Here is a 72089-nt window from a genome sequence, read left to right on the forward strand (position 1 = left end):
CAGTGGAGATGAGGGCCTGGTAACCCAGGACCAGTGGAGGTGAGGGCCATGTATTCCAGGACCAGTGGAGGTGAGTGCCAAATATCCGAGGACCAGTGGAGATGTGGACCAAGTAACCCAGAACCAGTGGAGGTGTGGGCCAACTATCCCAGGACCAGTGGAGGTGTGTGCCAGGAAACCCAAGACCAGTGGAGGTGAGGGCCATGTATTCCAGGACCAGTGGATGTGAGTGCCAAGTAGCCCAGGACCAGTGGAGATGTGGACCAAGTAACCCAGAACCAGTGGAGGTGTGGGCCAACTATCCCAGGACCAGTGGAGGTGAGGGCCATAGATTCCAGGACCAGTGGAGGCGAATGCCAAGTATCCTAGGACCAGTGGAGATGTGGATCAAGGAACCTAGGACCAGTGGAGATTGTAGTGTATGTACCCCTCTACCTTTAAGAGAACTATTGTATGTAACCGTTCACCTTTAAGAGAACTACTTTAGGTGTGGCACTACTTGTTTGGCTTCTGTATACTGTAATACCGACGGTGACCACACCGGTATATAAGTGTTGTGGCATGATTCCTTGGGCAGATTCGCCCTGACCTTCGAATAGTAAAGACCTGTTTGTTTGTTTTTCCTGAAGTCTGTGTCGTTATTAACTGTACAACCCACAGACTTTACAGTGGCGACGAGTCCGATCGTACCCTGCGGCAAGACTACCAAAGCAACTAAAGAGCGTCGAAGAGAGGCAACCGCCCTCGTCGTTCTGCTGGAAGAAAACACGAGGCTGCAGCAATAGAAAGGAGGAAGACTTTAGCAACAAAAGCTTCCATCAGCAACAGGCACTGACTACCCTTCTACCACGGTGCGGAGTGAGCCGATCAGCAGGAAATAAGGCGGCCACGGAGACTGTGAGTAGGGGAAAGTGTAAAGAATATCCGGGAGGATAAGGGCTGTGCACTCGACCACGGTCGAGGGGGAGCGGAGCTGGTCAGAAAGTCGGGTCCAACGGCGTCGTGAGATAGCCGGACCGCGATCGGCGGGAAAAGCCGGGCAGCGACCGAAGCCACGAAGCGCTGAGACCGGGAGCAGGCGCGGGAAGAGAGAAACTCAGCCGCAGCCGGGGAGGGAAGCACCGGACTGCGTGAGGGCTGGGAGGCGAACGGGAGCCGGGCGTGTGGGAGAGGCAGAGCCGGCCAAAGGAGGCTGCGCGAGAGCCAGTCCAGCGGCTGAACTGTTCTCCACCAACGGGGTACCCAGCGCCGGTAGAGCCGAACGTGGGGGAGAGAGAGACAGAGCCGAGCAAGGGGAGAGAGACTGCGCGAGAGCCAGTCCAGCGGCTGAACTGTTCTCCGTGAACGGGGTACCCAGCGCCGGTAGAGCCGTGCGAGCAGGAGAGAAAGACAGAGCCGAGTAAGGGGAGCTGTGCGGAAGCCAGCCCAGCGGCTGAACCTGTCCGCTGTGGGGAAAGCGTACCCCTCCCACCAGGGAAGAAACGCGGGAAGCCGCCATTAGGCGGAGAAGACGACAGACGCGGGAAACCGCCATTGAAGGGGCGGGGAGAGAAGGAAAGAGCGGGAAACCGCCATTTTCGTGGGAAAAACCGCCATCTTAGAAATAAATAAATAATAAATAAGAATTTAAAGAAATACTTGTGCTGCTCCCAAGGAAAGGAAGATGCCTAAGCGAGGGAATATTAACGATTTTAATTCTGAGATAGAAGACTGGGCCACGTACGTGGAACGCATCGAGATCTATTGTGAAGCCAACAAAATAGAGGAAGACGACAAAGCGATAACATTGCGAAACTCGATGGGCGCAAAGACATACGGGCTCTTGAAGCACCTACTAGCACCAGCTAAACCGACGGATCAGACTTTTGAAGGGATTGTGGCTGTTCTGAAGGACCACTTGAACCCCACACCGTTGATGTTGGCTGAACGATTCAAATTCTATGCAAGAACGCAACGGAAAGACGAAAGCAACGCGGAATATTTGGTCGAACTGCGTAGGCTAGCGAAATGCTGCCAGTTCGGAGGGAATCTGACAGAGGCACTGCGAGACAAGTTCATATGCGGATTGTCCAAGGAAGGGACACAAAAGCGACTACTCGAAGAGAACGACCTCATACTTGACAGGGCTGTCCTTATAGCCGCATCGCACGAAGCCGCAGTGAAAGGAACGGCGGAAATGCAGCTAAAGGCGGCGGCACTCGGGGTGGACCAAATTACCTCAAGTACAACAAAATGCTATCGTTGTGGGAAGACAACACACAACCAGAATCAATGCTGGTTTAAGAACCAAGAATGTAGGAAATGTGGCAAACTGGGTCACATCGCTAAGGTATGCCGGTCAGGGAAGAAGACCAACAACCAAAGGAAGCCACCACAAGAAAAGTACAAGGTACACAAGGTGGCTGAGAAGAGTTCAGACGAACAGAATTCAGACTCAGACCCAAACAGCCAGGAGCTGGGTTGTCTGAGAATTCACAATGTGAGTAAGGAAGCTGACCTACAAACTATCTGGGTCATACTAAAAATAGCTGGAGTCCAAGTAAGAATGGAGTTGGACACTGGATCAGCTCTATCAGTCATAAATCGAAGGGACTACCACCGGCTATTCTCTCACATACCCTTAAGAAATACCAAGTTCGTATTGCAGACATACACGGGGCATAAGGTATACCCCATGGGGAAGATAAGAGTCAAGGTGAGAGATAGGGGTAAAGAACACCCAAGAATGAACTTGTACGTATTATCTGAGGGAGGACCACCACTTCTAGGACGAGAGTGGATCAAGAAAATAGACATGGAATGGCACTATCTAAAAGCCATAATGAGTGAGGACTCGGTGCAAGCTATCAGCTCAGATTCTGAAACGGATGACGATAAGACCAACTCAAATATGGAAGACAAGGCTAAAATGAACTTGCCGACTATGGTGGAGAAAACGAAGACATGCATAAAGGCTTATGCTACCGAGAAGAATAAAGCTTCAGAGCAGAACTCCAGTTTGACAGAGAATTCTGAGCCTGTTCAAGTTAAGGACTTATCCACGACGGAAGAACACCGAACTCGGACTCAAACTTATTTCAAAGTACGACAACAATTAGAACAGTTGAGTTACCGTCTCGTACAAGAGATGAAAACAATGGAAAAGCTCTGGGACGCCGAATGGGAGAACCTGGAAAGACAGCAGAGGCAGCTAGCTCAAGCAAAGAGTGACCATAGAGCCATCGTGACCAATTACCGATCACATCTCCCTTATGATGTTCAGGAGTTAGAATATTTGCATGATCTAGAGATACAGCATAAAGGCAAACCACGCTACACTGAGGATTTTGTTCTGCAATTGGAGACGGAGCTAGTGCAGGCAAGGTTAAGAGAAGCTGAATCGCAGTGTGCACTTAAAGATATGCAGAAAAAAATCTTGGACATGGAAAAGAGAAACGCTTCTTTACCTGATGTGAATAATGTGGCCATGTTGCAAGAGGAGCTTATAGGGGCGAAACTGAAAGAAGCTAAGCAAAGGATGTTGGAACTTGAAACACAGAACCAAATCAGCAGTAACCAGCTATGTCGAGCAGAGAAGGAGTGCTATGGTCTACATGAGAAGGTGCAATATCTCTCAGCCCAGAATAAGGGACTACTCACTCAGTTAAATGAAAGTAATCGGAAAATGGCTGAGATAGACTGCAAGAATAAAGAAGATTTGATGGCAGTGAGACTTCGAGAGGCAGATAGCATAGCAGTCTTGGCTGAACTCCAACAGGAAATTGCGAAAGAAGCAAATGAAGAGGAATCTTCAGGAAGCCAGGATGTTATTCCAGTTCTTCTCTACGACTCCTTACAAGCAGAGTGTGAGAAGTTGAAAGAACAGTATGAACAGGCCCAGGCTACAATTCTGGAGGGGGTTAACTCGGCAACCTCCGAAAAGCTAGTTTCAGTAGAAGCATATGAACAACTAAAGGTTGAACATGAGCAAGAAGTCCAAAGGCTGCAGGAAATTCTTGATGAGCTCAAGGCAAAGACAGACTCATCGGTAGAAGTTCCATCCATAGATGAGAAATTAGAGGTGAAAGACATGGCAGAACATGAAAGACAAGATGTCCAAGAACTCATAAAAATATTGAAGGAAACCCAAGACAAATATGAGGCGGCAATGTCCGAGGTTCAACAACTTGAAGAACAGATTCAACTGGGAATCCTTTCAGTGGAAGAAAAGGAAACTGTAAGAAACACAGAGACTGTAAGAATGGTCCCTGAACATGAGCTAGAGAGCACCAGGGCGCAACTTTTCCGAGCGCTGAAAGCCAAAGTACAAGAGGAACAGAAGGTGGAAGCATTGGAGGAAAAGGTGGATGAAATGGAGAAGACTCTGATCCACAGTGTTCCCGTGGAAGAGTTAACGGTCAGCCAACTCCTTCATATGCTGAGGGAAAAGACTCTGCAATGGGAACAATCTGAACACAATCTTCAACGGAAAGGAGTTCGGAGCTCTCAAAAGTTTGGGAAATAGCTGATGTTGCAAAACAGACTTTACTGGGATGCCAAAAGTACGCTGAATCGCGTCTATGTGAACAACAGAATGTTGAAACAGCTGCTCCAGTAGAAGGATTGAATAGCCCGATCAATCAATCCCCGAGGGAAGGGGAAGTATTGAAATCACAAATGAGGTCATTAGTGAAGGATTTGCAGGAAACCCAGGAAGAGCGGGATGAAGATGAATGCATGAAGAGGTCTTTTCAAGAAAGATGTCTAGGGAAGGAACCACAGTCAGCTAACGTCCAGATGGGTAAGGAGGAAGTAGAAGGCCCTCTCGCTGGCCTAACTCAGGACGAACCCGAATATTACCATGACCTGTTGAGTGACACTGAATATTACGAGGATGTGGTCTGCCCAGTTTGTGATGAAAACTCCCAAAGTACCGAAATCAGGATGAAGCACTTAAAGTCGAAGGAACATAGAGAGTTGGTGGCGCTACAGCTGGCAGCTGATAAGGGAGCCCCGAGAGTCTCCAAAAACCAGAAAAGAAAAAGAAGAAGCAGAAGATGATAACTATCGCAAATATTATCACTTCTACCAGATCATGCGTGGACCCTACGAAAGGAGTTAAATCAGTTGGAAAGTAGGGAAATATCAAGGCAACCCAGTTGTTGTAAAAGTCAGCACTGCTGGTTCAGCAGGACGAAAGTTCAAGCTGTTACGTCAAGAAAAGGATATGGAGGAGTCACGCTAGCAATGTGAACCATCTACACCAAAGAGATGTTGTTCGGACCGAGTCAAGATCAGAGACTGAATCTGTGAACTGTTCCCGCAGAGACTGAACCTGTGAACTGTTTCCCACCGAGACTATGTCTGTAAATTGTTTTATATGAAGTTGAAGATATGTGATGTTTAATGGGGACTCTGTATGTAATAAGCTAAAAAGGGAGGATTGTAGTGTATGTACCCGTCTACCTTTAAGAGAACTATTGTATGTAACCGTTCACCTTTAAGAGAACTACTTTAGGTGTGGCACTACTTGTTTGGCTTCTGTATACTGTAATACCGACGGTGACCACACCGGTATATAAGTGTTGTGGCATGATTCCTTGGGCAGATTCGCCCTGACCTTCGAATAGTAAAGACCTGTTTGTTTGTTATTCCTGAAGTCTGTGTCGTTATTAACTGTACAACCCACAGACTTTACAGAGATGAGGGCCTGGTAACCCAGGGCCAGTGGAAGTGAGGGCCATGTATTCCAGGACCAGTGGAGGTGAGTGCCAAATATCCCAAGACCAGTGGAGATGTGGACCAAGTAAGCCAGGACCAGTGGAGGTGAGGGACAAGTATCCCAGGACCAGTGGAGATGTGGACCAAGTAACCCAGGACCAGTGGAGATGAGGGCCTGCTAAACCAGGACCAGTGGTGGTGAGTGCCAATTATCCCAGGAACAGTGGAGGTGAGGGCTAAGTATCCCAGGACCAGTGGAGGTGAGGGATCTGGTAAACCAGGGTCAGTGGAGGTGGGGGCCAGGTAACCCACGAACAGTGGAGGTGTGGGTCTGGTAACCCAGGACCAGTGGAGGTGTGGGTGAGGTAACCCAGGACCAGTGGAGGCGAGTGCCAAGTATCCCAGGACCAGTGGAGGTGTGGGCCAAGTATCCCAGGACCAGTGGAGGTGAGGGCCAAATATTCCAGGACCAGTGGAGGTGTGGGCCAAATATACCAGGACCAGTGGAGGTGAGGGACCTGGTAACCCAGGACCAGTGGATGTGAGGGCGAGGTAACCCAGGACGAGTGGAGTTGAGGGCTCTGGTAACCCGGGACCAGTGGAAGTGTGGGCCAGGTAACCCAGGACAAGTGGATTTGAGGTCCAAATATTCCAGGACCAATGGAATTGAGGGTCAGGTAAACCAGGACCAGTGGAGGTGTGGGCCAAGTATCCCAGGACCAGTGGAGGTGAGTGCCAGGAAACCCAAGACCAGTGGAGGTGAGGGCCATGTTTTCCAGGACCAGTGGAGGCGAGTGCCAATATGCCCAGGACCAGTGGAGATGAGGACCAAGTAACCCAGGACCAGTGGAGGTGTGGGCCAACTATCCCAGGACCAGTGGAGGTGAGGGCCAGGAAACCCAAGACCAGTGCAGGTGAGGGCCATGTATTCCAGGACCAGTGGAGGTGTGGACCAAGTAACCCAGGACCAGTGGAGATGGGGGCCTGGTAACCCAGGACCAGTGGAGGTGAGGGCCATGTATTCCAGGACCAGTGGAGGTGAGTGCCATGTATCCCAGGACCAGTGGAGATGTGGACCAAGTAACCCAGGACCAGTGGATATGAGGGCCTGGTAACTCAGGACCAGTGAAGGTGAGGGCCAGGAAACCCAGGACCAGTGGAGATGAGGGCCAATATCGCAGGACCAGTGGATGTGAGTACCTGGTAAACCTGGACCAGTGGAGGTGAGGCCCAGGAAACACAGGAGCAGTGGAGGTGAGGGCCAAAAAACCCAGGACCAGTGGAGGTGAGGGCCAGGTAACCCAGGACCAGTGAAGATGTGGACCAAGTAACCCAGGACCAGTGGAGTTGAGGGCCAAAAAACCCAGGACCAGTGGAGGTGAGGGCCAGGTAACCCAGGACCAGTGGAGGTGAGGGCCAGGTGTCCCAGGACCAGTGGAGGTGAGGGATCTGGTAAACCAGGACCAGTGGAGGTGTGGGTCTGGTAACCCAGGACCAGTGGAGGTGTGGGTGAGGTAACCCAGGACCAGTGGAGTCGAGTGCCAAGTATCCCAGGACCAGTGGAGGTGTGGGCCAAGTATCCCAGGACCAGTGGAGGTGAGGGCCAAATATTCCAGGACCAGTGGAGGTGTGGGCAAAATATTGCAGGACCAGTGGAGGTGAGGGGCCTGGTAATCCAGGACCAATGGAGTTGAGGGCCAAGTATCCCAGGACCAGTGAAGGCGAGTGCCAAGTATCCCAGGACCAGTGGAGGTGTGGGCCAAGTATCCCAGGACCAGTGGAGGTGAGGGCCAAATATTCCAGGACCAGTGGAGGTGTGGGCCAAATATACCAGGACCAGTGGAGGTGAGGGGCCTGGTAACCCAGGACCAGTGGATGTGAGGGCGAGGTAACCCAGGACGAGTGGAGTTGAGGGCTCTGGTAACCCGGGACCAGTGGAAGTGTGGGCCAGGTAACCCAGGACAAGTGGATTTGAGGTCCAAATATTCCAGGACCAATGGAATTGAGGGCCAGGTAAACTAGGACCAGTGGAGGTGTGGGCCAAGTATCCCAGGACCAGTGGAGGTGAGTGCCAGGAAACCCAAGACCAGTGGAGGTGAGGGCCATGTTTTCCAGGACCAGTGGAGGCGAGTGCCAATATGCCCAGGACCAGTGGAGATGAGGACCAAGTAACCCAGGACCAGTGGAGGTGTGGGCCAACTATCCCAGGACCAGTGGAGGTGAGGGCCAGGAAACCCAAGACCAGTGCAGGTGAGGGCCATGTATTCCAGGACCAGTGGAGGTGAGGGCCAAGTATCCCTGGACCAGTGGAGGTGTGGACCAAGTAACCCAGGACCAGTGGAGATGGGGGCCTGGTAACCCAGGACCAGTGGAGGTGAGGGCCATGTATTCCAGGACCAGTGGGGGTGAGTGCCATGTATCCCAGGACCAGTGGAGATGTGGACCAAGTAACCCAGGACCAGTGGATATGAGGGCCTGGTAACTCAGGACCAGTGAAGGTGAGGGCCAGGAAACCCAGGACCAGTGGAGATGAGGGCCAATATCGCAGGACCAGTGGATGTGAGTACCTGGTAAACCAGGACCAGTGGAGGTGAGGCCCAGGAAACACAGGAGCAGTGGAGGTGAGGGCCAAAAAACCCAGGACCAGTGGAGGTGAGGGCCAAGTAACCCAGGACCAGTGAAGATGTGGACCAAGTAACCCAGGACCAGTGGAGTTGAGGGCCAAAAAACCCAGGACCAGTGGAGGTGAGGGCCAGGTAACCCAGGACCAGTGGAGGTGAGGGCCAGGTGTCCCAGGACCAGTGGAGGTGAGGGTGAGGTAACCCAGGAACAGTGGAGTCGAGTGCCAAGTATCCCAGGACCAGTGGAGGTGTGGGCCAAGTATCCCAGGACCAGTGGAGGTGAGGGCCAAATATTCCAGGACCAGTGGAGGTGTGGGCCAAATATTCCAGGACCAGTGGAGGTGAGGGGCCTGGTAACCCAGGACCAATGGAGTTGAGGGCCAGGTAACCCAGGACCAGTGGAGGTGAGTGCCAGGAAACCCAAGACCAGTGGAGGTGAGGGCCATGTATTCCAGGACCAGTGGAGGTGAGTGCCAATAAGCACAGGACCAGTGGAGATGTGGACCAAGTAACCCAGGACCAGTGGTGGTGTGGGCCAACTATCCCAGGACCAGTGGAGGTGAGGGCCAGGAAACCCAAGACCAGTGGAGGTGAGGGCCATATAATCCAGGACCAGTGGAGGCGAGTGCCAAGTATTCTAGGACCAGTGGAGATGTGGACCAAGGAACCCAGGACCAGTGGAGATGAGGGCCTGGTAACCCAGGACCAGTGGAGGTGAGGGCCATGTATTCCAGGACCAGTGAATGTGAGTGCCAAATATCCCAGCACCAGTGGAGATGTGGACCGAGTAACCCAGGACCAGTGGAGGTGAGGGCCAAGTATCCCAGGACCAGTGGAGGTGTGGACCAAGTAACCCAGGACAAGTGGAGATGGGGCCCTGGTAACCCAGGACCAGTGGAGGCGAGTGCCAAGTATCCCAGGACCAGTGGAGGTCTGGGCCAAATATTCCAGGACCAGTGGAGGTGAGGGGCCTGGTAACCCAGGACCAGTGGAGGTGAGGGTCAGGTATCCCAGGAACAGTGGATGTGAGGGCGAGGTAACCCAGGACGAGTGGAGTTGAGGGGCCTGGTAACCCGGGTCCAGTGGAAGTGTGGGCCAAGTAACCCAGGAGCAGTGGAGGTGAGGGCCAGATAACCCAGGACCAGTGGATTTGAGGGCCAAATATTCCAGGACCAATAGAGTTTAGGGCCAGGTAACCCAGGACCAGTGGAGGTGTGGGCCAACTATCCCAGGACCAGTGGAGGTGAGTGCCAGGAAACCCAAGACCAGTGGAGGTGAGGGCAATGTATTCCAGGACCAGTGGAGGTGAGTGCCAATAAGCCCAGGACCAGTGGAGATGTGGACCAAGTAACCCAGGACCAGTGGTGGTGTGGGCCAACTATACCAGGACCAGTGGAGGTGAGGTCCAGGAAACCCAAGACCAGTGGAGGTGAGGGCCATGTATTCCAGGACCAGTGGAGGCGAGTGCCAAGTTTCCTAGGACCAGTGGAGATGTGGACCAAGGAACCCAGGACCAGTGGAGATGAGGGCCTGGTAACCCAGGACCAGTGGAGGTGAGGGCCATGTATTCCAGGAACAGTGGAGATGTGGACCAAGTAACCCAGGACCAGTGGATATGAGGGCCTGGTAACTCAGGACCAGTGAAGGTGAGGGCCATGTATTCCATGAACAGTGGAGATGTGGACCGAGTAGCCCAGGACCAGTGGAGGTGAGGGCCTGGTAACCCAGGACCAGTGGAGGTGAGGGCCAGGAAACCCAGGACCAGTGGAGATGAGGGCCAATATCGCAGGACCAGTGGAGGTGAGTGCCTGGTAACCCAGAACCAGTGGAGATGAGGTCCTGATACCCAGGACCAGTGGAGGTGAGGGCCAGGAAACCTTGGACCAGTGGAGGGGAGTGCCTGGAAACCCAGGACCAGTGGAGATGAGGCCCTGATACGCAGGACCAGTGGAGGTGAGGGCCAGGAAACCCAGGACCAGTGGAGGTGAGGGGCCTGGTAACCCAGGACCAGTGGAGGTGAGGGCCAGGTAACCCAGGACCAGTGGAGGTGAGAGCGAGGTAACCCAGGACGAGTGGAGGTAAGGGGCCTGGTAACCCGGGACCAGTGGAAGTATGGGCCAGGTAACCCAGGACCAGTGGAGGTGAGGGCCAGATAACCCAGGACCAGTGGAGGTGAGGGCCAGATAACAAAGGACCAGTGGATTTGAGGGCCAAATATTCCAGGACCAATGGAGTTGAGGGCCAGGTAACCCAGGACCAGTGGAGGTGTGGGCCAACTATCCCAGGAGCAGTGGAGGTGAGGGCCAGGAAACCCAAGACCAGTGGAGGTGAGGGCCATATAATCCAGGACCAGTGGAGGCGAGTGCCAAGTATTCTAGGACCAGTGGAGATGTGGACCAAGGAACCCAGGACCAGTGGAGATGAGGGCCTGGTAACCCAGGACCAGTGGAGGTGAGGGCCATGTATTCCAGGACCAGTGAATGTGAGTGCCAAATATCCCAGCACCAGTGGAGATGTGGACCGAGTAACCCAGGACCAGTGGAGGTGAGGGCCAGGTATCCCAGGACCAGTGGAGGTGTGGACCAAGTAACCCAGGACAAGTGGAGATGGGGCCCTGGTAACCCAGGACCAGTGGAGGCGAGTGCCAAGTATCCCAGGACTAGTGGAGGTCTGGGCCAAATATTCCAGGACCAGTGGAGGTGAGGGGCCTGGTAACCCAGGACCAGTGGAGGTGAGGGCCAGGTATCCCAGGAACAGTGGATGTGAGGGCGAGGTAACCCAGGACGAGTGGAGTTGAGGGGCCTGGTAACCCGGGTCCAGTGGAAGTGTGGGCCAAGTAACCCAGGAGCAGTGGAGGTGAGGGCCAGATAACCCAGGACCAGTGGATTTGAGGGCCAAATATTCCAGGACCAATGGAGTTTAGGGCCAGGTAACCCAGGACCAGTGGAGGTGTGGGCCAACTATCCCAGGACCAGTGGAGGTGAGTGCCAGGAAACCCAAGACCAGTGGAGGTGAGGGCAATGTATTCCAGGACCAGTGGAGGTGAGTGCCAATAAGCCCAGGACCAGTGGAGATGTGGACCAAGTAACCCAGGACCAGTGGTGGTGTGGGCCAACTATACCAGGACCAGTGGAGGTGAGGTCCAGGAAACCCAAGACCAGTGGAGGTGAGGGCCATGTATTCCAGGACCAGTGGAGGCGAGTGCCAAGTTTCCTAGGACCAGTGGAGATGTGGACCAAGGAACCCAGGACCAGTGGAGATGAGGGCCTGGTAACCCAGGACCAGTGGAGGTGAGGGCCATGTATTCCAGGAACAGTGGAGATGTGGACCAAGTAACCCAGGACCAGTGGATATGAGGGCCTGGTAACTCAGGACCAGTGAAGGTGAGGGCCATGTATTCCATGAACAGTGGAGGTGTGGACCGAGTAGCCCAGGACCAGTGGAGGTGAGGGCCTGGTAACCCAGGACCAGTGGAGGTGAGGGCCAGGAAACCCAGGACCAGTGGAGAGGAGGGCCAATATCGCAGGACCAGTGGAGGTGAGTGCCTGGTAACCCAGGACCAGTGGAGATGAGGTCCTGATACCCAGGACCAGTGGAGGTGAGGGCCAGGAAACCTTGGACCAGTGGAGGCGAGTGCCTGGAAACCCAGGACCAGTGGAGATGAGGCCCTGATACGCAGGACCAGTGGAGGTGAGGGCCAGGAAACCCAGGACCAGTGGAGGTGAGGGGCCTGGTAACCCAGGACCAGTGGAGGTGAGGGCCAGGTAACCCAGGACCAGTGGAGGTGAGAGCGAGGTAACCCAGGACGAGTGGAGGTAAGGGGCCTGGTAACCCGGGACCAGTGGAAGTATGGGCCAGGTAACCCAGGACCAGTGGAGGTGAGGGCCAGATAACCCAGGACCAGTGGAGGTGAGGGCCAGATAACAAAGGACCAGTGGATTTGAGGGCCAAATATTCCAGGACCAATGGAGTTGAGGGCCAGGTAACCCAGGACCAGTGGAGGTGTGGGCCAACTATCCCAGGACCAGTGGAGGTGAGTGCCAGGAAACCCAAGACCAGTGGAGGTGAGGGCCATGTATTCCAGGACCACTGGATGTGAGTGCCAAGTAGCCCAGGGCCAGTCTAGATGTGGACCAAGTAACCCAGAACCAGTGGAGGTGTGGGCCCACTATCCCAGGACCAGTGGAGGTGAGGGCCAGGAAACACAGGACCAGTGGAGGTGAGGGCCATGTATTCCAGGACCAGTGGAGGCGAGTGCCAAGAATCCTAGGACCAGTGGAGATGTGGATCAAGGAACCCAGGACCAGTGGAGATGAGGGCCTGGTAACCCAGGACCAGTGGAGGTGAGGGCCATGTATTCCAGGACCAGTGGAGGTGAGTGCGAAATATCCCAGGACCACTGGAGATGTGGACCAAGTAACCCAGGACCAGTGGAGGTGAGGGCCAAGTATCCCAGGACCAGTGGAGATGAGGGCCTGGTAACCCAGGACCAGTGGAGGTGAGGGCCATGTATTCCAGGACCAGTGGTGGTGAGTGCCAAGTATCCCAGGACCAGTGAAGATGTGGACCAAGTAACCCAGGACCAGTGGAGTTGAGGGCCAAAAAACCCAGGACCAGTGGAGGTGAGGGCCAGGTAACACAGGACCAGTGGAGGTCAGGGCCAAATATCCCAGGACCAGTGGAGGTGAGGGATCTGGTAAACCAGGGCCAGTGGAGGTGGGGGCCAGGTAACCCACGACCAGTGGAGGTGTGGGTCTGGTAACCCAGGACCAGTGGAGGTGTGGGTGAGGTAACCCAGGACCAGTGGAGGCGAGGGCCTGGTAACCCAGGACCAGTGGAGGTGAGGGTCATGTATTCCAGGACCAGTGAATGTGAGTGCCAAATATCCCAGCACAGTGGAGATGTGGACCAAGTAACCCAGGACCAGTGGAGGTGAGGGCCAAGTATCCCAGGACCAGTGGAGATGTGGACCAAGTAACCCAGGACCAGTGGAGATGAGGGCCTGGTAACCCAGGACCAGTGGAGGTGAGGGCCATGTATTCCAGGACCAGTGGAGGTGAGTGCCATGTATCCCAGGACCAGTGGCGATGTGGACCAAGTAACCCAGGACCAGTGGAGATGAGGGCCTGGTAACTCAGTACCAGTGAAGGTGAGGGCCATGTATTCCAGGAACAGTGGAGATGTGGACCAAGTAGCCCAGGACCAGTGGAGGTGAGGGCCTGGTAACCCAGGACCAGTGGAGGTGAGGGCCAAGTATCCCAGGACCAGTGGAGGTGAGGGCCTGGTAACCCAGGACCAGTGGAAGTGTGGGCCAAGTATTCCAGGACCAGTGGAGGTGAGGGCCTGGTAACGCACGACCAGTGGAGGCAAGTGCCAAATATCCCAGGACCAGTGGAGGTGTGGGCCAAGTATCCCAGGACCAGTGGAGGTGAGGACCAAATATTCCAGGACCAGTGGAGGTGAGGGCCAAATATTCCATGACCAGTGGAGGTGAGGGTCCTGGTAACCCAGGAGCAGTGGAGGTGAGGGCCAGATAACCCAGGACCAATGGATTTGAGGGTCAAATATTCCAGGACCAGTGGAGGTGAGGGCCAGGTAACCCAGGACCAGTGGAGGTGAGGGCCAGGAAACCCAGGACCAGTGGAGGTGTGGGCCAACTATCCCAGGACCAGTGGAGCTGAGGGCCAGGAAACCCATGACCAGTGGAGGTGAGGGCCTGGTATTCCAGGACCAGTGGAGGTGAGTGCCAAGTATCCCAGGACCAGTGGAGATGTGGACCAAATAACCCAGGACCAGTGGAGGTGAGGGCCATGTATTCCAGGACCAGTGGAGGTGAGGGCCATGTGTCCCAGGACCAGTGGAGATTTGGACCAAGTAACCCAGGACCAGTGGAGGTGAGGGCCATGTATCCCAGGACCAGTGGAGGTGTGGGCCAAATATACCAGGACCAGTGGAGGTGAGGGGCCTGGTAACCCAGGACCAGTGGATGTGAGGGCGAGGTAACCTAGGACGAGTGGAGTTGAGGGCTCTGGTAACCCGGGACCAGTGGAAGTGTGGGCCAGGTAACCCAGGACAAGTGGATTTGAGGTCCAAATATTCCAGGACCAATGGAATTGAGGGCCAGGTAAACCAGGACCAGTGGAGGTGTGGGCCAAGTATCCCAGGACCAGTGGAGGTGAGTGCCAGGAAACCCAAGACCAGTGGAGGTGAGGGCCATGTTTTCCAGGACCAGTGGAGGCGAGTGCCAATATGCCCAGGACCAGTGGAGATGAGGACCAAGTAACCCAGGACCAGTGGAGGTGTGGGCCAACTATCCCAGGACCAGTGGAGGTGAGGGCCAGGAAACCCAAGACCAGTGCAGGTGAGGGCCATGTATTACAGGACCAGTGGAGGTGAGGGCCAAGTATCCCAGGACCAGTGGAGGTGTGGACCAAGTAACCCAGGACCAGTGGAGATGGGGGCCTGGTAACCCAGGACCAGTGGAGGTGAGGGCCATGTATTCCAGGACCAGTGGAGGTGAGTGCCATGTATCCCAGGACCAGTGGAGATGTGGACCAAGTAACCCAGGACCAGTGGATATGAGGACCTGGTAACTCAGGACCAGTGAAGGTGAGGGCCAGGAAACCCAGGACCAGTGGAGATGAGGGCCAATATCGCAGGACCAGTGGATGTGAGTACCTGGTAAACCAGGACCAGTGGAGGTGAGGCCCAGGAAACACAGGAGCAGTGGAGGTGAGGGCCAAAAAACCCAGGACCAGTGGAAGTGAGGGCCAGGTAACCCAGGACCAGTGGAGGTGAGGGCCAGGTGTCCCAGGACCAGTGGAGGTGAGGGTGAGGTAACCCAGGAACAGTGGAGTCGAGTGCCAAGTATCCCAGGACCAGTGAAGGTGTGGGCCAAGTATCCCAGGACCAGTGGAGGTGAGGGCCAAATATTCCAGGACCAGTGGAGGTGAGGGGCCTGGTAACCCAGGACCAATGGAGTTGAGGGCCAGGTAACCCAGGACCAGTGGAGGTGAGTGCCAGGAAACCCAAGACCAGTGGAGGTGAGGGCCATGTATTCCAGGACCAGTGGAGGTGAGTGCCAATAAGCACAGGACCAGTGGAGATGTGGACCAAGTAACCCAGGACCAGTGGTGGTGTGGGCCAACTATCCTAGGACCAGTGGAGGTGAGGGCCAGGAAACCCAAGACCAGTGGAGGTGAGGGCCATATAATCCAGGACCAGTGGAGGCGAGTGCCAAGTATTCTAGGACCAGTGAATGTGAGTGCCAAATATCCCAGCACCAGTGGAGATGTGGACCGAGTAACCCAGGACCAGTGGAGGTGAGGGCCAAGTATCCCAGGACCAGTGGAGGTGTGGACCAAGTAACCCAGGACAAGTGGAGATGGGGCCCTGGTAACCCAGGACCAGTGGAGGCGAGTGCCAAGTATCCCAGGACCAGTGGAGGTCTGGGCCAAATATTCCAGGACCAGTGGAGGTGAGGGGCCTGGTAACCCAGGACCAGTGGAGGTGAGGGCCAGGTATCCCAGGAACAGTGGATGTGAGGGCGAGGTAACCCAGGACGAGTGGAGTTGAGGGGCCTGGTAACCCGGGTCCAGTGGAAGTGTGGGCCAAGTAACCCAGGAGCAGTGGAGGTGAGGACCAGATAACCCAGGACCAGTGGATTTGAGGGCCAAATATTCCAGGACCAATGGAGTTTAGGGCCAGGTAACCCAGGACCAGTGGAGGTGTGGGCCAACTATCCCAGGACCAGTGGAGGTGAGTGCCAGGAAACCCAAGACCAGTGGAGGTGAGGGCAATGTATTCCAGGACCAGTGGAGGTGAGTGCCAATAAGCCCAGGACCAGTGGAGATGTGGACCAAGTAACCCAGGACCAGTGGTGGTGTGGGCCAACTATACCAGGACCAGTGGAGGTGAGGTCCAGGAAACCCAAGACCAGTGGAGGTGAGGGCCATGTATTCCAGGACCAGTGGAGGCGAGTGCCAAGTTTCCTAGGACCAGTGGAGATGTGGACCAAGGAACCCAGGACCAGTGGAGATGAGTGCCTGGTAACCCAGGACCAGTGGAGGTGAGGGCCATGTATTCCAGGAACAGTGGAGATGTGGACCAAGTAACCCAGGACCAGTGGATATGAGGGCCTGGTAACTCAGGACCAGTGAAGGTGAGGGCCATGTATTCCATGAACAGTGGAGATGTGGACCGAGTAGCCCAGGACCAGTGGAGGTGAGGGCCTGGTAACCCAGGACCAGTGGAGGTGAGGGCCAGGAAACCCAGGACCAGTGGAGATGAGGGCCAATATCGCAGGACCAGTGGAGGTGAGTGCCTGGTAACCCAGGACCAGTGGAGATGAGGTCCTGATACCCAGGACCAGTGGAGGTGAGGGCCAGGAAACCTTGGACCAGTGGAGGCGAGTGCCTGGAAACCCAGGACCAGTGGAGATGAGGCCCTGATACGCAGGACCAGTGGAGGTGAGGGCCAGGAAACCCAGGACCAGTGGAGGTGAGGGGCCTGGTAACCCAGGACCAGTGGAGGTGAGGGCCAGGTAACCCAGGACCAGTGGAGGTGAGAGCGAGGTAACCCAGGACGAGTGGAGGTAAGGGGCCTGGTAACCCGGGACCAGTGGAAGTATGGGCCAGGTAACCCAGGACCAGTGGAGGTGAGGGCCAGATAACCCAGGACCAGTGGAGGTGAGGGCCAGATAACAAAGGACCAGTGGATTTGAGGGCCAAATATTCCAGGACCAATGGAGTTGAGGGCCAGGTAACCCAGGACCAGTGGAGGTGTGGGCCAACTATCCCAGGACCAGTGGAGGTGAGTGCCAGGAAACCCAAGACCAGTGGAGGTGAGGGCCATGTATTCCAGGACCACTGGATGTGAGTGCCAAGTAGCCCAGGGCCAGTCTAGATGTGGACCAAGTAACCCAGAACCAGTGGAGGTGTGGGCCCACTATCCCAGGACCAGTGGAGGTGAGGGCCAGGAAACCCAGGACCAGTGGAGGTGAGTGCCATGTATTCCAGGACCAGTGGAGGCGAGTGCCAAGAATCCTAGGACCAGTGGAGATGTGGATCAAGGAACCCAGGACCAGTGGAGATGAGGGCCTGGTAACCCAGGACCAGTGGAGGTGAGGGCCATGTATTCCAGGACCAGTGGAGGTGAGTGCGAAATATCCCAGGACCACTGGAGATGTGGACCAAGTAACCCAGGACCAGTGGAGGTGAGGGCCAAGTATCCCAGGACCAGTGGAGATGAGGGCCTGGTAACCCAGGACCAGTGGAGGTGAGGGCCATGTATTCCAGGACCAGTGGTGGTGAGTGCCAAGTATCCCAGGACCAGTGAAGATGTGGACCAAGTAACCCAGGACCAGTGGAGTTGAGGGCCAAAAAACCCAGGACCAGTGGAGGTGAGGGCCAGGTAACACAGGACCAGTGGAGGTCAGGGCCAAATATCCCAGGACCAGTGGAGGTGAGGGATCTGGTAAACCAGGGCCAGTGGAGGTGGGGGCCAGGTAACCCACGACCAGTGGAGGTGTGGGTCTGGTAACCCAGGACCAGTGGAGGTGTGGGTGAGGTAACCCAGGACCAGTGGAGGCGAGGGCCTGGTAACCCAGGACCAGTGGAGGTGAGGGTCATGTATTCCAGGACCAGTGAATGTGAGTGCCAAATATCCCAGCACAGTGGAGATGTGGACCAAGTAACCCAGGACCAGTGGAGGTGAGGGCCAAGTATCCCAGGACCAGTGGAGATGTGAACCAAGTAACCCAGGACCAGTGGAGATGAGGGCCTGGTAACCCAGGACCAGTGGAGGTGAGGGCCATGTATTCCAGGACCAGTGGAGGTGAGTGCCATGTATCCCAGGACCAGTGGCGATGTGGACCAAGTAACCCAGGACCAGTGGAGATGAGGGCCTGGTAACTCAGTACCAGTGAAGGTGAGGGCCATGTATTCCAGGAACAGTGGAGATGTGGACCAAGTAGCCCAGGACCAGTGGAGGTGAGGGCCTGGTAACCGAGGACCAGTGGAGGTGAGGGCCAGGAAACCCAGGACCAGTGGAGGTGAGTGCCTGGTAACCCAGTACCAGTGGAGATGAGGTCCTGTTACCCAGGACCAGTGGAGGTGAGGGCCAGGAAACCCAGGACCAGTGGAGGTGAGGGGCCTGGTAATCCAGGACCAGTGTAGGTGAGGGCCAGGTAACCCAGGACCAGTGGAGGTGACCGCGAGGTAACCCAGGACGAGTGGAGGTGAGGGGCCTGGTAAACAGGGACCAGTGGATGTATGGGCCAGGTAACCCAGGACCAGTGGAGGTGAGGGCCAGATAACCAAGGACCAGTGGATTTGAGGGCCAAATATTCCACGACCAATGGAGTTGAGGGCTAGGTAACCCAGGACCAGTGGAGGTGTGGGCCAACTATCCCAGGACCAGTGGAGGTGAGTGCCAGGAAACCGAGGACCAGTGGAGGTGAGGGCCATGTATTCCAGGACCAGTGAAGGCGAGTGCCAAGTATCCTAGGACCAGTGGAGATGTGGACCAAGGAACCCAGGACCAGTGGAGATGAGTGCCTGGTAACCCAGGACCAGTGGAGGTGAGGGCCATGTATTCCAGGACCAGTGGAGGTGAGTGCCAAATATCCCAGTACCAGTGGAGATGTCGACCAAGTAACCCAGGACCAGTGGAGGTGAGTGCCAAATATCCCAGTACCAGTGGAGATGTGGAGCAAGTAACCCAGGACCAGTGGAGATGAGGGCCTGGTAACCCAGGACCAGTGGAGGTGAGGGCCATGTATTCGAGGACCAGTGGAGGTGAGTGCCAAGTATCCGAGGACCAGTGGAGATGTGGACCAAGTGACCGAGGACAAGTGGAGATGAGGGCCTGGTAACTCAGTACCAGTGAAGGTGAGGGCCATGTATTCCAGGAACAGTGGAGATGTGGACCAATTAGCCCAGGACCAGTGGAGGTGATGGCCTGGTAACCCAGGACCAGAGGAGGTGAGGGCCAGGAAACCCAGGACCAGTGGAGATGAGTGCCTGGTAACGCAGGACCAGTGGAGGTGAGGTCCTGATACCCAGGACCAGTGGAGGTGAGGGCTAGGAAACCCAGGACCAGTGCAGGTGAGGGCCTGGTAACCCAGGACCAGTGGAAGTGTGGGCCAAGTATTCCATGACCAGTGGAGGTGAGGGCCAGGTACTCCAGGACCAGTGGAGGTGAGGGCCTGGTAACCCAGGACCAGTGGAGGTGAGGGCCAAGTATCCCAGGACCAGTGGAGTTGAGGGGCCTGGTAACTCACGACCAGTGGAGGTGAGGGCCAACTATCCCAGGACCAGAGGAGGTGAGGGCCAGTTATCCCAGGACCAGTGGAGGTGAGGGCCATATATCCCAGGACCAGTGGAGGTCAGGGCCAGATATGCCAGCACCAGTGGAGGTGAGGGCGAGGTAAGCCAGGACCAGTGGAGGTGAGGGCCAACTATCCCAGGACCAGTGGAAGTGGGGGCCAAGTATTCCAGGACCAGTGCAGGTGAGGGCCAGGAAACCCAGGACCAGTGGAGGTGAGGGCCAACTATCCCAGGACCAGTTGAAGTGTGGGCCAGGTATCCCAGGACCAGTGGAGGTGAGGGCCAACTATCCCAGGACCAGGGGAAGTGTGGGCCAGAAAACCCAGGACCAGTGGAGGGGAGGGCCTGCTAACCCAGGACCAGTGGAGATGAGGGCCAAGTATCCCAGGACCAGTGGAGATGAGGGCCTGATACCCAGGACCAGTGAAGGTGAGGGCCAGGAAACCCAGGACCAGTGGAGATGAGTGCCTGGTAACCCAGGACCAGTGGAGATGAGGTCCTGATACCCAGGACCAGTGGAGGTGAGGGCCAGGAAACCCAGGACCAGTGGAGGTGAGGGCCTGGTAACCCAGGACCCGTGGAAGTGTGGGCCAAGTATTCCATGATCAGAGGAGGTGAGGGCCTGGTAACCCAGGACCAGTGGAGGTGAGGGCCTGGTAACCCAGGACCAGTGGAGGTGAGGGCCAAGTATCCCAACACCAGTGGACGTGAGGGCCTGGTAACCCAGGACCAGTGGAGGTGAGGGCCAAGTATCCCAGGACCAGTGGAGGTGAGGGCCTGGTAACCCAGGACCAGTGGAAGTGTGGGCCAAGTATTCCAGGACCAGTGGAGGTGAGGGCCTGGTAACGCACGACCAGTGGAGGCAAGTGCCAAATATCCCAGGACCAGTGGAGGTGTGGGCCAAGTATCCCAGGACCAGTGGAGGTGAGGACCAAATATTCCAGGACCAGTGGAGGTGAGGGCCAAATATTCCATGACCAGTGGAGGTGAGGGGCCTGGTAACCCAGGAGCAGTGGAGGTGAGGGCCAGATAACCCAGGACCAGTGGATTTGAGGGTCAAATATTCCAGGACCAGTGGAGGTGAGGGCCAGGTAACCCAGGACCAGTGGAGGTGTGGGCCAACTATCCCAGGACCAGTGGAGCTGAGGGCCAGGAAACCCATGACCAGTGGAGGTGAGGGCCTGGTATTCCAGGACCAGTGGAGGTGAGTGCCAAGTATCCCAGGACCAGTGGAGATGTGGACCAAATAACCCAGGACCAGTGGAGGTGAGGGCCATGTATTCCAGGACCAGTGGAGGTGAGGGCCATGTGTCCCAGGACCAGTGGAGATTTGGACCAAGTAGCCCAGGACCAGTGGAGGTGAGGGCCATGTATCCCAGGACCAGTGGAAATGTGGACCAAGTAACCCAGGACCAGTGGAGATGTGGACCAATTAACACAGGACCAGTGGAGGTGAGGGCCTGGTAACCCAGGACCAGTGGAGGTGAGGGGCCTGGTAACCCAGGAGGAGTGTAGGTGAGGGCCAACTATCCCAGGACCAGAGGAGGTGAGGGCCAGTTAACCCAGGACCATTGGAGGTGAGGGCCATATATCCCAGGACCAGTGGAGGTCAGGGCCAGATAACCCAGGACCAGTGGATGTGAGGGCCAACGATACCAGGACCAGAGGAGGTGAGGGCCAGTTAACCCAGGACCAGTGCAGGTGAGGGCCATATATCCCAGGACCAGTGGAAGTGGGGGCCAAGTATTCCAGGACCAGTGCAGGTGAGGGCCAGGAAACCCAGGACCAGTGGAGGTGAGGGCCAACTGTCCCAGGACCAGTTGAAGTGAGGGCCAGGAAACCCAGGACCAGTGGAGGTGAGGGCCAGCTATCCCAGGACCAGTGGAAGTGTGGGCCAGGTAACCCAGGACCAGTGGATGTGAGAGCCAGGAAACCCAGGACCAGTGGAGGGGAGGGCCTGGTAACCCAGGACCAATGGAGATGAGGGCCAAGTATCCCAGGACTAGTGGAGGTGAGGACCAAGTATTCCAGGACCAGTGGAAATTGTTGTGTATGTACCTTTAAGAGAATAACTGGTCTCAGACTGCAGTACCGGCAGTGACCACCCCTGTATAAAAGGCGCTAGTGAGCCTCTGTGTTTTTAGTTTCACTATTGACTTCCACCAGTAAAGACTTATTTTGTTCCATTCCTGCAGTCCGTGTCTCAATTATTCACGGACTTAATACTGGCGACGAGTAAGAAACGAACTTACCTGCAACTCGGCAGCACCTCAGACGACGTTTTTGAAGGTCGAAGCCAGAAGAAAGAAAAAAATTAAATCCACAGAAACTCGAGAAACGGGCGTCGACCGTGGGCAACCGCCCTCCAAATCGTCGGATTGAAAACTTGCAGGAGAGACTGTCAAGAGCCAGGCTTGGTTCCCCAGTCTGTGGTTTCCCAGCTAATCGGGCTGGTGGCAGGTAGTGCACTGAGCCTTCCTGGGCTGCGGCGGGCTAGAGCTCGATCAGGTGGCTCTGTAACAGGGCCGGGCAGCGAGTCGGGAAGCAAAGAGAGAGAGAGGGTGGAGCACACAGGGCGCGGCCGGTGCTTCGACCGAAGAAGAGGGAGGGAAGTGTCCCAGAGGGTCCGCTCCACGACGGGAAAATAATAAAAAATAATATTAAACGTGCAAGAAACCGTGGAAAGCAGCGCTAACAACAGCGGGGAAGAAGGCAAAGCGCGGGAGGCGCCATTTTGTTAAATCGGGGAAGAAGGCAAAGCGCGGGAGGCGCCATTTTAGATTTGCAAGATGCCGAAGACTGGCTGTATCACTGCTTTTGATAATACAATGGAGGACTGGACCACGTATGTGGAAAGAGTCGAGGTATATTTCGAGGCAAACGAAATAGCGGAGGAGAAAAAGGCATCGATATTGTTAAACTTAATGGGCGCGAGAACGTACGGCCTATTGCGGGACCTGATTACTCCAGCCAAACCGAAGGCGAAGAGTTTTAACGAAATTGTTGCTGTCCCACAGGAACACCTAAACCCTGCACCACTGTTGATAGCAGAAAGATTTAAATTCCACAGGACAACTCAGCACAAAGATGAGAGCAATGCTGAGTATCTTACGGAACTACGCAAGCTATCAAAGCACTGCCAGTTCGGAGCAGAACTGGCAGATACCCTACGGGACAAATTTGTCTGTGGACTCCTGAGTGAAGGAACACAGAAGAAGTTACTCGCAGAGAAAGAGCTGACGCTAGATAAGGCTTTCAGCGTGGCAGTATCGTATGAAGCAGCAGCCAGGGGAGCTGCAGAAATTCAACAAAAACCACAGGAATACGGCACCCACGAAATGAAACGGGGATTTGCAAAATGTTATCGCTGCGGCAGAACTAACCATGACCAGAAGGACTGCTGGTCCAAAGAAAAATATGCAGGCAATGCGGGAAGATGGGACACATTGCACAAGTTTGCAGGTCTGGGACAACAAAAGCGACAACAAAAAGGCTACTAAGGAACCATACAAGAAAGTACAAAAGATGACGGACAGTAGTTCCGAAGACCAGATGAGCGATAGTGAATCCGGGAACAGGAGACTAAGCTGTCTCAAACTTCACAATGTAATCGCAAAAGAGGATCACCGAACCATTTGGGTCACCCTCACGATAGCAGGGTCCCAAGTTAAAATGGAATTGGATACAGGATCAGCGCTAACCGTCATGAATCGACGAGATTACGAGCGGCTATTTTCACACATACCCTTGAGAGAGACATCCATCGTCTTGACGACGTATACGCGGCAAAAAGTATACCCCAGAGGAAAAATAAGGGTGCCTGTCGAATACAACGGCAAGAAAATATGGAAATTGTATCTCTACATACTGCCAAATGGTGGACCACCGTTATTGGGACGGGACTGGATCAGGAAGATAAACTTAGATTGGTACTCCATTCATGCAATGACGGTGGACGGTAAAAAAGATGAAGATGTCACTCCTGGACGATTGTCAACAATCTTAGCTAACGCCAAAGAGGTATTTCAACAAGAACTGGGCACGCTTAAAGGCGTAACCGCCTCAATAAAAATAGAAGAGAATGCAGTTCCCAAGTTTTTCAAAGCAAGACCGGTACCATATGCAATTCGCCCAGCCGTCGAGGCAGAGCTGGAGAATCTGGAGAAGGCGGGCGTGTTGTCTAAGGTCGACTGGAGCGAGTGGGCGACACCCATCGTTCCTGTCATGAAGAAAACGTTAAGCAATAAGTCCGGGGAGCCAAGGAAGATTCGCATCTGTGGGGATTTCAAGGTGACGGTGAACCCAGTCCTTCACACAGTACAATATCCTCTTCCAAGGATAGAAGACATCTTCGCCTCACTGTCTGGAGGGAAGCGTTTTACAAAAATTGACCTAGCACAAGCATATTTGCAGATGGAGGTTGAAGAGTCCTCTAGGAAGTATCTCACGATAAACACTCACAAAGGTCTTTACCAGTATCATCGATTGGTATTCGGAGTAGCATCAGCTCCGGCGATATGGCAAAGAGCGATGGAACAAGTACTGCAAGGGATTCCGGGGACTCAGTGTTACTTGGACGACATCCTTGTGACAGGTGAAGATGACAGTGAACACCTTAACAACCTAGAACAGGTGCTCACTAGACTACGGGAACATGGGTTGCGAGCCAACCGCCCCAAGTGCGAATTTTTTAAGAAACAGATATCGTATTGTGGCCACGTGATTGATGAAGAGGGGTTACATAAGTCCCCTGACAAAATTGAAGCGGTTGTTAAGGCCCCAGCGCCTGAAAATGTGTCGCAACTGAGGTCATTCCTCGGATTGGTGAATTACTATCATAAGTTTTTGCCGAATTTGTCGACAATTCTGCACCCACTGAACGCCCTGCTACGAACGGGGGTAGCATGGAAATGGAGCGATGATTGTAAGCGTGCTTTTCAGAAGAGTAAGGACTTAATCACTTCAAGGGAAGTATTGGCTCACTACAACCCAGCACTGCCGATCAGACTGGCGTGTGATGCGTCTCCCTACGGCATTGGGGCGGTACTGTCACATAAATTCCTTGATGGTTTAGAGAGGCCGATAGCTTTTGCGTCACGCTCGTTAACTTCTGCCGAGCGTAACTACGCCCAGATTGACAGAGAGGCCCTCAGCCTAGTGTGGGGGGTGAAGAAGTTCAATCACTACCTGCACGGTCAAAAATTTACTCTACTAACCGATCATCAACCTCTTGTCTCCATTTTCAACCCTCAGAAGGGCGTACCGATAATGACAGCACAACGGCTGCAGAGATGGTCCCTTTTCCTAGGGGCACACCAATATGACATCGAGTTCAAAGGAACTAAACAGCATGGAAATGTTGATGGATTGTCACGTCTACCGTTGCCGATGGTGGAAGAAGACCTTGCAGTGGATCCAATGGAGTTATTCCACTCGACCATAGTCGAATGTCTCCCTGTGACGAATGCAAACATAGAAAAGGAAACACGGAATGACCCGACACTATCATGGGTCTATGATTTAACGGTGAAGGGATGGCCAGCACATGGCGAACCACTGCTGCCAGCATTCTCGCCGAGAAGAGAACAGTTGTCAATGTGCAGAGGAACCTTGATGTGTGGATCCAGAGTAGTAATTCCACCTAAGTTGACGGATAGAGTGCTCAATGAGCTTCATGAGGGTCAGCTGGGTGGGGTAAAAATGAAGAACTTAGCCAGTGCGTTTGTGTGGTGGCCGGGAATCGATAGAGAAATCGAAGAGATGACCAAGAGCTGTGCAGGATGCCAGAAGGTCCAAAACGCCCCACCACAAGCTCCTCTGCATCCATGGGAGTGGCCCGCATCTCCATGGCAAAGGGTGCACATTGATTTTGCTGGTCCCTTCATGGACTCGATGTTTTTAATTGCAGTGGATGCACATTCAAAGTGGCCAGAGGTAATAAAAATGTCCTCAACCACCACGGAAAAAACTATCACAGTTTTACGAACCATATTCGCCAGGAATGGGCTGCCTGAACAGATTTGCTCTGACAATGGACCACAGTTTGTGTCTGAAGAGTTCCGGAGGTTCTTAAAGAACAATGGCGTTAAGCATTACACATCTGCCCCATATCATCCAGCCACTAATGGATTGGCTGAGAGGTTTGTCCAAACATTCAAGAAGGCTATCAAGGCAATGTGCAATGAAGATATACCCCTACAACACAAGGTGGACAACTTCTTGTTTGCCTACCGGAATGCGACACATGCGGTTACCAACCAAACTCCAGCCATGATGTTCTTCAATCGAAGACTACGATGCCTCTTGCATTTGGTTAAGCCAAACGTCCGAAGAGATGTGGAGAACAGGCAGTTTCAGAATATGAATGAAAGGCCGACCAGGAGTTTTAAGATAGGTCAACCAGTTTTGGCCCGGGACTACCGCACTGAGAAATGGCAGCCAGGAACGATTTGTACACGACAAGGACCTCTCATGTATACCATGGACGTTGGGGAGAGCATTGTAAGACACCATGTTGACCAGATTCTAGAGTCACTGGAAAACGTCAACTCCACACCACGATCTGATACACCTGGTAATGAAATCGACGTTCCAATTGCAGCTACCGCAGAACCGGTAATATTGGAAGCAGATGAGCCAAACAACGACATTGATCCCGACTCAACATTGCCAGGAGAACCTGATACCCCAAAGAGGCGTTATCCAGACAGAATCAGGAAGCCTCCTCAAAGACTGAACTTATAATTGCTTAAACGTAACCAATGTATCTAGTAACAGTAATTGTGATTGTAATTAGTTATCATTTAGTTGTTGAATGAATTTTATGTACTGTTTATCTAAAAGGGGAGGAATTGTTGTGTATGTACCTTTAAGAGAATAACTGGTCTCAGACTGCAGTACCGGCAGTGACCACCCCTGTATAAAAGGCGCTAGTGAGCCTCTGTGTTTTTAGTTTCACTATTGACTTCCACCAGTAAAGACTTATTTTGTTCCACTCCTGCAGTCCGTGTCTCAGTTATTCATGGACGTAATCGAGATGAGGGCCAGGTAACCCAGGACCAGTGGAGGTGAGTGCCTGGTAACCCAGGACCAGTGGAGGTGAGGGCCTGATACCCAGGACCAGTGAAGGTGAGGGCCAGGAAACCCAGGACCAGTGGAGGTGAGGGCATGGTAACCCAGGACCAGTGGAAGTGTGGGCCAAGTATTCCAGGACCAGTGGAGATGAGGGCCAAGTATTTGAGGAGCAGTGGAGGTGAGGGCCTGGCAACCCAGGACCAGTGGAGGTGAGGGCCTGGTAACCCAGGACCAGTGGAGGTGAGGGCCAGGAAACCCAGGACCAGTGGAGGTGAGGGCCTGGTAACCCAGGACCAGTGGAGGTGGGGAACAATTATCCCAGGACCAGTGGAGGTGAGGGCCTGGTAACCCAGGACCAGTGGAGGTGAGGGCCTGATAACCCAGGATAAGTGGAGGTGAGGGCCAAGTATTCCATGACCAGTGGAGGTGAGGGCCTGGTAACCCAGGACCAGTGGAGGTGAGTGCCAGGTAACCCAGGACCAGTGGAGGTGAGGGCCAAGTAACCCAGGAACAGTGGAAGTGAGGGCCAACTATCCCAGGACCAGTGGAAGTGTGGGCAAGGTAACCCAGGACCAATGGAGGTGAGGGCCAACTATCCCAGGACCAGTGGAAGTGTGGGCCAGGTAACCCAGGACCAGTGGAGAAGAGTACCAGGAAACCCAGGACCAGTGGAGGTGAGGGCCTGGTAACCCAGGACCAGTGGAGGTGCGGGCCAGGAAACCCAGGATCAGTGGAGGTGAGGGCCAAGTATTCCAGGACCAATGGAGGTTTGGCCACGTAACCCAGGACCAGTTGAGATGAGGGCCTGGTAAACCAGGACCAGTGGAGGCGAAGGCCTGGTAACCCAGGACCAGTGGAGGTGAGGGCCAAGTATTCCAGGACCAGTGGAGGGGAGGGCCTGGTAACCCAGGACCAGTAGAGGTGAGGGCCAAGTATCCCAGGACCAGTGGAGATGAGGGCCTGGTAACCCAGGACCAGTGGAGGTGAGGGACAAGTATTCCAGGACCAGTGGAGTTGAGGGCCTGGCAACCCAGGACCAGTAGAGGTGAGGGCCAAGTATCCCAGGACCAGTGGAGATGAGGGCCTGGTAACCCAGAACCAGTGGAGGTGAGGGCCAAGTATTCCAGGACCAGTGGAGGTTTGGCCAGGTAACCCAGGACCAGTGGAGATGAGGGCCTTCTAACCCAGGACCAGTGGAGGTGAAGGCCAGGAAACCCAAGACCAGTGGAGGTGAGGGCCAAGTATTCCAGGACCAGTGGAGATGAGGGCCAAGTATTCCAGGACCAGTGGAGGGGAGGGCCTGGTAACCCAGGACCAGTGGAGGTGAGGGACAAGAATCCCAGGACCAATGTAGGTGAGGGCCTGGTAACCCAGGATCAGTGGAGGTGAGGGCCTGGTAACACAGGACCAGTGGAGGTGAGGGCCAGGAAACCCATGACCAGTGGAGGTGAGGGCCAAGTATTCCAGGACCAGTGGAGATGAGGGCCTGGTAACCCAGGATCAGTGGAGGTGAGGGCCTGGTAACCCAGGTCCAGTGGAGGTGAGGGCCTGGAAACCCATGACCAGTGGAGGTGAGGGCCTGGTAACCCAGGGCCAGTGGAGGTGAGGGCCTGGTAGCCCAGGACCAGTGGAGGTGAGGGCCTGGAAACCCAGGACCAGTGGAGGTGAGGGCCTGGTAACCCAGGACCAGTGGAGGTGAGGGCCTGGTAGCCCAGGACCAGTGGAGGTGAGGGCCTGGTAACCCAGGACCAGTGGAGGAGAGGGCCAAGTATCCCAGGACCAGTGGAGGTGAGAGCCAAGTATCCCAGGACCAGTGGAGGTGAGGGCCAAGTATCCCAGGACCAGTGGAGGTGAGGGCCAAGTAACCCAGGACCAGTGGAGGTGAGGGCCAGGAAACCCAGGACCAGTGGAGGTGAGGGCCTGGTAACCCAGGACCAGTGGAGGTGAGGGCCTGGTAGCCCAGGACCAGTGGAGGTGAGGGCCTGGTAACCCAGGACCAGTGGAGGAGAGGGCCAAGTATCCCAGGACCAGTGGAGGTGAGGGCCAAGTATCCCAGGACCAGTGGAGGTGAGGGCCAAGTATCCCAGGACCAGTGGAGGTGAGGGCCAAGTAACCGAGGACCAGTGGTGGTGAGCGCCTGGTGGCCCACATCTCCACTGGTTCTGGGTTACCAGGCCCTCACCGCCACTGGTCCTGGCTTACCTGGCCCACACCTACACTGGTCCTGGGTTACTTGGCCCTCATCTCCGCTGGTCCTGTGATACTTGGCCCACACCTCCACTGTTTCTGGGTTAAGTATCCCAGGACCAGTGGAGATAAGGGCCAAGTAACCCAGGACCAGTGGAGGCGAGGGCCAAGTTTCCCAGGACAAGTGGAGTTCAGGACCTGGCAGCCCAGGACCAGTGGAGTTGAGGGTGAGGTAACCCAGGACCAGTGGAAGTTTGGCCAAGTAACCCAGGACTAGTGGAGGTGAGGGCCAGAAAACCCAGGACCAGTGGATGTGAGGGCGAAGTATCCCAGGACCAGTGGAGGTGAGGGCCAAGTATCCCACAACCAGTGGAGGTGAGGGCCTGGTAACCCAGAACCAGTGGAGGTGAAGGCCAAGTATCCCAGGATCAGTGGAGGTGAGGGCCAGGAAACCCAGGACCAGTGGATGTGAGGGCCAAGTATCCCACAACCAGTGGAGGTGAGGGCCTGGAAACCCAAGACCAGTGGAGGTGAGGGCCAAGTATTCCAGGACCAGTGGAGATGAGGGCCAAGTATCCCAGGACCAGTGGAGGTGAGGGCCAGATAACCCAGGACCAGTGTAGCTGAGGGCGAGGTAACCCAGGACCAGTGGAGGTGGGGGCCAAGTATTCCAGGACCAGTGGAGGTTTGGGCCAACTATTCCAGGACCAGTTGACGTGAGTGCCAGGTAACCCAGGACCAGTGGAGGTGTGGGCCAACTCTGCCAGGACCAGTGGAGGTGAGGGCCAGGTATCCCAGGACCAGTGGAGGTGTGGGCCAACTATTCCAGGACCAGTGGAGGTGTGGGCCTGGTATCCCAGGACCAGTGGAGAAGAGGGCCAGGTAACCCAGGACCAGTGGAGGTGAGGGCCTGGTAACCCAGGACCAGTGGAGGTGAGGGCCTGGTAACCCAGGTCCAGTGGAGGTGTGGGCCAGGTAACCCAGGACCAGTGGAGGTGAGGGCCTGTTAATCCAGGACCAGTGGAGGTGAGGGCCAGGTAGTCCAGGACCAGTGGAGGTGAGGGCCTGGTAACCCAGGTCCAGTGGAGGTGTGGGCCAGGTAACCCAGGACCAGTGGAGGTGAGGGCCTCTTAATCCAGGACCAGTGGAGGTGAGGGCCTGTTAACCCAGGACCAGTGGAGGTGTGGGCCAGGTAACCCAGGACCAGTGGAGGTGAGGGCCAGGTAACCCAGGACCAGTGGAGGTGAGGGCCTGTTAACCCAGGACCAGTGGAGGTGAGGGCCTGTTAACCCAGGACCAGTGGAGGTGAGGGCCTGTTAACCCAGGACCAGTGGAGGTGAGGTTCAAGTATCCCAGGACTAGTGGAGGTTTGGGCCAGGTAACCCAGGACTAGTGGAGGTGAGGGCCTGTTAACCCAGGACCAGTGGAGGTGAGGTCCAAGTATCCCAGGACCAGTGGAGGTTTGGGCCAAGTATCCCAGGACCAGTGGACGTGAGGGCCAAGTATCCCAGGACCAGTGGAGGTGAGGTCCAAGTATCCCAGGACTGGTGGAGTTTTGGGCCTGGTAACTCAGGGTCTGCGGGGATCCCCGGTTGGAGCGCCAACACCTGGTTTCCTCGAGCACCCACTCTGCTCGGACAATGTCCAAAATGTGTCTGGAGGCGAGAACATTCCCTTCCACCTCATTTCCATTGTATTGCTGGGCTTGCACTTGGCACTGGCCCAATGATGTAACCCTAGGGAGTCCTAGGAAATCCCAGGGTAGCGCAGCGGGCGGCGGTGGGTCGGGGGAGTTGGTGGGGGGTGGAGAGCTGAGGTAATGGGTCTACGCTCTATCTTCCTCTTCGGGGAACTGAGCTTTCCCCAAGCACTGCAATCTACCCTTGTAGAATAGAAATTACTGCCAGCGATATTATTGTAGAAACACTTAATGCATTCAACTTCCTCTCTCCATTATTTTAACAGAGTTATTAACCTGCTTAAAAATGTAAGGGTTAGTGCCTTCACTAAAACAGTGGAGAGCGGAATTAAATCCAAGTGCACTGAATGTTTGTACAATAAAGGCAGTCATTTTTACATGTATACCTTTATATAAAGCAAGCATCTTTCTGTATGTGGATGGGTAGTTACTTTCCCAGCTACTTATTCACCCCCCACTGCCCCCACCCCCACACTCTGCTCTTCCATTATTGACCAGCATGGCCTTTCTCCTCTTACCTATGAGAGGTGACCACTGTGCGGGAGGTCTGTATAGCGGATACTGTTTGGGGAAGGCACTAGGACTCCATTTGCCTTTAAACACCAGTGAATATGAGGCAACATCGTGAGATGAACAGGGCAGGACAGGGAGGCCATCAGTGGACGCCGTGAGGAACAACAACAGATCCAGGACATTCCAAAACCACAGACAGATGAGAGGCTCCATTGCATTACCTGTGTGCGTGAGAGGGGAAGGGGAAAAATGATGCCACATTGTATTACACTGTTTTCCGTTCATTAACAGGCTCCTGTGAAAAAAACATCATTTGTTATTAATTAGATGCACTAACATGCAAAAGCGAGAAAAGAGGCCGTGGGGAGAGGGCAGGAGTGGTGCACAGGATGCGGAGAAAGTACAAATAAAGAAGCAATGGTTCAATAGAGAGGGAGCAGAATGATTTTTTTTGTAACCTTTTAAAACTAACGTTTCCTAACATGAAATCAAGATTGAGATGAACTAAGAAACTAATTATTTACAAAAAATAAAATTTTCAAAGAAGTATTCTGCGGGGATGAGGTTTGTCTCCAATGTAAAGTTTGAAATGAATCTCCTGGTTTCTTGGCATAATCTTGGCCACTGCCCAATGTCCTACCAGCTCCCCTCACCTCAAATGTCCTTCACACTTCAGACTGGAGAGGTGTTTGTTTGACAGTAGCAGTGGATTCAGTCACTGAGTTCTTGTACGGAGATAATAAGCATCAAGATCATTCCCAGACAATAAGGATTAAAGTCACTTTTTATTGTCAATATTAAATCCTGGGGTTATTTTTTTCAGGTGTTTTCCAGGCTCTATTTTTAGCATCAAAACCTGGTGGAAAATAAAGGAGGAAAAAAAATTGGATCCCAAGAAAACCCAGGTAAATTTGCAGAAAATTAGTATTTATTAGGAATATCGTTAAAAGTAAAAAAAAACAAGTTAGGGACTATTAACTGCAGGCACATTTAACTAAAGTGAAGGACCGTATAAAAACACATTTCTCCTGTACGTAGAAGACAAAAGGTTACTTTTGAGAAATCTTAAGATTCAGTGTTGTTACCATCTGCCTATTCAATCAGATCTTGCTAAAGCACTCCGGGGTAGATATTCGTCTTTAACCCCCTCGGCGTTGAGCGTCGCCTGGGTGGAGCAGAGAAAGGCAACTCTGGCAGGAAAGGATCACACGCCCCTAACAGAACCCAATGGATTTTCCTCCATTCTTTTCAACGGTGGGTTCTCGTGCCAGCCTCTCTTCCCAATCTTCTGCCGCGATATTCAGTTGTAGCTCCCCAGGAAGGAGGTGGAGCACTTCCAGTAGCACCCCGCCTCCTGCTTGGGGCGCTACCACTGAACTTACGGCGCATGGGCGCTAACTAAACTAAAAGTAGTGCCCCGGCGAAGTTCGCGCCCTTCGGGGGAAAAATTGGGTCTTGTCCTTTTGGGGCGCCAATACCGGCCGGGCGCAAAGTTTAGCACCTGGCGCTAATTATTGCCTCCGACTACAAAATTAATCTCTATCACCCCTGGAGGTGATTTGAGCGCTAAATTGGGTGCTACACACCTCTCTTAAGGCGCAAACGTCGGGGAGCGAGGCGCTACCTCAGAACACTACTGAAGCTCAGGCGATGCCAGTTACCATGGAAGCCAAACAGAGTGGCGCCGTCCAGTTCTTAAAAGGGAGGTGCCATCTTACAGCCACACACTACTCATTGCAGCCTTGAATCTCAGCCTGGCGAGACCTCTAAAGCAATTGTGTTGGAAGCACTAATGGATAGGCCCAGGGAAAGAGCTCGGCGCTTAGGAACCACAAAAATGGTGCTGAGGGCCAAAACTCCTTGGGACAGCGTTAAATCTCTCCAGACGTCTCTCTCTTCCTCTCAACCTGCGTGTACCAAATATTTTGCCAACGAGAAAAAGCAGGAAGCGCCTGCCTTTAAATAGCGCTCCCCCAGCCCTTTACCAACTTGAAAACGTTCCCCTCTACCTGTCGTTCTTAGCGGCAGGCGCTAAGGCAGGGGGCGTGACTCAATATCCGGTTCGGGCGCTACTGGGTCATTGCACACTCGACTGACGTCACAATCTGCGGGCACAGGAGATCATGGCGGTAGTGTTTAGCGTCACCAAAAAATGACTGGTCAATTTCGCAACGGGAGGCGCGAACAAACCAAATTTTTCCCCTTCTCTACACTCTGCCCAAAGTGCTGCTTAACACCCAGGGTGGTTAAGATGAAAATCCACCCCACCGATGCCACAAATGATGATCCGACACAACGTGGATCACCAGCTCTGTAATCTACTGAGAAATGGGTTCAGTGGTTTTACCTTAAAGTGCAGGATCCCCTCTTCACAACTTTGTGCCCAACCAAAAGCACTGAAGGAATTACTGTCAAACACTGAGGTATTTCTACAGACAACATCATCTCTAACTTGCCACTGTTTGAGCTTAAGATAAGGAACTGGGACTATTTAACCCATATCCTCCTGTGAAGACAGAAAAAAGACCTCTGCAAGGTTACCATAATGAGCATCGTCACTGACGTGATTCAGGGTTAAAAGGCTAAATCTTGTCGAAATGATACACCTCATTATACCGTGCGCACATTGCGCAGTTACTCACCACACTGTAGCTCTGTACAGGTACACAAGGGGAAAGCCTGATCCTGCTGAATAAACAGGAACACCACTAGATAAATATTAACATATCAAAATACAGAAAAAAAAAGACTTCCACTTATATAGCGCCTTTCATGACCTCAGGACGTCCCAAAGTGCTTTACAGCTGATAAAGTACTTTTGAAGTGTTGTCACTGTTGTAATGTAGGAAACGCGGCAGTCAATTTGTGCACAGCAAGATCCCACAAACAGTAATGTGATAATGACCAGATAACCTGTTTTAGTGATATTAGTTGAAGGATAAATATTGGCCAGGACATAGGGGATAACTCCCCTGCTCTTCTTCGAAATAGTGCCATGGGATCTTTTACGTCCACCTGAGAGAGCAGACGGGGCCTCGGTTTAATGTCTCATCTGACAGACGTAAATTAGCCAAATGAAAGGCAAATGGGCTCAGTCACACTGTTCACGGTCAGTGACGTGGCTGGGGGGCATCTTTTGTTGCAGATAATGCAATGAGTTACCTATTAGTTGGGCCCTAATATCCTCGGATTAGTAGAGGACACAAAAGGCTTGCCGTATAGCACCTTATACACGACTACTTCTAGATCCTACTTGCCTTTCATCGAGGAGTTCGTCATGTTTACCTGGGGACCCGGCAGCATTGAGACTGCCCTTTTCCAGTTGGTACTTCACCTGGACTTTATAATTTGCTATCTGGGCGGATCAACTGTTTCTTCTTCCTGCCAAGCGTTAGAGGCGTTTGTAATATCATCATGCATGTTGTTGGTTGTATCTGTTCATGTGTGACACATGGCACATACAGCACGCAACATGCAGAACGGCATAAATAAAGACTCACATTTATATAGTGCCTTTCACAACCTCAGGACATCCCAAAGCGCTTTACAGCCAATTAAGTACTTTTGAAGTGTAGTCACTGTTGTAATATAGGAAACGTGGCAGCCAATTTACACACAGCAAGATCCCACAAACAGCAATTTGAAAATGATAGAGTCTGTTTTAGTGATGTTGGTTGATGGATAAATATTGGGCACCAGGGAGATCTCCCCCACTCTTCGTCGAAATACGGGCAGACGGGGCCTTGATTTAACGTCTCATCTGAAAGACGACACCCCTGACAGTGCAGCACTCCCTCTGTACTACACTGGAGTGTCAGCATAGATTATGTGCTCAAGTCTCTAGAGTGGAACTTGAACCCACAACCCTTTGACTCAGAGGAGAAAGTGTTACCCGCTGAGCCACAGCTGACACAATGAATGAGCTGCGCAGACATCTCAGGATCCGATTTTCAGGACAAAGAACATCGGAATTACAGGGAGAATTTGGGGCTTTCCCTACAAGAATCAGGAGAGATTCTGTTTTTAATCGATTCACCAACTCAAATTTGGTGGAAATCAGCGAAAGGCAACTTTAATGATCCTTACCAGATGTTCCTCCACACCTGGGCTCTGTCATCAGTATTTTCTATTGCCTCTCCCAGGACATGGGAGGTGGGTTAGTGACGTACATGGCTGCACCATGTCTGGATGAAGACAGATTGATGTATCAATCGTCTTTTTATTCCTTACTTATGTATATTCATATTTATCTTGTGATCTAATGGTGTTCCTGTTTAGTCAGCAGGATCAGGATTTCTTCCTGTGTATCTATACAGAGCTCCTGCTATATTCACCAGGGTGAGGGCCACACTCTATTTCAGTAAGTTTTTCTGATGTTTTTACAAATCCTGCCAAATTTCCGACATTTTTTTAGACTGGCAAAGGAAAAATCTCAACTTTCATTCTCCCTTCAGAAAAAATTAGGGACTTTCCCCTTTTTGTGAATGAACCTGTAAAATTTAGAGTTTTCCTAATGTGTGTGAAGTAAAAACACAACATGAATCATCCTCAGGGGAAAAAAGAGAGTAGAAATCAGACTTAAACTTGCTTTTGTTGCTTATTCTCACATTATGGTCACCCAAGATGGAAGAGTGAGGAAAAAAAATAGAGGCAGGTAAAAGCTATACAGAAAGAGGAGAGAGTAAAGAAACCTGGAGGGAGATGGCAGAGAGAGTTTTGATAAGAGATTTAACAGTGAACAGAAACAAGCCATTTTAAGAGAACTTTACATTACAGCAATGTGAAACAGCAAAATGACTAAAATATTAAAATTATAAATAAGAAGACTTACAGAGCTGGAGGAGACAGTCAGATGTGTCGCAGGTCCTTCCCGCTGTAGGGTTTGCCTATATACGTTTGTCTCCCTCTATCGTCTCCCCTGGGTTTTTTTTATCCTCTTCCTTTTCTGTGTATCTTTCTCACCTCTCTACCTGTTCCCTCTCTAATCTGTTGCTCTCCTCTACTCCTTACTTTTTTCTCTCCCTCTTCTCACTCCCTTCTCCTGTCTTTCCTTTCCTCACTTTCCCATCTCTGTCTCTTCTGTTTCTCTTTCTCCTCTTTCTCCTCTCCCTCTCTCTGTTTTTCTCTCTCTCTGCTTCCTCATTTTATACTGTACACATGCAGTTCACTCATTGCCGCAGGCCCACACATGCTGAGCTTGGCTCAGAGGAAAGTGCATATCTTTTTTTTTCTCTAAAATTGCATTTGCCACACAAGTGAGCTGCACACAATCGACTTGAGTTACGATAACTGCAAGTAAAGTGCTTCAGTTACAATAAATGACATTTTTTACATAGAATTACATAGAATGTACAGCACAGAAACAGGCCGTTCTGCCCAACTGATCCCTGTCGGTGTTTATGCGCCACACGAGCCTCCTCCCACCCCACTTCATCTCACCAACTCAGCATATCCTTCTATTCTGTTCTCCCTCGTGTGTTTATCTAGCGTCTCCTTAAATGCATCTATGCTATTCGCCTCAACTACTCCATGTGGTAGCGAGTTCCACATTCTCACCACTCACTGGGTAAAGAAGTTTCTCCTGAATTCCCTATTGGATTTATTAATGGCTGTCTTATATTTATGTTCTCTAGCTTTGGACTCCCCCACAAGTGGAAACTTTTTCTCTACATCTACCATATCAAACCTGTTCATAATTTTAAAGACCTCTATCAGGCACCTCTCAGCCTTCTCTTTTCTGGAGAAAACAGCCCCAACCTGTTCAGTCTTTCCTGATATTTATATCCTCTCAGTCTGGTAACATCCTTGTAAATCTTTTTGTGCACCTTCCCCAGTGCCTCTATATCCTTTTTAAAATATGGAGACCAGAACTGTGCACAATACTCGAAGTGTGGTTTAACCGAGTTATATAGAGATCAGAACTGTGCACAATACTCCAAGAGTGGTTTAACCGAGTTATATAGAGATCAGAACTGTGCACAATACTCGAAGTGTGGTTTAACCGAGTTATATAGAGATCAGAACTGTGCACAATACTCCAAGAGTGGTTTAACCGAGTTATATAGAGATCAGAACTGTGCACAATACTCCAAGAGTGGTTTAACCGAGGTATATGGAGATCAGAACTGTGCACAATACTCCAAGGGCGGTTTAACTGAGGTATATGGAGATCAGAACTGTGCACAATACACCAAGGGTGGTTTAACTGAGGTATATGGAGATCAGAACTGTGCACAGTACTCCAAGTGTGATCTAACCAAGGTACATGAGGCCAGAGCTGTGCACAATACTCCAAGTATAGTCAAACAAGGTGTATAGAGATCAGAACAGTTCGCAGTAGCCCCAAGTGTGGTCTAACCAAGGTATATGGGGACCAGAATTGAGCACAGTACTCTAAGGGTGGTCAAACCAAGAAGCGCAGTCATTGTTGTTATGTGGTGTTCTGTACCTGTGTCAAACAGAGTATTATTTTTCAGTCTTCCTTTGCAGTTGCTTGACTCCATTACAATACTTCAGCATTTTCTAGAACCCCTCCTCTTCCAGTCACGTAACATGGAACTGCACAGCAAGATGCAGAGCTAGTTGTGGGACAGGGAGTGACAATAATAAAAAAAATAGAAAATGTATATTCTGATCATAAACTTGAACAGGAGTTTTAATAATGTCTTATTCTGGTAGGGTGGAGCTATATTCCTTTAAGACCACAAAATTAATTATTGTTAGGTAAATATAGTTCTAGGTCAATCGGCGTTTAATTGTTGTTTCGTCAGGTAACTTTGCAGATAAAAATGTGCTTGTGAGTTTCATGTTGAAGCTCAGAAGCACCCAGCATTTTAAGACTATTTAACAACTGGAGTGTGACATCTGGAGAATACTGTCTGTGTACATTAGGCATACAGTTTTTAATATATTAATAGTAGGCCTCCCAAGGTGTTTCATACAGTAAGTTGGAGAATATGGTCACTCTCTTACTTGTCCCTGTTGTCTTCTTGCTGTTGTTTCTATCTCTGGATTTCCTCTTCTGCTTTTATCCCTCTCTTTCTCTTCTCTTCCTGAGCTTCTTTTTGTTTCTGTCTGTCCTCTTCTGCTTAGCTTTCTGCCCGTTCCTTCTTTTCTTTCAAGAGTGAGGTGGTGGGTGATGTGGCAGAGAAAGAAGCTGCCGACGGATGCAGGCTATATTTTCTTATGGGAACTGCGAGGGAAATATGTCGCTCAACAGCTCTATTCCCATTCCCTTCTCCATCAAATATGCTTCCTCCTTGTTCCCATTGCATCCCCTACCCGTTCATCTTCCCATTGCCCCTTCCCCTTCCTACCACCACCTCATTCCCATCACTACCTCTGCTCACTTCTGTTGCTACCCCTACCTCTTTCCCTTTGAACTATACACTGAACCCCTCTCACTCCACTGTCACTTACCTTACCCTTAACCCTCCATCTACTCCCTTCACTGTCTCCTGTGTGATGGCAAGAGGCCAGAGGTCGCCTCATCATCAATCTGTTTCCTACCTTGCCTCCTGCCTTTTTCTCAACCCTCCTATCTCTTTTCCTCAGAGGCTTTGTTTGCTCTCAAAATTCAATTTACTTCTGTTGTTTTTTAGTCAAATTAGCATGAGGAAAGACCCTGTCTAACTCTCCAACCCTATCTGTGTCTCTATCTCAATGTAGCAATGATTAGAATGCTTACATTTTTAACTGTTAACAGAACACAGGTGAGAAAATTAAAGACTTTCTGTTTGCTACAACATTCAATTTGTGTTTGTTTACATGAATTGAAGTTAAGATGAGTAAAAACACTCTGCTCTCCCTCGGCTTAATATACTTTCTGAAGTTTATAGAAAACAAAGGAAAACTACAACATGTGTAAAATAAGTAAATTGCAATTTCTCTTTTTCTGTTTCTCTCTCATACACAAAAACTCTCTGTTTAAAACATGTGCTGGATCTGAACTTTTTCTGAATAAACATTTTAAAATTTGTACTCTAGCAGTTCTTCAAATAATTTTGAGAAATAACTGAGGAGATATGCTAGGAGGTAAAGAAAATTGACTGAATGGTACTGTTACATGCTGGGAAATTAGGTACACTGCCACACTCTGCATTAGACCACACACTCTGCATTAGACCACACACTCTGCATTAGACCACACTGATGTAAGAAAGCTACTAGGCACTTGGTCTAAGTGTTAAGCAAAGCTTTAATAAACTGTTTTACAACATGGATGTCTAGTTGTGTCCTTCACTAGTTCCTGTTATGAATGTCCTGGGCAAGCTGGGACCGTGCCCGAGTATTTATACTCTCCCTGGACAGCGCCACCCATAGGCCGCTCAGTATTATTTCATAAGTCTTTCTTTCATGAATGACTGATTCATGTCACACAGTCTGTATTAGACCACACAATCTGTATTAGATCACACAATCTGTATTAGATCACACAATCTGTATACAATCTGTATTAGACTATGCAATATGTATTAGACCATGCAATCTGTATTAGACTACGCAATCTGTATTAGACCACGCAATCTGTATTAGACTATGCAATCTGTTTTAGTCCACGCCATCTGTATTAGACCACACAATCTGTATTAGACTACACAATCTGTATTAGACCACACAATCTGTATTAGACCACACAATCTGTATTAGACTACACAATCTGTATTAGACTACACAATCTGTATTAGACCACACAACCTGTATTAGACCACACAATCTGTATTAGACAACACAATCTGTATTAGACTACACAATCTGTATTAGAGCACACAATCTGTATTAGACTACACAATCTATATTAGAATACACAATCTGTATTAGACTACACAATCTGTATTAGACAACACAATCTGTATGAGACGACACAATCTGAATTAGACTACACAATCTGTATTGGACCACACAATCTGTATTAGATCACACAAACTGTATTAGTCTACACAATCTGTATTAGATCACAGAATCTGTATTAGACCACACAATCTGATCACACAATCTATATTTGAATACACAATCTGAATTAGACTACACAATCGGTATTAGACTACACAATCTGTATTAGACCACATAGTCTGCATTAGACCACACAATCTGTATTAGATCGCACAATCTGTATTAGAGTACACAATCTGTATTAGACCACACAATCTGTATTAGAGTACACAATCTGTATTAGACCACACAATCTGTATTAGATCACACAATCTGTATTAGACCACACAATCTGTATTAGATCGCACAATCTGTATTAGAGTACACAATCTGTATTAGACCACACAATCTGTATTAGAGTACACAATCTGTATTAGACCACACAATCTGTATTAGATCACACAATCTGTATTAGACCACACAATCTGTATTAGATCACACAATCTGCATTAGACCACACAATCTGTATTAGATCGCACAATCTGTATTAGAGTACACAATCTGTATTAGACCACACAATCTGTATTAGAGTACACAATCTGTATTAGACCACACAATCTGTATTAGAGTACACAATCTGTATTAGACCACACAATCTGTATTAGAGTACACAATCTGTATTAGACCACACAATCTGTATTAGATCACACAATCTGTATTAGACGACACAAACTGAATTAGACTACAGAATATGTATTAGACTACACAATCTGTATTAGATCAAACAATTTGTATTAGAGTACACAATCTGTATTAAATCTCAGTCTGTATTAGAACACACAATCTGTATTAGAGCACACAATCTGTATTAGACTACACAATCTGTATTACATCACACAATCTATATTAGAATACACAATCTATATTAGACTAGTAGAGGGGGCGTATTGGTTTGGGGTTTTTGCCTGGTCAGTCAGCCGTGTGTCTGAGCTGTTCCAGCCCCGTGCGGTTCGAATCGCTTCCCCTTTGGTTCTGACCGCCGGACTTATTTCAGTAGCGATATAGACAAAACGAGACCAGTGGTTTGGTGCAAAGAAAACCAATGTTTAATTGAAATAAAGAATGAATTGCTATTCAGTGAAAATAATTATGAATACAGCACACTTTTACTTAACGGGGAGGAGAAAAGATGGACACATCGAGGGAAAATTGACTAAAATGACAATTTAACAAAATTCACCTTTAGTTCCCACCCCTTATACCTATCTAGGTTGCCTTGTAATGGGCCAGAAAGTTTATGCTCACCAGTCTACGATGTTGAGACGCCTGCGGTCTGCCTTGGATTTTTCACCGCCTGAAGTAGAGATACCCCAGTAATTCAAAAGTAACTGCGGGTATTCCACTTCTTTGGGCGGGCTGTGATGATCCTCTTGAAGGCAGGGCACCGGAGGCGAGGTGGTAGAGAGAGAATGGCTTCCTGAGGGGCTACCTTTATACCCCATTGGGAGCCCTTATTTTTGCGCCCAAATCTGGACGTATCTGGGTTACACAAAAGGGGCCAATCTGGCCCCATTGACCGTAATGGGTTTGAATGCGGCTATAATGCGTTTCCCATTCGTTTAACTGGTTTGTGAATGGAGCTGTCCCAGTTTGAAATGTCCAGCTGGTTTCTTGAGTGCTGGGTAAATAGTACTTGAGTGCTAGTGTAAACAATCCATTGTCCTGTGGTTACAGTCCAACCGCAACTTGATTGACAGCAACCACTTAAGCCCTTGAGTCAACACTGCTGAGGGCTTGTGTAAACAGAGTCCTTTGTTCCGTGTTGAAACTTCCTAACCGCAGTTGATTGACAGCTTCAAGTACTTAAGTACTCAGAAGCTGGGGTTTTTTTCAATCCTTTCGTCAGCCAGTGCTGGGAGATCCTCCTTTCCTATTCATACAGGCTGTCTTTCTGTTTTGCCACGGGTCCGGTTACAGCCATCTTTGATGTCCTGGGTTTTTAAAGTACATTCCAACCAGGTTTTCTTCAATCAAATAATCTTCGGGGGCTGCCGAAATTTTGTGAACCTTACATAGACCACACAATCTGTATTAGACTACACAGTTTGTATTAGCCCACACCATCTGTATTAGATCACACATTCTGTATTAGATTACACAATATGTATTAGCCCACACAATCTGAATTAGACGACACAATCTGAATTAGACCACTGAACTTGAATTCGACTACACAATCTGTATTAGACCACACAATCTGTATTAGCCTACACAATCTGTATTTGGTCACTCAATCTGTATTAGACCACACAAACTGAATTAGACTACGCAATCTGTATTAGACCACACAATCTGTATTAGCCTACACAATCTGGATTAGAGTACACAATCTGTATTAGATTACAGAATCTGTATTAGACTAGACAATCTGTATTAGACCACAGAATCTGTATTAGACCACACAACCTGTATTAGACTACACAATCTGTATTAGACCACACAATCTGTATTAGACTACACAATCTGTATTAGACTACACAATCTGTATTAGACCACACAATCTGTATTAGACCACACAATCTGTATTAGACAACACAATCTGTATTAGACTACACAATCTGTATTAGAGCACACAATCTGTATTAGACTACACAATCTATATTAGAATACACAATCTGTATTAGACTACACAATCTGTATTAGACAACACAATCTGTATGAGACGACACAATCTGAAATAGACTACACAATCTGTATTGGACCACACAATCTGTATTAGATCACACAAACTGTATTAGTCTACACAATCTGTATTAGATCACAGAATCTGTATTAGACCACACAATCTGATCACACAATCTATATTTGAATACACAATCTGAATTAGACTACACAATCGGTATTAGACTACATAATCTGTATTAGACTACACAATCGGTATTAGATCACACAATCTGTATTAGAGTAAACAATCTGAATTGGATCACATAATCTGTATTGGACTACACAATCTGTATTAGATCACACAATCTGTATTAGAGTAAACAATTTGAATTGGATCACACAATCTGTATTAGACTACACAATCTGTATTTGACCACACAATCTGTATTTGACTACACAATCTGTATTAGACCACACAATCTGTATTAGACTACACAATCTGTATTAGACTACACAATCTGTATTTGACTACACAATCTGTATTTGACTACACAATCTGTATTTGACTACACAATCTGTATGAAACTACACAATCTGTATTAGACTACATAATCTGTATTAGACCACACAATTTGTATTAGATCAAACAATCTGTATTAGACTACCCAATCTGTATTAGACGACACAATCTATATTAGACCACAGAATCTGAATTAGATCACACAATTTGTATTAGACCACACAACCTGTTTTAGACTACACAATTGGTATTAGACCACACAATCTGTATTAGATCACACAGTCTGTATTGACTACACAATCTGTATTAGACCACACAATCTGTATTAGTCCACACAGTCTGTATTAGACTACACAATCTGCATTAGACCACAGCATCTGTATTGGATCACACAATTTGTATTAGACCACACAATTTGAATTAGACCACACAATCTGTATTAGACCACACAGTCTGTATTAGACCACACAATCAGTATTAGACCACACAATCTGTATTAGACCACACAATCTGAATTAGATCACACAATCTGTATTAGACTATACAATCTGTATTAGACTACATAGGCTGTATTAGACCACTCAAGCTGTATTGGATCACACATTCTGTATTAGACTACAGAATCTGAATTAGACTATACAATCTGTATTAGACCACACAATCTGTATTAGATCACACTATCTGTATTAGACGACACAATCTGTATTAGACTACACAATCTGTATTTGACTACTCAATCTGAATTACACTAGACAATCTGTATTAGACCACACAATCTGTAAAAGATCACACAATCTATATTAGACTACACAATCTCTATTAGACTACAGAAACTGCATTAGACCACACAATATGATTTAGACCACACAATATGTATTGAATAATCATTCTGTATTAGACCACAGAATCTGTATTAGATCACACAATCTGTATTAGATGACACTGTAGTGTATGTACCTTTAAGAGAGAACTACTTTTACAGCTCCTGTATACTGTAGTACCGGCAGTGACCACACCTGTATATGAGCCTTGAGCATGCCTCTGTACTGATAGTCTTTAGACTACCCTCCTCCAGTAAACACCTGTTGATTGTTAATTTACAGCCTCCGTCTAGTTATTGGAAAACATCATACTTTAAGAATCACGGATTCAACAGTGGCGACATGGTTGATTCGAATCTACCTGCAACTCTGCATTTACTTTCAAGGATTCGCTCCGGGAGGACGGTGGAAGAAAGTCAAGGCCAGAAGCACGGGCGTCGACCACGAGCAACCGCCAGTCATCCGGCAGAGAGTGAACATCGCACGGGAGGCTGTTGAGAGCTGGGCTTGGTTCTCCAGCCACGACGATCCAGCAACAGACTGGCAACAGGTACAGCGCAGACCCTTCCCGGACAGCGGCGGCTGAAGCCGACCGACAGCACAGAAAAGGCCGAGCAGCGTCGACGGGGTAAGAGAGAGGGTGAAGCGCACAGGGCGCAGCCGGGGGTTGAAAACCGAGCGGCGTCGACGGAAAACAAAAAGAGAGAGAGGGTAAAGCAGCAGCCGGGTTCAGGACCGAGCGGCGGCAATGAGAGAGGCGCACAGGAGAACGCGCAGGGCACAGCCAGGGCTCAAGGGCTGAACAGCGTCCGCGGGGGAAAGAAAGGAAGCGCGGGAGATGCCATTGAGCCGTGGAGAAGAAGGGAGAGCGTGGGAGACGCCATTTTAGACAGTTTAATCACACCCAGGGATGCCGAAGAGTGGCAGTATCACTGCATTCGACAATGAAGTCGAAGATTGGGCGACATATGTGGAACGCATTGAGGTGCACTGCAAGGCGAATGAAGTGACAGATGCTAGGAAAGCACTGGTTTTGTTGAATTCCATGGGTGCAAAAACTTATGGCTTACTGCGAAACCTAATAACCCCAGAGAAGCCAGTGGATAAGAATTTCGAAAGCATTGTAGAAATCCTACAGGACCACTTAAGCCCCACACCGCTGCTGATAGCAGAAAGATTTAAGTTCCACAAAAGGAACCAGCATAAAGACGAAAGTAATGCTGAGTACTTAACGGAACTGCGCAAGCTATCGAAACACTGCCAGTTTGGATTGGGACTAGCAGAAACGTTAAGGGACAAGTTTGTGTGTGGGCTTCAAAGTGAAGGAACCCAGAAACGGCTTCTATCAGAAAAGGATCTTACGCTGGACAAGGCTTTCAGCATGGCAGTATCACATGAAGCAGCCACACGGAGCGCTGCAGAGATACAATGGAGACCGCAAGAATATGGCTCCAATGAAATGTCATATGGAGCAGGGAAGTGTTATCGCTGCGGCAGAACAACACACGACCAGAAGGATTGTTGGTTCAAGGACCAAGTGTGCAGACAGTGTGGAAAAGCAGGACACATAGCAAGAGTCTGCAGGTCAGGGAAGAAAACCAGCAGCAAGAAATCTCCACAGGAGAAATACAAAAAGGTACATAAGGTGATGGACAGTAGTTCAGACGAACAGAAAAGTGATACAGACTCCGGAAGCAAGGAGCTGGGTTGTCTGAAACTACATAAGGTAATCAAAATGGAGGATCTGGGTCACGCTCAAGATAGACGGAGTCCAAGTGAAAATGGAATTGGACACAGGATCAGCCCTAACAGTCATAAACCAAAGGGACTACAAGCAGCTATTTTCACATATACCCTTGAAAGCTACAGAGATTGTCTTGAAGACGTACACGTGGCAAAAAGTCTACCCCAAAGGAAAAATAAGGGTGAACGTGATATACAAAGGCCAGGAAATATCCAAAATGGACCGATATGTATTGCCAGATGGAGGACCACCACTACTAGGACGTGAATGGATCCGGAAGATACAATTAGATTGGCATTCCATACAGGCACTGAAGGTTGAGGCCAAAAAGGATGACGACGTCACACCTGGACGACTGTCAAAAATGCTAACTGACGCACAAGAAGTGTTCCAGGAGGGACTCGGAACACTGAAAGACATAACAGCGACGATTAAAATAGAGGAAAATGCAAGCCCAAAGCTTTTTAAAGCCAGACCAGTGCCTTATGCGATCCGACCAGCCGTCAAAGCAGAGCTGGAAGGGTTGGAACGTTCAGGAGTACTGTCCAAAGTAGACTGGAGCGAGTGGGCTACACCCATCGTTCCTGTAATGAAGAGGTCATTGAGTAATACGCCTGGGGAACCAAAGAAGGTCCGCATCTGTGGGGATTTTAAGGTGACAGTGAACCCAGTCCTTCACACGGTACAATATCCACTTCCACGGATTGAGGATATTTTCGCCTCGCTATCTGGAGGTAAACACTTCACCAAAATTGATCTGGCCCAGGCGTACCTGCAAATGGAGGTAGAAGAAGCCTCGAAACAATACCTCACGATCAACACTCATAAAGGTCTCTACCAATACAACCGGCTGGTGTTCGGGGTAGCATCGGCTCCGGCTATTTGGCAAAAGGGCAATGGATCAAGTCCTGCAAGGGATTCCAGGGACCCAGTGTTATTTGGATGACATCCTGGTCACGGGCGAAAATGACAGTGATCACCTCGCCAACCTGGAGAAGGTGCTCACTAGATGAAAGGAATATGGGCTACGAGCTAATCGCCACAAGTGCGAGGTTTTCCAGAAGCAGATCTTGTATTGTGGCCACGTTATTGATGAAGAGGGGTTACATAAGTCCCCTGAAAAGATTGAGGCAGTAGTCAAGGCTCCAGCACCGGATAATGTGTCACAACTGAGGTCGTTCCTCGGGCTGGTGAACTACTACCATAAGTTCTTACCAAATTTGTCTACAGTATTACACCCACTGAACACCCTACTGCAAATGGGGGTACCATGGAAGTGGAATGACGAATGTAAACGAGCTTTCCAGAAGTGCAAAGAATTGATCACATCAAAAGAGGTGTTGGCCCATTTCAACCCAGCACTACCAATTCGGTTGGCATGTGATGCATCACCCTATGGTATTGGAGCGGTGCTGTCGCACAAATTCCCAGACGGGTTGGAGAGGCCAGTAGCCTTTGCGTCTCAGTCACTAACCTCAGCCGAGCGCAACTACACCCAGATCGACAGGGAGGCCCTCAGCCTAGTATGGGGGGTAAAAAAATTCAACCACTATCTGCATGGGCAGAAGTTCACCTTGCTGACTGACCACCAACCACTTGTCTCCATCTTTAATCCAAAGAAGGGCGTTCCGGTGATGACTGCACAACGGCTACAAAGATGGTCCCTTTTTCTAGGGGCGAACCAATATGAAATAGAGTATAAGGGCACGAAACAGCATGGAAACGCTGATGGGCTATCACGCCTGCCACTGCCTACTGTGGAGGAAGCACCAGCAGTGGACCCTATCGAAATATTTTATTCGTCGATAATTGAACGATTGCCAGTAACTAACGCGGATATAGAGAAGGAGACCCGCAATGATCCGACACTGTCTCGGGTATATGATTTGACGGTGAAGGGATGGCTAACACATGGCGACTCACTGTTGCCAGCATTCTCATCAAGAAGAGAACAGCTGTCAGTATGCCAGGGGACAGTGATGTGTGGATCCCGAGTAGTAATTCCACCCAAGTTAAGGAAGAGAGTGCTCAATGAGCTTCACGAAGGCCATCTGGGAGGGGTGAAAATGAAAGGCCTTGCTAGGGCTTATGTGTGGTGGCCGGGGATCAATCAACAAATCGAGGACCTAACAAAGAGCTGCTCAGGATGCCAGAAGGTCCAAAATGCACCACCACATGCCCCTCTACACCCATGGGAGTGGCCCTCATCTCCATGGCAACGGGTGCATATTGATTTTGCTGGTCCATTCATGGACTCAATGTTCTTAATAGCAGTGGATGCACACTTGAAATGGCCTGAGGTGATCAAAATGTCCTCAACCACTACAGAGAAAATGATTGCAGTCCTACGGACCATATTTGCCAGGAACGGCTTGCCAGAGCAGATTTGCTCTGATAACGGACCACAGTTTGTGTCCGAAGAGTTTCGGAAATTTATGAGAAGGAATGGGGTAAGGCATTACACATCCGCCCCGTATCATCCAGCCACAAATGGATTGGCTGAGAGGTTCGTACAAACCTTTAAAAAGGCGATAAGGGCCATGTGCGATGATGAAATTCCACTACAGCATAAGGTGGACAATTTCCTGTTAGCCTACAGAAATGCGACACATGCAGTTACCAACCAGACCCCGGACATGATGTTCTTTAACCGAAGGTTGAGATCTCGTCTGGATTTGCTCAGACCAAATGTGCGAAGAAATGTTGAGGATAAACAATTCCAGCACATCAATGAAAAGCCGACAAGGAGCTTCAATGTAGGGCAACCAATCTTGGCCCGCGACTACCGAACAGAGAAATGGCAACCCGGAACGATATGCACACGGCAGGGGCCATTAATGTACACAGTGGATGTCGGGGAGAAGATTGTGAGATGCCACGTCGACCAGATCCTAGCGTCACAGGAATGAGTCAATCCCATGTCTCGCGTACCTGGGGATGAACCCGACATACCGGTAGCATCTACCTCAGAAACAGTAGCAGCAGAACTTGATGAACTAACCGACGAAAGGGGGCCAGAATCGCCTCCGCACCAAGAACAAGAACCTCAGGAAAGGCGCTATCCAGAAAGGATCAGGAAGCCGCCCCAAAGACTGAATCTATAAATGGATTATTTCAGTTTAATGTGCATGTTAAAGTGTTAACTGTTATTTGAATGATAAGGGTACTGTTAATCAAAAAGGGGAGGAATTGTAGTGTATGTACCTTTAAGAGAGAACTACTTTTACAGCTCCTGTATACTGTAGTACCGGCAGTGACCACACCTGCATATAAGCCTTGAGCATGCCTCTGTACTGTTAGTCTTTAGACTACCCTCCTCCAGTAAACACCTGTTGATTGTTAATTTACAGCCTCCGTCTAGTTATTGGAAAACATCATACTTTAAGAATCACGGATTCAACACACACAATCTGTATTGACTACACAATCTGTATTAGACCACACAATCTGTATTAGACCACAAAATCTGTATTAGACTACACAAGCTGTATTAGACTACACAATCTGTATTAGTTCACACAATCTGTATTATAGTAAACAATGTGAATTGGATCACAAAATCTGTATGAGAATACACAATCTGAATTAGACAACACAAACTATATTAGACTACACAATCTGTATTAGACCACACAATCTTTATTAGATCAAACAATCTGTATTAGACTACACAATCTGTATTTGACTACTCAATCTGTATTAGACCACACAATCTGTATTAGTCTACACAATCTGGATTAGACTACACAATCTGGATTAAACAACACAATCTGTATTTGACTACTCAATCTGTATTAGACCACACAATCTGTATTAGTCTCCACAATTTGGATTAGTCTACACAATCTGAATTAGGCTACACAATCTGTATTTGACCACTCAGTCTCTATTAGACTACACAATCTGTATAAGATCACACAATTTTTATTAAACCACACAATCTGTATTAGACGAAACAATCTGTATTAGCCCACACAATCTGTATTAGACTACAGAAGCTGTATTAGATGACACAATCTGCATTAGATCACACAATTTGTATTAGACCACACAATCTGTATGAGACTACACAATCTGTATTAGACTACACAATCTGTATTAGATCACACAATCTGTATTAGAGTAAACAATCTGAATTGGATCACACAATCTGTATTAGGCTACACAATCTGTATTAGATCGCGCAATCTGTATTAGACTACGCAATCTGTATTACATGACACATTCTGTGTTAGAATACACAATCTGAATGAGACAACACAATCTGTATTAGACCACAGAGTCTGTATTAGACTACACAATCTGCATTAGACCACAGCATCTGTATTGGATCACACAATTTGTAATAGACCACACAATCTGTATTAGACCACACAATATGTATTAGACCACACAATATGTATTAGACCACACAATCTGTATTAGACCACACAATCTGAATTAGATCACATAATCTGTATTAGACTATACAATCTGTATTAGACCACACAATCATTATTAGACCACACCATCTGAATTAGAATTCACATTCTGTATTAGACCACACAATCTGTATTAGACCACACAATCTGAATTAGACTATACAATCTGTATTAGATTACACAATCTGAATTAGACCACACTATCTGTATTAGACTACACAATCTGTATTAGACTACACAATCTGTAAAAGATCACACAATCTATATTAGACAACACAATCTCTATTAGACTACACAAACTGCATTAGACTACACAATATGATTTAGCCCATACAATGTGTATTGAATACACATTCTGTATTAGACCACATAATCTGTATTAGATCACACAATCTGTATTAGATCACACAATCTGTATTTGACTACTCAATCTGTATTAGACCACACAATCTGTATTAGTCTACACAATCTGGATTAGACTACACAATCTGGATTAAACAACACAATCTGTATTTGACTACTCAATCTGTATTAGGCCACACAATCTGTATTAGTCTACACAATTTGGATTAGTCTACACAATCTGAATTAGGCTACACAATCTGTATTTGACCACTCAGTCTCTATTAGACTACACAATCTGTATAAGATCACACAATTTTTATTAAACCACACAATCTGTATTAGACGAAACAATCTGTATTAGCCCACACAATCTGTATTAGACTACAGAAGCTGTATTAGATGACACAATCTGCATTAGATCACACAATTTGTATTAGACCACACAATCTGTATGAGACTACACAATCTGTATTGGACTACACAATCTGTATTAGATCACACAATCTGTATTAGAGTAAACAATCTGAATTGGATCACACAATCTGTATTAGGCTACACAATCTGTATTAGATCGCGCAATCTGTATTAGACTACGCAATCTGTATTACATGACACATTCTGTGTTAGAATACACAATCTGAATGAGACAACACAATCTGTATTAGACCACAGAGTCTGTGTTAGACTACACAATCTGCATTAGACCACAGCATCTGTATTGGATCACACAATTTGTAATAGACCACACAATCTGTATTAGACCACACAATATGTATTAGACCACACAATATGTATTAGACCACACAATCTGTATTAGACCACACAATCTGAATTAGATCACATAATCTGTATTAGACTATACAATCTGTATTAGACCACACAATCATTATTAGACCACACCATCTGAATTAGAATTCACATTCTGTATTAGACCACACAATCTGTATTAGACCACACAATCTGAATTAGACTATACAATCTGTATTAGATTACACAATCTGAATTAGACCACACTATCTGTATTAGACTACACAATCTGTATTAGACTACACAATCTGTAAAAGATCACACAATCTATATTAGACAACACAATCTCTATTAGACTACACAAACTGCATTAGACTACACAATATGATTTAGCCCATACAATGTGTATTGAATACACATTCTGTATTAGACCACATAATCTGTATTAGATCACACAATCTGTATTAGATCACACAATATGTATTGACTACACAGTCTGTATTAGACCACAGAATCTGTATTAGACCACAGAATCTGTATTTGACCACACAATCTGTATTAGACCACACAAGCTGTGTTAGACTACAGAATCTGTATTAGACCACACAATCTGTATTAGACCACACAATCAGTATTAGACTAAACAATCTGGATTAGACCACACAATCTGTATTAGACTGCACAATCTGAATTAGACAACACAAACTATATTAGACTACACAATCTGTATTAGACCACACAATCTTTATTAGATCAAACTATCTGTATTAGACTACACAATCTGTAATAGACCACACAATCAGTGTTAGACTAAACAATCTGGATTAGACCACACAATCTGTATTAGACTACACATTCTGTATTACATCACACGATCTGTATTAGAATACACAACCTGAATTAGACAACACAAAATATATTAGACTACACAATCTGTATTAGTCCACACAATCTTTATTAGATGAAACAATCTGTATTAGACTACACAATCTGTATTAGACCACACAATCTGTATTAGTCTACACAATCTGGATTAGACTACACAATCTGGATTAGACAACACAATCTGTATTTGACTACTCAATCTGTATTAGACCACACAATCTGTATTAGTCCACACCATTTGGATTAGACTACACAATCTGTATTAGACCACACAGTCTGTATTAGAGCACACAATCTGTATTAGACTACACATCTGATTTAGACTATACAATCTGTATTAGGCCACACAATCTGTATTGGATCACACATTCTGTATTCGATTACAAAACAGTATTAGACCACACAATCTGTATTACACTACACAATCTGAATTAGATCGCACAATCTGTGTTATACTACACAATCTGTATTAGGCCACACAGTCTGTATTAGACCACGCTGTTAAGTCTGTGTGTTATTTTGAGAATTAATACACAGACCACAAGAGTAAAATTTAACAGGTCTTTACTAGTCGAAGGTCAGGGCGGAACTGCCCAATAAATCATTACACAGCACTTATATACCGGTGTGGTCACCACCGGTATTACAGTATACAGCAGCCAAGATAAAGTAGTGCAACCCTTAAAATAGTTCTCTTAAAGGTGGACGGTTACATACACTACAACTCTTAAAGGTGGACGGTTACATACACTACAATCCTCCCTTTTTAGCTTAACAGTATATATATTCCCCCATTAAACATAACATCATAACATATATATACACAACTTCATGTAAAAACAGTTCACAGATTCAGTCTCTGCGGTGGCGCCTCCTGCGCTTCCTGACTCGGTCCGGATAACGCCTCGGTGGTGTAGTAGTTTTCGATGGTGTAGTAGGTTCTTGTTGCTGGGGTGACTCATCTAATAGTCCTTCACTGGACTTAACAGCTTGAACTTCCGTAACTTCAGAACCAGCATTGCTGACTTCTAAAGGCTCGAGTACCATGGGAAGTTTTTCTACTGCCAGACTGATTTGGCTCAGTTCGGAGGGACCAATGCGTGACCTGGTAGGGGTGATAATGGTTCAGATGAGTCATCATCTTCTGCTTCTTCTCTATTGTCTTCTATTTCCTCCATGCCCAGCTGGACGTTAGCCAGCTTTTGTTCCAAATCCAGACATCTCTCCTGAAGAGACTTCTTCATGTGTTCAGCTTCATCCAGCTTTTTCTGGGCTTCCTGCAAGTCTTTTACTAATGACATCATTTGTGATTTCAATACTTCAACTTCATTCGGAGATTGATTGTTCGGACTATTCAATCCCTCTACTGGAGCAGCTGTTTCAGCATTCTGTTGTTCTACATTGACGTGAGTCAGCGTACTCTTGGCATCCAAGGGCTGCTCTGCTGCAATCTTCTCAGTCTGTGTTGCAACCTCAGCTGTTTCAATAACTTTTGAGAGCTCCGAAACCCTTTCCTTTGAAGATTGAAGTTCGTGTTCAAGTTTTTCCAATTTCAGAGTCTTGTCCCTCAGCATATGAAGGAGTTGGCTGACCGTTAACTCTTCTGACATCAGACGTTTCCCAGTATCGTCGTCATGTGTTTTTGACGTATAGGCTGCAGGGCTGTTTGTGACCTTGCACTGGGGCTCCTTTGTTGCTTTTAATTCGCCATCATCCGCAGCCTCCACCATTCGAATTTCAACAAATGAATCGTCCGGTGATGCTGCACCCAACTTCAGTAGGAGCTCGGAATTCATGGCAACCAAATCAGTCTTTTCTGCCTGCAACCTGCTAACAAGCACCTTTAGTTGCTGAACATCTTGCTCCACCAGATTAGAGCACGCACCTTCAGAAACCGAATCAGCTTTGCTTCGTTTAGCCTCCTTGCACAGACGGTTTGTGTGTTCCTGCTCCATTTCCTCCATCAGCTGCTTCTGCTGTCTTCCCAGATTCTCCAACTCTGTGTCAAAGAACTTTTTCTTTGCATTCATCTCTTGCTCAAAACGGCGAATCATTTGTTCTAATTGCTGTTGTAGTTTGAGATTGAGTTGAGTTCGAGCCCTGGGTTCCTCAGAAATGTGCATGTCTGTAGACTGGACAGACTCAGAATTCTCTGTCAAACTATGTTGTTGTTGTTCAGTGGAATTCTGTTCTGATACTTTGTTCTCTCCTGAAGCATTTATACACTCCTTCGTTTTTCCATCATTAGTCTGCAAGTCCATTTTAGACTTGTCTTTTGCACATGGGCTGGTCTTACCATCATCAGTTCCAAGGTCTGAGCTGATTGTCTTCCCCGAGTTCTCACTCTCTGCTTTGTCACTGTCACTGCTGCATATGCCCTCATCCAATATTCTGGACAATCGTGCAGGTTTGACATCTTTTCTTTTTCTGGAATCTCCTGTTATTGTTTTTAGGGAGTGCTAGTCCATCTTTATTTTCCTGATCCACTCCCGTCCCAGAAGTGGTGGACCTCCCTCAGGTAGTACATATAAGTCCATTCCTTGGTGTTCTTTGCCCTTGTGTCTCACCTTGACTTTTATCTTTCCGATGGGGTATACTCTTTGCCCCGTGTATGTCTTCAAGACAATCTCGGTATCTCTCAAGGGTATACGTGAGAATAGCCGCTTGTAGTCCCTTCGGTTTATGACTGTTAAGGCTGATCCTGTGTCCAATTCCATTTTCACTTGGACTCCGGCTATCTTGAGCGTGACCCAGATAGTTTGTAGGTCAGCTTCCTTACTCACATTGTGAATTCTCAGACTACCCAGTTCCTGGTTGTTGGAGTCTGAATCCGAATTCTGTTCATCCGAACTCTTCTCAGCCACCTTATGTACCTTTCTGCACTTTTCCTGCGGTGACTTTTTGTTGCTGGTCTTCTTTCCTGACCGGCATACTTTAGCTATGTGACCAAGCTTGCCACATTTTCTACATTCCTGGTTTTTAAACCAGCATTGGTTCTGATCGTGTGTTGTCTTCCCACAACGATAACATTTCGTTGTACCCGAAGCCATTTGATCTACGCTGAGTACCGCTGCCTTCAGCTGCATTTCCGCAGTGCCTCTCGCTGCGGCTTCGTGCGATGCTGCAATAGTGACAGCCTTATCAAGTGTAAGATCATTCTCTTCAAGTAGCCGCTTTTGTGTTCCTTCTTTCGACAACCCACACACGAATTTGTCTCTCAGTGCCTCTGTCAGATTTTCCCCAAACTGACAGTATTTCGCTAGCTTACGCAGTTCAATTAAGTACTCCGCGTTGCTTTCCTCTTTCAGTTGCGTTCTCGCATAAAATTTAAATCGTTCCACTAACATCAGCGGTGTGGGGTTCAAATGATCCTTCAGGACAGCAACAATATTAGTGAAAGTCTGATCCGCCGGTTTAGCTGGTGATAGAAGATGCTTCAATAGCCCGTATGTCTTTGCACCCATTGAGTTTAGTAAGGTTAGTGCTTTATCTTCATTTGATATTTTATTTGCCTTACAATATATCTCTATGCGTTCTACATACGTGGCCCAATCTTCCACATCGGGATCGAAATCATTGATGTTACCACGCTTAGGCATCTTCGCAATCTTCTTGAGAAAACAAAAAGAAATTTTTCTTTAACTTTTTTTTTAAAACGGCGGTTTCCCGCGCTTGTCTTCTTCCCCGCCTACTTTCAAAATGGCGGTTTCCCGCGCTTGTCTTCTTCCCCGCCTACTTTCAAAATGGCGGTTTCCCGCGCTTGTCTTCTTCCCCGCCTACTTTCAAAATGGCGGTTTCCCGCACTTGTCTTCTTCCCCGCCACCGAAAATGGCGGCTTCCCGCGTTTGCCTTTCTCCCCTGCTGGCTGTCTCTTGTCACTCCCGCTCGCTCGGTCTCCCTCGCTCGCACGGTCTCCCTCGCTCGCTCGGTCTCGCTCCCCCTCGCTCGCTCGGTCTCGTTCTCCCTCGCTCGCTCGGTCTCGTTCTCCCTCGCTCGCTCGGTCTCCCTCGCTCGGTCTCGGTCTCCCTCGCTCGGTCTCCCTCGCTCGTTCGGTCTCTTCTCTCTCCCGCTCGCTCAGTCTCGCTCGCTCGCTCGGGCTCTGTCTCTCCCGCTCGCTCGGGCTCTGTCTCTCCCGCTGGCTGTAACGGCGATTGCTGTATTGCTGCGTTCGCCCTCCCCAGCGGTTTTCAATCGTGCCTCCCAGCCCCTCTTGCAGTCCGGTCCTTTCCCCCCCCGGCTGCAGCTGAGTTCTCCGCGGTTTTTACATTTTTTTATTTTCTCCCGCGCCTTTCGCTGTCCCGGTCGCTGCGCCTCGCGGCCTCGGTAGCTGCCCGGCCTTTTTTTCTTTTTTTTTTTTTTTTTACCGGTCGCGGTCGAGTTTGCTCTCGATGCTCTTGCGTCTCCCAGCCCACTTGCAGCCCGGTCTCTCACACCGGCTGCGTTAGCCTTCACCGCGGCTTCCGTGCCTTACGCTGCCCCAGTCTCAGCGCCTCTGGCCCCGACTTCTGTCCGGCTCTTTTCCCCGGCCGTGGTCGAGTTCTCCGCCCTTATCCTCCGATCTTCCCTCCCCTATTTCACAGTCAATGTGGCCGACTCGCTGTTCGTCGCTGATCGGCTTACCCACCACCGTGATAGAAGGGATGATCACTGCCTGTTGCTGATGGAAGGCTTCGTGTTAGAATTCTTCCGTTGCTCTGCAGACTCAAGTCTTTTCTCAGCAGAATGATGAGGGCGGATGCCTCTTCTCGACGCCCGTTAAACTGCCTTGGATAATCTCTGCCACAGGGTAAGATCGTACTCGTCGCCACTGTTAAGTCTGTGTGTTATTTTGAGAATTGATACACAGGCCACAAGAGTAAAATTTAACAGGTCTTTACTAGTCGAAGGTCAGGGCGGAACTGCCCAATAAATCATTACACAGCACTTATATACCGGTGTGGTCACCACCGGTATTACAGTATACAGCAGCCAAGATAAAGTAGTGCAACCCTTAAAATAGTTCTCTTAAAGGTGGACGGTTACATACACTACACACACAATCTGTATTAGGCCACACAGTCTGTATTAGACCACACAATCTGTATTAGACTACACAATCTGTATTGGACTACACAATCTGTATTAGACAACACAGTCTGTATTAGACCACACAATCTGTAAAAGATCACACAATCTATATGAGACTACATAATCTGCATTAGACCACACAATCTTTATTAGACTACACAAACTGTATTAGACCACACAACATGATTTGGACTACATAATCTGCATTGAATACACATTCTGTATTAGACCACAGAATCTGTATTAGATCACACAATCTGTATTAGATCACACAATCTGTATTGACTACACAATCTGTATTAGTCCGACTGGGAGGAGGGGAGCCAGGAATGGTGGCCAGAGGGTGAGCGGGAGAAGCAGGCCACCACACGTGGAGCCGAGCTGGCAACAGTGAGGAGGAGGCCGCGGTGACGAGGAGGACGGAGCGTCTGAGGGACATCGTTCTCCCACTACCACTGGATGCCAAAGAATTGACTTTCTGAACACGGCGCTGTAAAAATAGCTGATATGTCCCTACGGGGAGTAAGCATTCCATTGTACTAGTACATATGGCAAATAAAATTGAATTGATTTGAATTGATACCACAGAATCTGTATTAGACCACACAATCTGTATTAGACCACACAAGCTGTGATAGACTACAGAATCTGTATTAGACCACACAATCTGTATTAGAATACACAATCTGTATTAGACAACACAATCTGTATTAGATCGCGCAATCTCTATTAGAGTAAACAATCTGAATCAGATCACACAATCTGTATTAGACTACGCAATCTGTATTACATCACACAATCTGTATTAGAATACACAATCTGAATTAGACAACACAATCTATATTAGACTACACAATCTGTATTAGACTACACAATCTGTATTAGACCACACCAATTTGTATTAGATCACACAATCTGCATTAGACTACCCAATCTGTATAAGATGACACAATCTGTATTAAACCACAGAATCTGAATTAGATCACATAATCTGTATTAGTTCCCACAATCTGTATTGACTAAACATTCTGTATTAGAGCACAGAATCTGTATTAGATCACACAATCTGTATTAGATGACACAATCTGAATTAGACCAACCAATCTCTATTAGACTACACAATCTGTATAAGATCACACAATCTATATTAGACCACATAACCTGTATTAGACTAAACAATCTATATTAGATCACACAATCTGTATTAGACTACACAATCTGTATTAGACCACACAATCTGTATTAGAATACACAATCTGTATTAGAATACACAATCTGTATTAGACAACACAGTCTGTATTAGACCACACAATCTGTATTAGAATACACAATCTGAATTAGACAATACAAACTATATTAGACTACACAATCTGTATTGACTACACAATCTGTATTAGACCACAGAATCTGTATTAGACCACACAATCTGTATTAGACCAAACAAGCTATATTAGAATAAACAATCTGTATTAGTTCGCACAATCTGTATTAGACAACACAGTCTCTATTGGACCACACAGTCTGTATTAGACCACCCAATCGGTATAAGCTCACACAATCTTTATTAGACTACACAAACTGTATTAGACCACACAATATGTATTAGACCAAACAATCTGTATTGACTGCACATTCTGTATTAGACTACAGAATCTGTATTGGACTACACAATCTGTAATAGACCACACAAAATGTATTAGACTACACAATCTGTATTACATCACACAATCTGCATTAGACTACACAATCTGTATTAGGCCACACAATCTGAATTAGATGTAAGGGGTTTTCCTCGAGAGATGTCTCTGAGGTTTCTCTCTCTAGAGGCCTCTCTCTCTTGCACAGTAAAACCTTGAGTGGTTCGACGCACTCGTCCCTTAGATTCTATACTCTGGACTCTGGGGCAGGAACCACAATGTAGAGAATACTCTTGTAGACCAAGTTTGATGAAACAAAATGAAATTTTATTGCATAAGGAAAAATATCAAATCAAATGCAAGCAGATAAGAGAGTACATGGGAGGGAAAAACACACAAACAAATCATAACGACACAGTACCAACTAAGGCCAATACAGGCATCTTATACTCTACAAAGATCATCATGAAATAAGGAAACACACGGAACATCGAGGGACAACAACTCATGTTAATTGTACCCTTAAATCCACCCCCTTATTAAACCTATCTAGATCTGATAGTGAAGGGCCAGAAACATGCTCACCAATCCCACTAGGAAGTGCAAGGTTTTGAAATCAATCTGTGTTTTGATCCCTTCAGGCGCTCCGTCTCCTCGTGGATCGTGGAACCCCAGTGAGCTGCGCCACACCTCTCTCCTGAGGTGGGGGTCGGGGCGGCTGGACACCGGCGGGCCTGGATGTCAGCGGGGTCGAGGATCGTCGGCTCGACCCTGGTCAGAGGAGTCTTGGGTTGGCTCCCATAGGTTTCCTTAGTTCGTTAATGTCTCTTTTCGAGCCGGAGTGGCTGGAAGGTTTCTTCTCTTGGGGTTTTATTTTTTTGTTTCTTCTACCAAGTTGGGTCGATGGCCTCTCCTTTTGGCAACGGCCTGGGGATGGTCGATGATCTCCCGATGTGTTTCCCCGGGGGCGTGACACCGGCTTCGAACGGCCTTCTTGGTGTTGGCTTAATTCTTCTTCCCCCTCCGATGGTGGAGAGGAGTTTGCTGATCTTCATCCCAAGTGACTCCTCTTCACCCACTGCTGTCTCCAACTACAACTCCGGTATCTCCTTCAAAGTTTTCCGAGTGTCTGCGTGAGCTCTGCGTCCTCTGAGTGAGTGCCCATACCACTCCAACCCCTCCAGTTATACCTTTCTTCAGCAGTCTCCACTTCCCGCCCAAAATCAGGTTAGTCTTTGTTTAACCTTTGGCGGGCTGGGAGCACAGCGAGGTAGTTATTATAATTTTTAATGTTTTAAATGGCCGGTAAAGGCCCATCTCTGGTCTGGAATGACCGTCATTGTTTTTAATGTCCTGCTGATCTCATTATCTAGTCCTTGGTGCTGTTCTCATGAATATGAAATTGTCCCCTTTTGTTTGGGTCAATATTTAGATGGCCTCTGTCTCCAGGCCGATCTTGACTGGATCTGCATCTAATCCATATGTATATGTGTGGGTCTGGTTTCGTTCTCTCAGAAACGGCTTCCAGAACTTACTGTGGGTTGAATCCACAAAGCTGTCTGAGGATTCGCAGGAACCATTTTAAAGTGTACCAATAAGCCGGTCACATGGTATGGTGGCCATTTTGTATGCCCCTTTTTCTGGGCTTCTTTTAAAACAGTCTTTAAAATCATGGCCTCTTCTGCCATTTGACTCTTATTAATACAAAGTGCAATTTTGCAAATCCTACACTCCCCCTGATGATACTGTAACTTGCTTGAAGTGTCATAATTCTGGGTGAGCAAAATTTTTTGACTTTCCACAATCAAACCATCCCCAGTAATTACCTATCTATGACCCCACGACACATGCATTTCCCATTTCAGAAAAATCTAGTGTACATTAAGCATCTATAGATGGCAATACCTTGGAGTTAAAATCTGACAACTTACTACCAGGCGTGGAGGGAGGGCTTATACCCTTACATCACCTAGTGCATACACACTATCTTTCTAATAATAACAACACATCTAATTCAAATGCAATAAGAAAAATGAAATACACACACGAAAAATCAAAAATGCACATGAATACATATCAAAATAATACAGAGGAGGGAGGGAAAACTTTAACTTTATACAAAGCAGCAAAATCTAAACAGGTGTCTCTTCTTCTACCCGCACATAATGCTCCCTCCATTCCCCTCTATTCTCATGTTTTTGCGAATGTTTGACCTTTTTACAGTGTACAAACAGTAAATAAACTACAATGACAACCTGACACACTACAAGAATGTGGTAGGCTATCTTAATCGAGGAAGGGACTTCTATATTAGTGAACAGGTCCCACCACGGTGGGGTCACTATATCCAATATGTCTGCCCCTATCTCTAAAGTCTTCTGCTCCAGTGTGTAGAAGTGTTTCTGTGAAACAACAATGGCTTTTAATATCTTGGTGAGGTGTTCAGGGAGAGGGGGAATGATATATCCAAAATGTGCAACGAATCGCTACAGATCAGTGAAATTCCCTTTCACAGTGATGTGAACAGTGGAAGGTTCAGGAATGGGGACAATTCGCTCTTGGGGCCACTTGAACTTCTGCCCTGGGCTTGAAACAGAAGCTGCTGTCACTAACCGGACACCAACCATGCTGTCCATGCTGGTAGTGGGGCGCTGCAGTGGTGACACAGTATGTCCCACCTCCTATATATGCCACCTGCAGGGGTACATGGCCATGTGCCATTGCCTCCATGGTGCAATTTATAGGCTTTGCGCCAGCAGTTCTGAACCTGCACTGTGGTTTTGAATGGGCATTCAAGTGCTGGTGACACAGGATGATGTGTGCTCCCCGGCTCCGGCACCCCGAGAGGTCGGTACCCGTCATTGCATGCTCCCATCAAATGACGTAAGGTGGGACCCCTATGTAGCGAATGTGCGCACCCCCCTGAATGACTCCAATGTTCTCCACCCTGTAAACCGGGGTGGGTTTTGCTGTCTTTCCCATCACCGGCATTCTTAACACTATACCCATAATGGTATGATTAGACCGTCCACAGTCCACTGGGACTGGGTAGGCCTCTGAAGCTAGTCTGAGCTGGCACGGACTCAATGCATTCTCAAAAGGGTGGAGGGCTGCGAGGTGCTTGTTGCTGATCCAGGAGGGGACTAAACCTTGCTTTAAATCCTCCAGATTACTGCAGCCCTCGCCCAGTAACCACGCCCTGTATAGCACACAAGCTTCGTTCTGCGCCACCTGATCGGACGCATTCCGATCCTCCCTAATGAGGGCATTTACCGTTTTGGCGTGTTTCTCCAGCTCAGCTATTATCTCTTTTAAGTGTAGTGTCATGGCCTGGTCCTCATGTAACTCAGAACCCACTACCTTATTCTCATCAGTCAGTATCTTTCTTAACTGTGTTTTTAAACCATTGATCTGGGTTTGCAGCTCCACGTCATCCAGTGTGTTGATGACGGAAGTTCCTGTATTAAAAGCTGTGAAAATATCATTTACTGCACCCCTTCTTTGTCTCCCTACTCTGTCCAAGACCTCATGTGGTGTGGTGTACAATTCGGATCTGTCGACACCGGCAAAGTCGAATTCGTAAAACTGTTTAAACATGTTTGCTAAGAGGACCTGGTATAATTGCTCCGTTTCCTTGGGGCACCACGCTGGCAATCTTACCTCGGTGAGGTTTAAAATCACCGAAGCCACCACGTAGTGGACCCCTTGGTACAGTACCTGACCTGTGGGTAACCAATACCAATCCGTTCCCGGGTCCCTTTGTCATGGTGGGGCACCCTTCCTTCAGGGCTTTAGCTACTGGAACTGTGGGCAGGGGCTTGCGGGGTCGGGTGATGAGCTCAGTGGCGTTTACTGGGATCTGAGAGTATGGGACTCCGCACGCCCGTGTGCTGACGTCCCACCTCATTCCTTGTCCAGCATCCTGCCACTATCTTTGGAAAAAGATGGAGACGCCTGTGGGGCAAGCGCGTTCTGAACCCCACATACAGATGTAGATCCCCTCATCTGGTTCCCACCATTTGTCCCAACAGACACTCAACCCCCCATGAGTTCCCGTAATCTTCCGATGGGTGTTGTTACCCAATCTCTCCCATTCCACAGTGGAGTTCTTCATGGTGCTGCTCAACTTGCGCAGCCACCACCAACGGTCCAAAGGTACATGTCCCAGACAGTTCAGACAAATCTTCTTGCCCACGGTGACGCTGATCCTGGGTGCAATGATCCGCACCCTGGGGCACATCAGAGACATTTCTCTGTACACAAACCCTGTCTGGCTGGAGTATTCAGTAGAGTTCGACCCCAGCCAGCCTGGCCATCTTCCTTCATGGAAGTAGGCAACAGTCTCTTCAGCGTCCCGTGAGCCGGTTCCATCAGTTGCGATGGGGCCTCTATTTCCAGAGCACCCGTAGATGGTAGAGTCCTTAGTGCGGCCCCGATAGGCCCAGCTCCACCCGATCGTCACTAACGCGACGAGGATCCCTCTCATCTTTCTCCTGGTTCCTGCAACAAATCACATAATATAGCCAGGCTCCCGAGAGATTCTGGCTTAGGTGACGGCATGATCGGGTCTTTCGACCTCGATCCAAAAACACACACATACTGGGCAGATTTAAAACTACTTAAACTCTAATCCCCTTAATATTTACACACCTTAAAGTTAAACCTAAACTTACATACAGCGCCGCCTGTCCCCGGGCGGCTTGCCTAATCCCTGATTGGACTGCAGCTCGTCGCTCCCTGTGGCGGGGCTGCAATGACCTGTGGCTCGGGTTCCCCGCAGCCTTTTGCTGTTAATCGGGGACTGTGTTTTTTCATGGATTTCTGAAGTCGGCGTTTACTGAGAACGGGGGACTCGGGCCAAGGTTTTACTGGCTGAGGCGTTCGAGTCGACCTGCGAAAAGGTGCTTTGGGCGTGGCTCCCTTAGCGAGTGAACCTTCGGGTGGGACCTTAGCTCTCACAGTCCGTGGCTCTTCCACGACTGTGGGCTTCGGCTCCCTCCCCTCAGGCTCCGCCCCTTCGGGAATTGGGCCTGTGGCAGATGGCTCCTCCTCACCTGTCCCTACAGGTGGAGAATCTCTGCCCCCAATTTCTACCTCCCCCACGCTTGAGTCGAGGGCGGGACCTCCGTCCTCCGACTCCACCTCCTCCAGAATCGTGTCGAGGGCGGGACCTTGTTGTTCGGGCCCCTCCTCGTCCGAGTCCCAGGCCATCGGAGAAAGCTCCCCCCAGGTGGGTGGGACTGCTTCTCCTTCCAAGCAGGCTACAACGCCAGCTTGTGTGGTCTGTGACTCATCACGCGCCTCAGGCTGAGGATCTTTACCCTCAGACCTGGCTTCGGTTGCTGATGTTCTCGCACCCGGTTTAAACAGTTTGCACCGCTTCATGCGAAACCACTTGTTGCGTCGGGACACCACCACTGTGCGAGTGGCGTAGACTGGTGGATTTTCCACCGATTTCGGTCTATCCTCCTGGTCTACGGCTCTCTCGCCAGCGCATAGGGTTAGACCCAAGAATTTTACTTCTCGCCGGCTAACCCGTGCCTTCGTAGGGTTTTCCTTAACACTCTCTATCTCTTTCACACTCGTACCCGCTCCCCAGAGACAATGATTTCTTAGGTCCACGTGGATCCCGTGGGCTACCAAGAAATCAGACCCCAGGACTCCCGTTCCACCTCCCACCTCCCACTTCATCAGGGTACACTTCCACGTGGTGCGGAGTGGTCCTAAACAAATGGAGAGGGGAAGGGAATGTGCGCCAGCCTGTTCTTCGCCCGTGAAGCCCGACAGAAGGTATGGGACCCCGGTGGACAGAGGCGAGGCGGTGGGGTTATCTGCATGGATTACGGTGCATGATGCTCCCGTATCCAACAGAGAGGTTCCCTTCACCTCCTCCACTTCCATCTCCACGAGGGGTCGTCTCCATACATCATATCGCAGTGCACACAGGTAGACGGGCTGCGCCGACTCTAGTCACTTGGGTACAACGGTCGGAGTTTCGGGAGCAACAAGACCAGTGGTGACGGCTATGTTCCCCTGCGAAATGATCAGAGACCGCATCGTCTCTATGATTGATTCAATCACAGCGGGATCCTTAACTGCACCAGCTCCTTGTGCTGGGGCAGGAGCTACGGCTTGGGTTTGGGCTGGTGCTGGGGCAGCGGTCTGGGCTTGGGCTTGGGCTGCGGGAAATTTTCCCTTATTATCCTTCCACGGATTTCTACAGTTCTTGCGCCGATGTCCATCCTTCCCACACCCGTAGCAATTGAGCTTGGCTTGGACAGGGCGATTCCCCTCCTGACACCACTCCTTCTTGCTTGGGGCTGCGGGTTTTGCCTCATTCACCTTTCCTTTCTGGGGAGGTGTTTCCTGACCCCTACAATTCTTGTACGCCACATTGAGCTGACGGAGCACCGTCTCCTCCGTGACACCGGGACCTTGGGGATCAAACCATGATCTGGCTAGGGCCCGTATCTCTGGCAAGCTGTTGGTAACCAAGCAACGGAGCCAATGAACCCGCTGTTTGTCGCTCATTCCAGCCCATTCAGGCATACCTGGACAGCTGCGTCGATACACTGGCCACAGCCTTTCTGCGAAAACCCGTGGGGGTTCTCCAGATAGCTGCACGGTCCCTTCCACACAGTCGAATGGACTACCATCGTCCACTCCCATTACTTCTAAAACTTCCTCCCTGAGATCCGCATACCCTTTCCGTCCCCTCTTACTATCCTCTGAGAGGCAGTGAAGGATTGTGCAATCCAGGGAGAAAAGCAACAGTTTCACCTGTTCCTGATCATCACAGTCATTGATGGCTGCTGTTTCCTCTATCTCCCTGAAATGAAGCGAGGGATCTCCCTTTACTGTGAGTTGTGCGAGGTGGCTCACCATGGACCTTAATTGGGGGCCAGCGTAGGGCATCACGAGCTGGTTCTGGTGGGGTCCGACACTGCCATCGGCAGCGTTGGGACCGAACCTCTGGTGCTGAGCGGGACACATTGGTGCCGGTCCCGGCTTTGCTACCAGTGGTTCTTCCTCACACTCCACCTCGGCTACCTCCTTTTTCACTACCCCCTCCTTTTCCGGCCAAGTCTCACTATAGCTCGGCAGTGCTGAGGGCTCGGTGGCTGGTACCACAATTACCTCAGCTGGAATCGGCTGTTTTGATTCCTTTAAAAAGTCCATGTGACTAGCTTTCAGGCTGACGAGACACACCATGCCTTTTGCCTTAACCAGGGCCGTTCTTAGGTCCTCTATGGTCTTTTGGCAGGGGCCGTGGTCTGTGCTCTCAAACCCGTGCTCGAGGGCTAGCTTGTAAGCTGCCTTAACCTCCAATACTCTCTCCTCCTGCGCTCTTAGCTGTTGTGCGAGGCGGGCGTTTTTCTCCCGTATCCTCGTATCATTAATCTTTGCCTCAGTAACCTGGCACTCCAGGTACTCTATCCTAGCCTGATGTTGACTAGCTACCACTTGGCGTTCCTGATTTAGCGCGTGAAGCACTGTGATGAGTTTTTCCCCACCCATGGCCTTTTCCTCTATCTCTGCTGCCTGGGTTGTGATCCTGGCTGCCTGTGCTGCAACGACCCGGTCCAAGATCTGGACCTGCTTCTTGTAACACATCAGCCACACTGCCTTTTCCACTGACTTCTTATGCTCTTTGCTTTCTGTCCACCTGATGGCTGCGTCCACCGGACGCCCATCCAGCAAGAGATCGGAAATCCACTGTTTAGTGAGATTTACCTTGCCAAAGACATAATCCGCTATTCTCTCATCCATTGCATTTCAACCATTCAAACTTGGATCTACTACATTGCAATCCTGCTGCCAGAGTCCTGCCATGGTCGTCATTTTCTGTAAGGGGTTTTCCTCGAGAGATGTCTCTGAGGTTTCTCTCTCTAGAGGCCTCTCTCTCTTGCACAGTAAAACCTTGAGTGGTTCGACCCACTCGTCCCTTAGATTCTATACTCTGGACTCTGGGGCAGGAACTACAATGTAGAGAAAACTCTTGTAGACCAAGTTTGATGAAACAAAATGAAATTTTATTGCATAAGGAAAAATATCAAATCAAATGCAAGCAGATAAGAGAGTACATGGGAGGGAAAAACACACAAACAAATCATAATGACACAGTACTAGCTAAGGCAAATACAGGCATCTTATACTCTACAAAGATCATCATGAAATAAGGAAACACACGGAACATCGAGGGGACAACAACTCATGTTGATTGTACCCTTAAATCCACCCCCTTATTAAACCTATCTAGATCTGAATGTGAAGGGCCAGAAACATGCTCACCAATCCCACTAGGAAGTGCAAGGTTTTGAAATCAAGTCTGTGTTTTGATCCCTTCAGGCGCTCCATCTCCTCGTGGATCGTGGAACCCCAGCGAGCTGCGCCACACCTCTCTCCTGAGGTGGGGGTCGGGGCGGCTGGACACCGGCGGGCCTGGATGTCGGCGGGGTCGAGGACCGTCGGCTCGACCCTGGTCAGAGGAGCCTTGGGCTGGCTGCCATAGATTTCCTTAGTTCGTTAATGTTTCTTTTCGAGCCAGAGTGGCTGGAAGGTTTCTTCTCTTGGGGTTTTCTTTATTTGTTTCTTCTCCCAAGTTGAGTCGATGGCCTCTCCTTTCGGCAACGGCCCGGGGATGGTCGATGATCTCCCGATGTGTTTCCCCGGGGGCGGGACACCGGCTTCGAACGGCCTTCTTGGTGTTGACTTAATTCTTCTTCCTCCTCCGGTGGTGGAGAGGAGTTTGCTGATCTTCTCCCGAAGCGACTCCTTGTCACCCACTGCTGTCTCCAACTACAACTCCGGTGTCTCCTTCAGAGTTTCCCGAGTGTCTGCGTGAGCTCTGCATCCTCTGAGTGAGTGCCCATACCACTCCAACCCCTCCAGTTATACCTTTCTTCAGCAGTCTCCACTTCCCGCCCAAAATCAGGTTAGTCTTTGTTTAACTTTTGGCGGGCTGGGAGCACAGCGAGGTAGTTATTATATTTTTTAATGTTTTAAACGGCCGGTAAAGGCCCATCTCTGGTCTGGAATGACCGTCATTGTTTTTAATGTCCTGCTGATCTCATTATCTAGTCCTTGGTGCTGTTCTCATGAATATGAAATTGTCCCCTTTTGTCTGGGTCAACATTTAGATGGCCTCTGTCTCCAGGCCGATCTTGACTGGATCTGCACCTAATCCATATGTATATGTGTGGGTCTGGTTTCGTTCTCTCAGAAACGGCTTCCAGAACTTACAGTGGGTTGAATCCACAAAGCTGTATGAGGATTCGCAGGAACCATTTTAAAGTGTCCCAATAAGCCGGTCACATGGTATGGTGGCCATTTTGTATGCCCCTTTTACTGGGCTTCTTTTAAAACAGTCTTTAAAATCATGGCCTCTTCTGCCATTTGACCCTTATTAATACAAAGTCCAATTTTGCGAATCCAGATAGACTACACAATCTGTATTAGGCCACATAATCTGTATTAGACCACACAATCTGTATTAGATTACACAATCTGTATTAGACTACACATTGGGTCAGAAATTAGGATTGGGTGCTTGCCGCGCGTGCAAGCCCCCGATCTGCACTCACCCTGCGCGCTGACATCTGAAGCCCGGGCCTGCTTGCATTTCCTGTCACAGGCCCGGTTCCGATGTCGACGCGATGTGCTTACCTGATCCAGCGGCGTAGTTAGTGCGATGTGCCGGCTGGGATCAGGTGAGCACTCTGCAGCCAATCAGGGGAGGGGAAACTCATTCATGAGTTTGATAGTAAAGACTGTCAAACTCATGAAAAGTACGGGCACCCAAAAGACTACTTTAACTTTAATTAAAATTTTTAAAAACATCCCAATCATTAAATAAACTATAATTAACTTTAAAAAACTATTTAAAACAATTAATAAAATTTTTGAAATTTTTTTTTTCAGGAATTCGGGTCTAAAAATAAACTTACCTTACTGTAAAGTCCTTCAAAACAATGAAGCTGTGGAAAAAATGTAATAATTTTAAATATTAGACCACTTACCTTCAAGAATCCACTGCTTATGCCTCCTTTTTTCATTTCCAAAAAATTCAGTCCCTTGCACACGCGCAAACCTGTCTAAACGAAGGAAGTTCAACGCGTGTGCGCAGAGTCCTGCGCGCACGCGTTGGACCGCTTAACCCCTTAGTTCGATGGAGAGGAAATGCCGGGTTCCCACGCATGGGGGGAGTTAAAAGAAATGTTGTAGTTGTAAGGGATAGTATCGTTAGGGGGATAGATAGAGTTCTTTGCAGCCGAGAGCGAGAGTCCCGAAGGCTGTGTTGCCTGCCCGGTGCCAGGGTTAAGGACATCTCCTCTGGGCTGGAGAGAAACTTGGAATGGGAGGGGGAGGATCCAGTTGTCGTGGTCCATGTTGGTACCAACGACATAGATAGGACAAGGAAGGAGGTTTTGCTGAGGGAGTTTGAGCAGCTAGGGGCCAAATTAAAAAGCAGAACCACAAGGGTAATAATCTCTGGATTACTACCTGAGCCACGTGCAAATTTGGCTAGGGTAAATAAAATTAGAGAGTTAAATGCGTGGCTCAAAGACTGGTGTGGGAGAAATGGGTTTTGCTTCCTGGGACACTGGCATCAGTACTGGGACAGGAGAGAGCTGTTCCGTTGGGACGGACTTCACTTGGCCAGTGCTGGGACTAGAATCCTGGCGAATTGAATAACTAGGGCTGTAGAGAGGGCTTTAAACTAATTAGTGGGGGGGAGGTTTTAAGAGAGCGAAAAATAAAAATGACAGCGGAGAAGGCAATAGAGCAAGGTAGCAGTGGGGGAATTAAAAACCAGAGCGTGTCAGGAAGGGACAGAATGTATAATGATAAAGGTAAAGTAGTAAAAGGGGTGAAAGCAGGAATAAATTGTCAGAAAACATATTTGAAAGTTCTTTATCTGAATGCACGTAGCATTCGTAAGAAAATTGACGAGTTGACGGTGCAAATAACTACAGATGGGTATGATCTGGTGGCCATTACGGAAACATGGCTGCAAGATAATCATGACTGGGAACTAAACATACAAGGGTATTTGACAATTAGGAAGGACAGACAGGAAGGAAAGGGAGGTGAGGTTGCTATGTTAATCAAGGATGGAATCACTGCAATAGTCAGAAATGATATTGGGTCAAAGGATCAGGATAGTGAAACAGTTTGGGTGGAGATAAGGAATAATAAGGGGAAAAAGTCACTAGTGGGCGTAGTCTATAGGCCTCCTAACAGTTGCAACTCTGTTGGTCGGAGTATAAATCAGGAAATAGTTGGGGCTTGTAATAAGGGAACAGCTATAATCATGGGGGATTTTAACTTTCATATTGACTGGACTAATCAAATTGGGCATGGCAGCATTGAGGAAGAGTTCATAGAGTGTATTAGGGATGGGTTCCTTGAGCAGTATGTAACTGAACCAACCAGGGGGCAGGCAATCTTAGATCTGGTCCTGTGTAATGAGACAGGATTAATAAAAAATGTCCTAGTAAAGGATCCCCTTGGAATGAGTGACCATAATATGGTTGAATTCCAAATTCAGTTTGAGGGTGAGAGAGTTGGATCTCAAACCAGCTTACTAAGCTTAAATAAAGGAGACTATGAAGGTATGAGAGTAGAATTGACTAAAGTGGACTGGGAAAACAGATTAAAGTGTAAGACGGTACAAGAACAGTGGTCTACATTCAAGGAGATATTTCACATCTTTCAAGATAAATATATTCCACTGAGGAAAAAGGGGAGTAAAAGAAAAGACAGCCATCCGTGGCTTAGTAAAGTAATAAAGGATAGTATTCAACTGAAAACAAGGGCATATAAAGTAGCCAAATCTAGTGGGAGGATAGAAGATTGGGAAGCATTTAAAAGCCAGCAAACAATAGCTAAAAGATTAATTAAGAAAGGGAAGATAGATTATGAAAGTAAACTGGCAAAAAATATAAAAACAGATAGCAAGAGTTTCTACAGCTATATAAAAAGAAAAAGGGTGGCTAAAGTGAACGTTGGTCCCTTAGAGGATGGGACCGGGAAACTAGTGGTGGGGAACATGGAGATGGCAAAGACGCTGAACAAATATTTTGTATCAGTCTTTACAGTAGAGGACACTAAAAATATCCCAACACTGGACAAACAGGGGGCAATTGGGGGGGGAGGAGCTAAACACGATTACAATCACTAAAGAGATGGTACTCAGTAAAATAATGGGACTTAAGGCGGATAAATCCCCCGGACCTGATGGCCTACATCCTAGGGTCTTGAGAGAAGTGGCGGTAGGGATTGTGGATGCATTGGTGATCATTTTCCAGAACGCCCTGGACTCAGGAAAGGTCCCGGCAGATTGGAAAACTGCTGATGTAACACCCTTATTTAAGAAGGGTAGTAGACAAAAAGCTGGAAACTATAGACCAGTTAGCCTAACATCTGTGGTTGGCAAAATGTTGGAGTCCATTATTAAGGAAACAGTATCAGAGCATTTGGATAAACATAATTTAATAGGACAGAGCCAGCATGGTTTTACGAAGGGGAAGTCATGTTTGACAAATTTGCTCGAATTCTTTGAGGATGTAACATACAGGGTGGATAAAGGGGAACCAGTGGATGTAGTGTATTTGGACTTCCAAAAGGCATTTGACAAGGCTCCACACAAAAGATTACTGATCAAGATAAAAAATCACGGGATTGGGGGTAATATACTGGCATGGGTGGAAGATTGGCTATCTAACAGAAAACAAAGAGTTGGGATAAATGGTTCATTCTCGGGCTGGCAATGAGTAACTAGTGGTGTCCCACAGGGATCAGTGCTGGGACCCCAACTCTTTACAATCTATATTAACGATTTGGAGGAAGGGACCGAGTGCAACATATCCAAGTTTGCCGACGATACAAAGATGGGAGGGAAAGCAGTGAGTGAGGAGGACATAAAAAACCTGCAAAAGGACATAGATAGGCTAAGTGAGTGGGCAGAGATTTGGCAGATGCAATATAATGTTGGAAAGTGTGAGGTTATGCACTTTGGCAGAAAAAATCAAAGAGCAAGTTATTATCTAAATGGAGAGAAACTGCAAAGTGCTACAGTACAAAGGGATCTGGGGGTCCTGGTGCATGAAACACAAAAAGTTTGTATGCAGGTGCAGCAGGTGATCAGGAAGGCCAATGGAATCTTGGCTTTTATTGCAAGGGGGATGGAGTATAAAAACAGGGAAGTCTTGCTGCAGTTATACAGGATATTGGTGAGGCCACA

The sequence above is a fragment of the Somniosus microcephalus genome, chromosome 8 (assembly GCF_052327205.1).
Source record: "Somniosus microcephalus isolate GS21.2 chromosome 8, FLI_Smic_1.0, whole genome shotgun sequence".
Lineage (NCBI taxonomy): Eukaryota > Metazoa > Chordata > Chondrichthyes > Squaliformes > Somniosidae > Somniosus > Somniosus microcephalus.